General features: G+C 50.1%; 1 protein-coding gene and 1 long non-coding RNA gene across 4 annotated transcripts in view; one reads left to right on the top strand and one right to left on the bottom strand.

Annotated features, from left to right (window-relative positions):
• LOC116950653 (uncharacterized) overlaps positions 1 to 572 on the bottom strand; it is an 8125-nt gene extending 7553 nt beyond the window's left edge. The window contains exon 1 of one of the 3 annotated variants that reach the window (XR_012946445.1): positions 411 to 572. This is a non-coding gene — a long non-coding RNA (uncharacterized LOC116950653). The remainder of the gene's footprint in view (positions 1 to 410) is intronic. The other 2 variants (XR_012946444.1, XR_012946446.1) reach the window with 2 other exon arrangements.
• A 19638-nt stretch (positions 573 to 20210) lies between these two features.
• LOC116950655 (follistatin-A-like) lies at positions 20211 to 67439 on the top strand. The gene is made up of 6 exons (XM_032968594.2): positions 20211 to 20714; positions 28709 to 28900; positions 43234 to 43449; positions 45282 to 45518; positions 61076 to 61321; positions 63557 to 67439. The coding sequence occupies exons 1-6, from the start codon at positions 20624 to 20626 to the stop codon at positions 63634 to 63636; spliced, it is 1062 nt and encodes a 353-aa protein (XP_032824485.1). The 5' UTR covers positions 20211 to 20623; the 3' UTR covers positions 63637 to 67439.
• The last annotated feature ends 4650 nt before the right edge of the window (positions 67440 to 72089 follow it).

The raw sequence follows: 72089 nt of genomic DNA, 5'->3' as shown, positions 1-72089 counted from the left end.
GTTTGAGTGTTAACATTTGACATTAAATAAAAATGCTCAACACCATTATTTGAGACAGTTATTAAAACTGATAACATTACTAAAATGTGAAAAAGTGCTTTGCTTTATACAGTAACATCACACACAACAATCCGTTAACACAGAAATGGAGAAACTCTTATTAACTAGCAATTTAATAAGTAATTTGTGTCTTTGTGTGGGGAAATTCACATCAAAGTTCAACAAGTATATATATTACATAAGATCGAAACACACGAATGTAACGTTATAGGCCTAACTAACAAAATGCGAAAACCACACGAGAAATGCGGCAACTTCATTAAAATACCATACAAAACATGATATCCGCGTTAAACCATCTATTGACAGCCTCTAGCCTATATAAATGCATAAAAAGTAAAATACCTCACCTCTGTGTCCACAAAGACAAAACGTTGATTGTGAAATGTTGCATTTGACTGCACAAAATGGCGATGAGGGAATTTGAGTGAGCTGAAGGATCAAAGTTGATCGTTGGATGTGCTTTCCATCTGCACATGTGCAGATATAGCTCCACCTGCTGACCAAAGTGCGGTATTGCAGAAGCAACACATGCATTTCATTCATTTAACACAAGTGAGCTGTGTAAATGGGAAATATCACTTTTTCTAATTTTGTCAACACAACTGTTTTAATTTTATGCACAAACGTAAGAGCATTATTTAATTTAAACAATTACATTTTTTGGGCCATTAACTACCAATTATCATTTTTTTTAGTGTGGGTGCGACAGGGATGTCCTCTGGCTCCCACATTATTTAACATATATTTTGACCACGTAGTTCGTGAAGACTTAAATGGCTGTACCGGAGGAATTACCATATGGTACATATACAATGGGAGGCTGATCGATGCCCGGGTACGGTCAAGGGATGGCTCCCTATTGATCAACCATGTAATGTATGCCAATGCTCTGGTGAATCCTGCTCACTCAGAGGAGGACTTGGAGGCACTGTTGCTGAACCTGGAGCTTGGCACTAAGAGGTGGGGCCTTACCATCAGCCCCATCAAATCTAAGCACCTGGCTGGGTATTTTGTACCATCGGACAATCCACCCCCACAACTCACAATTTCTGATGCGGCAGTTGTGGAGAGATTGGAGAGATTCCCATACCTGGCCAAAGTGCTCATAACCAGCTCCGGTTTAACACCAGAGGTCTCACTCCAAATCAGTTGAGCGCCATTATCTTTTCATCGGCTGCGTTACGCTGAGTGGAAGCTACCTGGTCTCTTGCTCCGCATGAAGCTCCAGGTCTTCTCGGCCACGGTAATTCCCTACCTTCTGTATGCTTGCGAAACGTGCACCCACCTAATGGAATATATTCGCCGGTTGGAAACATTTAGGCTGGCCTGCTAACGATCCACCCTGGGTTTAACCATATGTATGTGAGTGTGCGTCTAAGTCGATGTGTTTCTATGTGTGTGGGTCGATGTCTGTGTGTAAGTCCATGTGTGTGTCTGCCTTTTTCGCCCGGACAATGCCGGGTACTTCCCGCTAGTATTGCTATAAAATAGATTTCTGTTTATATGATTGTGGTTATGGTTGTACTTTATTAATCCCTAATCTCTGCCATTACATACAATGAAACAAGAAAAGGTAAAAAAGTAAAAACAGAGCAATGTAATACAATACACTATTAGACATTATTGAAAAAAAAATCATTCTATTAGTGAATTTTTTCATATTTTAGGCAGAAAATTGGTTTTCAAATTTAGATTTTTTTTCTGGGGGGGTTCCCTAGACACCCTGGAAGATTTGGTCCCCCCCAATGTTGACTCCATGGCTATGGCCTTGGTGCATAGTGTACAGCTCGTCGAGATGACTCGATTGCCGCATCGCCGACCATCAACAGACTAAAAATGACTGCATCATGGATATTATGCGAGAGCCGGGGCACTATGGTACCCCGGGGTCCGCCACAAGGTTCATATGTGCAGATCAATTAGGTGCTATGAAGAAGGGCTATTCCCCCATATAGCCTTGACACACTGTTGGGGCAAGTGCCTTCTTAGATAACAAAGGCAAAGATCCCCCATATATCCTTCACACACTGTTGAGGCAAGTGCCTTCTGAGACAACAAACACAAAGATTCCTCGTATAGCCTTGACACACTGTTGTAGCAAGTTCTTTCTGAGACAACAAAGACAAATATCCCTGTATAGCCTTGACAGACTGTTGGGGCAAGTGCCTTCTGAGACAACAAAATTCCCCCGTATTACTGTATAGCCTTGTCAGACTGTTGGAGCAAGTGCTTTCTGATACAACAAAGACAAAGATCCCTCGTATAGCCTTGACATACTGTTGGGGCAAGCGCCTTCTCGCAAGACGTTTCTCGCGCTCGGCCTACAAGTATTTTTGTTTCGCTTGTGTGTTAAACGTGTGCACCCTTGATAATTTAAAGGTGGCAGTTCTCCTGCTGTGTATCCTCTTACTGTCCCTCCCGGCCATATCTAGTGCCACACTTAACTCTACCACCAGGAACCCTCGTTACTTCTCGTCCATACTTGTTGCTCAATTTGCCACTAGACCTGCTAATGAAACAGCTTATAGATACATCTGCACTCAATCATTGTATCCTTTTAAACCCTACAGTGTCTCTCTCCCATTACTTCACCAGCACTCCTTCCAAACTTCATTCTGCTCTTAAAAATATCGCCATCTGCAAGCTGCTGCTATTCGTCCAAGGTTCGCCGCTCTTCATCCTTTCACAGAAAATACCTGTGCAAACTATTAATTCTACTTTTCTTATTTCTGGGAGGTATTGAGCTTCATCCTGGCCCAAATGTAAAGAACTCGTAAAATATATTGTTTCTCTTCTACGTGACTTTACCGAAAGAACCAAGAATATGAATCCCTGCAGTCACGAAAGCTTTAAATAAAAAAAATCAGAGGCCTTGTGATTAAATTAAGTCAACTAAAACTAGAAGTGGCTAATCTGGATCTGGACATTTTTTGCCTTACAGAAACATTTCTCACTCCTGCTATAAATGACTTGCAGATTACGATTGACAACTACAACCTTTTTTGGCTTGACCGAGGGTCTAAAGGAGATGGAATTGCCATCTATGTTTGTAATACTATTGCATGTTCACCAGCTCACTCCTTGTTTAAAAAAATGTTGCTTTGAAGGTTTGGCTCTCAGAATAACTCTCCCAAATAATCAACAGATATTGGTAGTGTGCTGCTATAGACCGCCTAGTGGTAAGGACGTTGAAGCTGCGGCTGCACGGAGAGAGCTTCTTGGGGGCCTCCTTAAAGGTTAAATAGTTTTAGTGGGTGATATGAATTGGAATTGGCTAAACCTGCCGGCCGTGGCCACAAATTTTGCAGATTAATTTAACCTATTTCAATTAATAAATGTCCCCACAAGACCCAACCTAAAAATTCCGGGGCAGTCATCTCTGCTTGACGTCCTATTGACAAATGCCCCTCACAATTTCACACTGACTGGTGTTCTGGGTAATAACCTTAGCGATCACTCCTTCATATTTGCTGTGAGATCATCAGCCAGACCCAAAGACCCCCCTAAATTGGTTGAGAAGCACTCCATGAGACACTTCAGCATACAGGCATTTACTAATTATGTGCTTCACTCGGATATTGACAAGGTCTGTGATATCCCCAACCTGACTACGGCTTGGGAGACCTTCAGGTACACGTTTCTCCAAATTCTTAACAAATATGCTCCGTTAGATTTAATATTAAAGGCAACCGCCCACCATGGTTTGATCCTTTTATTACTAAGCTCATGAAAACTAGGGACAAGGCTTGGGCATGTGCTCAGAAAAGTAATTTGATCAATGACTGGCTAGAATACAGGATTTTAAGGAATAGATGCGTCAAAAAATTACGGCATGCAAAAAATGCTTACTTTTCCTCCACTCTCCTGGAATCACATGCCAATGCCAGGATATTCTGGAAAACAATCAAATGTATCGAAAAGGCATCCAACACAGATAATCTGCCTATTGCACTTAACCGAAATGGGGACTATTTTTCAGAGCCACAAAAAATAGTCGACAATTTTAACCTTAATTTTTCTGAAGCTGGTGACCTTTTTGATAATGTATTGGGAGTCACCCCTGCTCATGCAATTTCCTACACCCCTGTTCAAACCTTAAACGAATTTAGTTTCCAGCCAAACCACAAAAGTAATGTTCTGAAACAACTGTCCTATCTCAAAGGGTCCACCTCTACCAGAGCGGATAGTATTCCCGTCTCTGCTCTGCGAACTGTTGGTCACCTAATATACAAACCTATAGCCCATATTTTCAACCTGTCCATCAAAGAAGTATCAGTACCTCTGGAATGGAAACATTCCTATGTTCGTCCACTTCACAAAGGGGGCCATAAAGATGATACAAATAACTACCGACCTATCTCAATTTTGTCCCCGTTGATGAAAATTTTTGAAAAATTATTGAACTACCCAATTAGTAGTTTCCTGTCCGACAACAATCTATTACATCGAAACCAATCTGGGTTCAGAAAATAATACAGCACCACATCTGCTGCATTAGACTCTCTGAATCACATTTACAGTAGCCTTGATAATAAGCAGTACTGTGCCAGTCTTTTTCTTGACTTGTCCAAAGCCTTTGATCCAGTCGACCACAATACCCTGCTTAGTAAACTAAGTTGCCTCCATTTCTCCAAACACGCAGCAGAATAGTTAAAAATGTACCTCTCTTCTCACACCCAAACTGTATTCATAGATGTGTTGCATGGTAAATGACGATGCTGAGGCAGGTCTTCAAGTAAGGGCTTGCGCTGGTTTATTAACAAGGGTTGGGTAACAACTTCCACCAGAGGTAGGTGTCCTACACTCGGTCCTTCACGTGGACCCTCGGCTCTGTCTGTCCCTAGCCTCAACTATCTCTTGGGCTCTCTCATTCGAGTCGGATCGGGGGTTCAGCCAACACCGACCGACCGAGGAGAGCAGCACCTTCCTTAACTACAGCCGGCTTCTCCAGACCGCTTGAGCTCTACCCCTGGCTGTCTCTTCAACCGCTTTCCATCCTGGGCTCCCACAATGACCCCGCTTTTGTCACGGGGCTCCCCCTAAGTGCCTCTAGGTTATATAACGTCATCGCACTTGCTCGCGTGTATGATGTTACGTCCCCATACTACTCCTCTACAGATAGTTGGAGGTTAAATAGTGTTAAGTTAACAAAAGGGGTTCCATAGGGTTCCATCCTCAGCCCCCTCTTGTTCTCTCTTATGTCAATGACTATGGCACTGACCTGGATCATTCCAGGGTAAATCTGTTTGCAGATGACACAATCTGTTTGCAGCCGGTAGGTTTGCATCGTGTGAGCCCACAGCGTTAAAACAATGATCAGCAACGGCAGAGGTATTGGTCCTACCGTGTTTCAGATCCGCTGCCACAACCACAACTCAGTTTGTAGACACCAGGGTATTGCATGTCAGGAATCACATCCTTTACAGATTGGATTCAATCACGGATTTTGTGTACTGTGTTGAAAAGAACCTGGACCCTGTGTTTAAGATTTTGGAAATCTTTTTGGTAGCCCCTGCTACATATGGCAAAGTGATGGTTTTGGTTTGATCCTCAGAAGGTTGTCTCCCCATGGCTGGGGAGGCAGCTTTGCAGATTGTATGATCCGAGTATCCGTTCATCCTGAGGGCTTGATGTACGTGCTCCAACTCACTAGCTAGGTGGTGCTGGTCAGAGATGTAACGGGCCCTATGGTGTAGTGTTTTGATGAGGGACTCACACGAAATAGATTTTTACAAGACGGAGGTACTCTGCAAACATACCGGCTACCTTCAAAGATTTGTTCATGAAGCCATCCAGATATATAAACACAGACACAACTTCAACCGAGAAGAAATGGTACAAAATGAACAATAATTGGAAGGATGTTATTAACCCGGTAAAGTCATAACTGACTGTGATGTTTCCATCCTACCTGCCTATGTCAGCTGTTATTTCCGACTCTGTCTCTCTCTCTCTATGCCGATCTCTTAGATCTCTCATGGTCACATGTCCTTTGCATTGCACTCTCATGCCTTTGGATTGCACTCTGATGCTCTCATATCCTTTGGATTGCACTCTCATACTCACATGCCCTTTGGATTGCACCCGTTGGGTTGCACTCCCTCGTCGAGGAGACCGCTCTCCTCCTTTTCTACAGTTACATGCTATTTTTCGCATATTAACATCATCATTAGCCCCGGCCGCTTCTTTATGACCCTTGGTCTACACCAATTTCAAACCTTTTTAAAACAGTCTGCCTCAGCATCAGACCATGCTTTCCCACCTGATGACGGACGCTTGTGTTGCACCCAAAACGTCGTGATTTATTTTATTTTATATCTAAGTGACTTTACCGAAAGAACCAAAGAGTATAGTCCTGCATACCTCCAAATCCAAGGTGCTATGCTCCTCACCAAGACTAAAGCAAGAAGTAATTTTCCCCAATTGTATTCCTTAAAGAATAATCAAATAGAGCAAGTCGAGATATATCAGTATCTTGGGGTCATCTTTGATTCAAACTGAATTTTCAAGATCACTGATTATATTGGTAAAAAGACAAAGAATTGGTTTTCTGTATCGATGCAATCACTGCTTTCCCCCTATGTTCCGCTTGGAATTGATAAAAGCTATCGTACTGCCTCTACTTGATTACTGTGACATCTCCATATATATAAAAGGCAAGGTTGTGATTATGTGTGTCTGTTCAAAATGTTTAGCGTACTTCCCGACATGCAACAAACTTGAAATTTACATTGGATCAAACTTAACTTCTCTTCATGATTGACGGCTTGTGCATCAGATCTTATTTATTCACGATGTACTTACAAAACAATCAGCGGACTACCTGGTGGATCTCCTCACTGTTTCGAAAAACAAATGTGACCTAAGCTCATTTACGAACTTCACATTCCTTATTGCCATACAAATACTGGAGGAAGGGCTTTTTCTATTGATACCCCCAGGGTCTGGAATGGTATCGCCAACAAACTGCAACTTGGATCACTACCTGTGAGATCTTCATTCAAAACTGCTCTTGAGGAGTTGTACACCCTCGAGCTGCCACTGCTATTTATAATGGCCTGAAATAAAATGTATTGTTCCGGATGACCGCTGCAAAGTATGATCTTGAGTTTTGATAATAGTGTGCTGATCTTTAAAGGTGTATTGGAAATGTTTGATTCTGCTACTGATACTCCTGCTGTTATGGAGTGACTCATGCAGCCAGCTATGGCTGCAAAGTTTGGTCGTACATGTTATTTATATCGTTTATTGTTAAATTTGAATCACAGTTCCTATAATCGCTGTTACATTGTTTTTATCGCTTTATTTTGGTGATTTTGAAAACGTTTTGGTTTAGCCATGTTGTTTGTTCTAGTACAGAGTTAGCCTGATAACTTTCATCTACATTGTCTTATGGTTGTTATTGTTTGACTTGCATCCCACTGAGATTTTTGCACACAGCTTTGAAATACGGTGTTTTTTTCTGGAAGACTTTGCTGTTTTTTCCTGGATTTTTCTGTTGCGCCTAGTCACTGTAAGATATTTCTTGTTCTTGTTTTAGTTTTGTTGCGGTTGCACCCGAGTCAAGAGCCGTATGGCTCACAGGGTTATCTTACCTATAAAATGCATTCTTTCTAGATTTGAAGTTTTCGTGACTGCAATGATCCATACTCTTTGGTTCTTTCGGTAAAGTCACGACGTTTCGGAGGCAACACAAGCTTCCATCATCAGGTGTAACTAGCACAGCAAAATTACTGTAAAGAGAGCTATTTTGTAATAAGATATTATTATATAGGGTAAGAGGAGGGGGGGAGGATGAGCCAGGGAGGACGGATGCAGGGTGGGGTAGGGGTTGTTGGGAGATGGGATGGTAAAGCTCCGGATGCTGTTCCTGCACCACGGATGGGGGTGGGGGGGGGTGTCGCGGCGTGGGGGAGAATGGGATGGAGACAATTTTGCACGATTGAAACATTGCAAATCAAATATCCTAATGATGGTAGTGTGTAAGGCTGGGAGTAAAAGACCGGAGATTTGGATATGAAGTAAAGTAAGCTAAAGTTTAACATGGTTAATAACATATTTCCAATAATTGCTCAATTTGAATCCATCCTCTTGGTTTAAGTTATGTCTATGTTTGTATATCTGTATGGCTTCATGGACAAATCTTTGGTGGTATCCAGACGGCTTGCAGAGTACCTTGGTATCGGAGAAAACAATATCATGAGAACCCACCGCGTTATAGCAATGTTCAGCCATGGCAAAATAATAGGGAACAGGCGGGGGGGGCTCCTACGGGGCCGCCCCCCAGGCGTGTTTCCTGTGCGACCGCCGAGGGCACCTCGTGAGAGACTGTCCTCAGATCGCCCGCGCTAGACAGGCGCCAGGGTTAAACGCCAACGCCCCCTAGAGAGCGGACCACCTAGGGGTGCAATCGACGAGGTACAGACCTCCTGGAAAAGCTGGGGCTCAACGTGCAGCCCCGCCAGCGATGCGCCACCGTGGAGGGCAGCGGGGAGCGGATCTCGTTCCTGAGACCCAAGCCGAATCGCCCTCGCTTCACACCCGTGGCCGCTACGCTGGTGTCTGCCGTCATCATCAGGCCTCTCGCCGAGATGCTGGTGGCATTGGCAACCCCCTCCACCGACCCCACACACCGACCATCAGGCGAGGTAATGCTAACTCCTCACCCGGAGTTGGCGGTGCGGTACGGAATTGTGGGGTCAGCCACGCTGGTAAACGCAGATGGGGGCCGACTGTTTATGCGGGTATTTAGCCCACACAGTACCCCAGCAATGCTACGACGACGCACCACGGTAGCTACCATACACCCCCTGCACGCGCGCCACTCTAACGACTCGGTGTTTGCACTCTGGGCGGAGGACCCTGGTCTCCCTGAGGACAGCCAGGACCTGGCCTGGTGAGTCGGCCCGACTCCCCGAGCCGAGGTCGTCCCCTTGCGTGATGCGTTAGATGTGCCTTGGGCGGATTTACCTAAGGGGGAAGCCGATCAGCTGCGCGGGTTATTGCAGGAATACGCCGACGTGTTCAGTGAGCACGATTCAGATGTGGGCCGGACAGACCTTGCTCTTGCGGCAATCTCCGTCTCCATTTCAGAGGCTCCTCCCGTCCTCCGGCGTCCGCTGGCTGGGGAACAAACTCAGGGGCAGAGGGGTTTCAGGGCCGCCGCGCCTTTCCCCTCCTGGCTGGGCCGGGGTCCTCTGGGAACCTGGGCCCAGCGGGGCCCATGTAGGGCGCGAAGCCATCGGGTATGGAGGGCATGGGGGGTACGGGGATTTCGGGGTTTCGGGGTACTCGAAGGGCGGGCGCCTCCCCCACCCGGGACTTGGATTCTTGTCTTGGATTAATAGACGGCCTACACGGAGGGTGGGTGGGGGGGGGGTGCGTGACGTCAGCAGGCACACTGCGTAACGCTGCCGCATGCGGGTGACATCACAGAAGTGACGTCACCGCTCACTTGCCATGCAAAATATATCCATTATTGCGCCCCCCCCTCCCCCCAAAATACAAAAGTCTATTTTTAGATTTTTTGCATTGTGTACAGTCTGGAAGCAGCCCAGATGCCAAATTTCAAGTTTGTTGCATGTTGGGAAGTATGCTAAACATTTTGAACAGACACACATATTCACAAATTTCCCTTTTATATATGTAGTGGTCGACTTGACGCGGACAACTTTCTTGTTTTCTCCAACACCACTTTTATTACAACTCTTCACATGATGTCTGTGACTCCGTCATTCCGCTTAACCGCAGCTTGCTCGCCGCGCTCCGCCTGTCTCGCTCACTCCGCTTCCTCCCCTATCCCTCACTGTCCCTCTGCGTCGTCCCTGTCTCTCTCTGACGCTTGCTGTCTCTGTCTCTCTCCGTCGCTCGCTGTCTCTGTCTCCCGCTGTATTTCCGTCTCTCTCCCGCTGTCTCTGTCTCTCTCCGTCGCTCGCTGTCTCTGTCCCCCGCTGTATCTCTGTCTCTCTCAGGCTGTCTCTGTCTCTCTCCGTCTCTGTCTCATGCTGTATCTCTGTCTCTCTCCCGCTGTCTCTGTCCCTTTCTGTCTCTGTCTCACACTGTATCTCTGTCTCTCCCTGTCTCTGTCTCACACTGTATCTCTGTCTCTCTGTCTCACACTGTATCTCTGTCTCTCTCTGTCTCTGTCTCACGCTGTACCTCGGTCTCTCTCCCGCTGTCTCTGTCCCTCTCTGTCTCTCTCTGCTTCTCTCTGTCTCTCTCTGTCTCTCTCTGTTTGTCTCTGCTTGTCTCTGCTTCTCTCTGTCTCTCTCTGCCTGTCTCGGCTGTCTCTAGTTGTCTCTGCTTGTCTCTGCTTCTCTCTGTCTCTCTCTGCTTGCCTCGGTGTCTCTGGTTGTCTCTGCTTCTCTCTGCTTGTCTCTGCTCTACTGCTACCCTGTTCTGTCTCCTATGTCTTCACTCTGGTTCTCTCCGACCTGCTTCATTCCAGTCCCAGCTACAACTCAACTCGTTCTTCCCGTCTCCCGAATATATTCTCATTCTCATTACAAACCAATTAATTAGGCCGCGTGCCACCGACGCCCCGTGTCCCCCTGCACCTGTTACTTGCCCCCTTTATTCCCAGACATCGACCCCAGCCAATCACAGCCGTACATCGCTCTCCAGCTTAATTAGCCCGTCATTTCTGCACAGTTTCCCGCCGCCACACCTGGCCGGCTCGACGTAACCCCACTGTCCATAACTCGTGCGTCTTTACCATTCCCCCCTGTATGCACGTGTTCATCCACTACATCACCCCCCCCCCCCTGTGATTAAAGAATTAGCCGTCCCGGCTACACACAACAATCTGACACCTGAACAGTGGTGAGTAACAACATAACACAACAGACAACAGCAATGGCGTCGCTTGACCGACGTGTGTATGGCAGCCGTTTGAGGTGTATTGTCAATGGAAAGTCCTTCCTCGGGAGCGGGTTCCAGCAGCCGGTCCATTACCCCTGAATGGGTCAACATGGGACAAGGGCGGGGAACGCTCCCTCGTTAACCCGGGGCTGCGTCCTGTCCTCGACGCGCGCCCCTCCTCATCACACTAGCGTGATCGCATCCCGCTCCTGTGCATCCCGGGTCGTCTCCCGAGGTTGCGGCTGACCAAACGGCTTCTGGCCAAAAAATCTGCCAGAAAACCTCCTCCGAGTTAATAGTGGCGATCCTACAGGCACACGGGAGGCAGACTGCTGAGGCGCGTTCACATGCGACTGTACCACAGGTTCGTCGGACACATCCAACACAGGCCGCTTTGAGATGGGAGATGACGCGTCGTAGGGAGGTACAAATTTCTTAAGGCGTGACGGGTGAACATGCCATGTGCGGCGACCAAAGCGAATCCGTACACTCTGGTCCCGACGAGTTTCCACAGTCTCGACGGGGCCCTGCCAGGGTCGATGGAACTTTGGAGACGTGCCCACTGGCACCATGGGGCAGTGCAGCCAAGCCCTGTCCCCCACACGCCAGGGCTCCCGAGGAGGCTGTATGCCATTCAATCGCTCGTTGGCGGCTTGCCGTCTCGCGGTGTTACCCAACGAGGCCTCCCTAGCCTCCTTCAGACGGTCCAATGCCACCTGCATGGGAGCAGGTACCGCCGACGACTTCCCTTGCATCTGCACGCCCAATCTGACCAGGGCCGGGGGCCTCCGGCTCCTGACCGTACATTAAATAGAAGGGCAAGTACCCCGTCGAGGCATGTGGGGCCAGCCTGTAGGTGGCTAGGGTTGCTGGAACGTATAGGTCCCAATCATTCTGCGCGGAGTTGACCTGTTGGCATAGCATAGACGTTAGCGTCCTATGCAGGCATTTGACCATCCCGTCGGTTTGCGGGTGGTACGGGGACGTCCAAATCGTTTTAGTCCCTAGTGAATTACACACTTCTTTAAGTAACCGGGATGATAATTTTTTGCCTTGATCGGTGAGCAGGTGCTCTGGGGCACCTTTATCAATGACGTATCCTTGCAGGAAAGCTTCCGCGATTGACCCCGCAGATTGGTCCACCAGTGGCCATGCCATAGGCTAGCGAGTGAGGTACTCGACGCCCATGAGCAAGTATTTGTGCCCCCTTGGGGTGACGGGAAACGGACCTAATATATCTAGGGCAACAATTTCGTTGACACGGGAAACCCGTATCAATTGCAATGGTACACGATAGGGTTTCGCCGGTGCTTTCCGCCATGCGCATTCGTGGCAGGACTTAATAAATCATTGTACATCGTTATGCATGCCTGGCCAGTAAAACTCCTTCCCCAAAGTCAGCGCGTTTTCTTTTTTCACTCAAATGCATCAGTTTCTCGTGCTTATCATGAATGAACTTTCCTCGCAACTCCAACAGAACAACAATACAACATTTTTGCAGTTCGACATCCCAGCACGCAAGGAGACCGTCGACAAGCCGAAGGAAGGGGCGATCCTCCAATCCCCTTTAACGGGAGTCCTGAAGCCTCATTCTGGCCAGGGAGGAATCCTCCGCCTGTAGGCGCTTCCAATGGGCCAGCGTCAACCCCAATATGCCGGAACCCTCAGCGGGAACCCCCTCCGCTGTGACCGAATCGGCCGCAGCGAGCATAGCCGGAACGTCCTGCAGCGGTGGACAGCAACGCAGCGAGCACTCTGCACACCGACACGAGCCTGTCGGCTGCGGCAACCACGACAAAGCGTCGGCGTTGACATGACGCGTCTCCTTTCTATGTTGGATCGTAAAGGAATACCCTTGCAGGATTTCGAGCCAACGGGCCATCTGGCCCGAAGGTTGGTCAACCCCCAAGGAGTATTGCAGTGCCGCGTGGTCAGTGTGGACCAAAAATTTTCTGCCATACAAGTACGGTCGGTACAGCCGAACAAAGTGCACGATGGCCAGCAGCTCTCTGCGCATCACGCAATATTTTTGCTCAGCTGGAGACAACATGCAGCTGCCGTACGCCACAACTCTCTCAACACCGTCGACATTTTGCGACAAGACGGCGCCTATGCCAGTGTCACTGGCATCCGTGTCAAGGATACACATTTTCGTGAAATCCGGATATCCAAGCGGCGGTGCGTCCGCCAAAGCGCCCCGAAGTGTCTCAAATGAACACTGTTCCTCGTCACCCCAGAGGAACTTCTTACCCTTACTGGTCAACGTGTGCAGCGGCCTTGCAATTGTGGCAAAATCTTTAACGAATCGGCGGTAATATGACGCGAAGCCCACGAAGCTACACACTTCCGATACCATTTTTGGCACTGGCCACGTGCGTACGCAGCTCGTTTTGTCCGGATCGGTGGCGACTCCTGATGCGCTAACAACGTGACTCAAGTACTTAACAGACGTCCTCAGCAAATGGCACTTTTGGGGCTTAAATTTTAAGTTAGCGTGCCGCACTCGGCCAAACATGGCACGCAACCGCTGCAAATGCTCGTCAGAATCTTTACTGAAAACAATGACGTCGTCAAGATATATCAAGCACGACTCCCACTGTAATCCGGACAACACGAGTTCCATTAGGCGTTGGAAGGTGGCCGGCGCGGAGTGGAGCCCCATCGGGAGCATGTTAAAATGGAACAGTCCCTGTGGTGTTCGGAAGGCGTTTTTTGGCTTAGACTCCTCGTACAAGGGCAGTTGCCAAAAGCCTGACAAGAGGTCGAGGGTTGAGAAAAATTTTGCGCCGGACAGGGCGTCTAACGAATCATCAATGCATGGGAGCGGGTACGCATCCACAATGGAATTCTTATTGAGTTTGCCATAGTCGATGCAAAATCGCAGGGAGCCGTTACGTTTCTTAACCAGTACGATGGGAGCCCCCCATGGGCTGGAGGAAGGAGAAACGATCTCTTGTTCCAACATTTCATCCACGGTTTGCCGAATACAATCCTTTTCCAGCGGACTCATGCGATGGGTATTTAGGCAAATCGGGGTGCATGCCGCAACAGGGGTGCATGCCGCAACAGGGACGTACGACCAACATCATATTTGCCCGAACTGAAAACATCCCTGAACTCCAAAAGCAGCCCATGGAGACGCGACCGCTGCACAGGCATCAGCTCGGGGTTCTGCATGTACAGATCCCGCAACCAGTCTGGTTCATCGTCGCTCGATGGCAATGCATCCCGCACACCCATTGCCAAGCACGCCTCCCCCTCCGAACCTGGTGCTGCCGTCGCATTCGCTAGCGTGGTACCCTCTTGAATGACAATGGGCTCATGCCCCACATTGACAATCTGTATAAAGGGGTCGCAATTCGCCGGTACCATCATTAAAGCCCTGACCAAGGTGGGCATCCGTGACACAGTGTTGGAAGGTGTCAGGAATACACCCCCCGCCGGATCGTCTAAGGGCAAGCCTTTTTTGAAGTGCAGTGGCACGAGCATCTGCGTGGCAGGCGGAACACGCACGGTGCGGCTAACTACGGCCTGCACCACGGCGTTCGCCACCGTGAATTTAGACGGGGTACCCAAAAATTTAAGACATTTCCCAGACGGCAATTCCAAACAACCCCTCTCTTTGGAGATCTTGAGCGGCATCCTCTGCAAAAAATCCGTACCCAGCAAACATGGTACCACCAAGGCCATGGAAACCAAAATATATCCCGTCACACACACCTCCCCGATCTGGATTGTTGTGAGCATGCGGCCCAAAATCCCGAGGCTACCCCCATTTGCCGCTATACACGGCCCGTCAACCGGTTCCAGGGCCTGGGGTGAGGTTGGCAACGAACAAAAAGTCTGTAAGGAGATGAGGGTCGCCGAAGCCCCGGTATCGACAATGACCCTGACCATCACCCCTTGAACAAGCACCATCACATCCAACGAGCCCGGCGCGGCAGCCAAAACGTGATGTACCAATGCGCCCCACACAACCTGGCTGTGCGAAGCGTATGAATAAGCGGTTACAAGGTCGCGGAAGGATAATGTGGGGAAAGCGGCCATGTATTGAATGCATCGCGACTTGCCTGGGAACCTCGGAGCAGGGGAAATCCTTGGTTGTAGTCGGTCGCGCCCTTGAAAAAGCACCTCTGCACCGCCAACAGTCGTGGGCGAGGTGTCCTCACCGTCTGCACTCGTAGCACGCCCGCTGCGCGCCCCTCCGTACATCGTGGGGCGACGTGGCATGCCCGCAGGCGGCAATCCGGCCGCCGCTGCAGCCGGCGGCGGCTCCTCCAGCTCCACCGCGCACCCGGACACGTTGGAGCTCACCATCAGAGGCTTGCGAGGGGAGATTCCGTGCCCTCCCGCTTCCTTTCCTGAAATTTACATTTGGTGACCGAACGCGGCTCGTGCATGACCTGCATTGCTGTGAACGCCCCCACCAGCGACGACCGGATGCCGGCCAGAATCCAGTTGAACGTCGCCAGCGAGTCATCATCGAGCGTAGTCGGCAGGGTTTGCAGCGTGTCACTCTCCGTCCATTCGAGTGATTGATACGCAGCTCAGAACTGTCGCATAAATGCCGTCCAATCGCCAACCTTGGCCTCGAAGCGTTGGACGTGAAGCCGCCGTCTTGAAACCCGAGGGTGGTGACCCTGGCGCCCCATCGGCGCCTGATTCCGCTGGCAGCGCCGTGGGGGCTGCAGTTTCATTGTTGGTGCTTCCCGGTGGTGCGGGAACGGCCGCGGGGTGGCTTGGCACCATTGGCAACGCCCGTTCCGTTGCCATAAAGCAGTCGAACGCCTCCGTCAGCGTCGCCAGCCTGGTCAACCAATGAGTCATGAGGGCCCTCCATTCACGAGCCGGCCCCGGGGTCTCGGCCCCGCTCGGTACGTCCTCCAGCCCCGCAGACACCTGGTCGACCAGGTCCGCTTGGGGAGCAACACCTTCTTGGCCGGACGCGGGAATCACGTCCACATCATTGCTGTCGTCGGACGAGTCCGTCGGCACGTTCTTTCACTTAGCCGACTTCTTTGACATGTCGGCGTGGTCCCGTAGTCACTCCTGACACCAAATGTAGTAGTCGACCTGACGCAGATCACTTTCTTGTTTTCTCCAACACCACTTTTATTACAACTCTTCACATTACGTCTGTGACTTCGTCATTATGCTTAGCCGCAGCTTGCTCGCCGCTCTCCGCCCGTCTCGCTCACTCCGCTTCCTCCCCTATCCCTCACTGTCCCTCTGCGTCATCAGTCTCTCTCCGCCGCTCACTGTCTCTGTCTCTCTCCGTCGCTCGCTGTCTCTGTCTCCTGCTGTATTTCCGTCTCTCTCCCGTTGTCTCTGTCCCTCTCTGTCTCTCTCTGCTTCTCTCTGTCTCTCTCTGTTTGTCTCTGCTTGTCTCTGCTTCTCTGTCTCTTTCTGCCTGTCTCGGCTGTCTCTGGTTGTCTCTGTTTCTCTCTGCTTGTCTCTGCTTCTCTCTGTCTCTCTCTGCTTGTCACGGCTGTCTCTGGTTGTCTCTGCTTCTCTCTGCTTCTCTGCTCTACTGCTAGCCTGTTCTGTCTCCTATGTCTTCACTCCGGTTCTCCCCGACCTGCTTCGCTCCAGTCCCAGCGACAACTCAACTCGTTCTTCCCGTCTCCCGAATATATCCCCGTTCTCATTACGAACCAATTAATTAGGCCGCATGACACCGACGCCCCATGTCCCCCTGCACCTGTTACTTGCCCCCTCTGTTCCCAGACATTCCGGCGCCACCTCGCCCTTGACAACAACCCCAGCCAATCACAGCGGTACATCGCTCTCCAGCTTAATTGGCCCGTCATTACTGCACAGTTTCCCGCCGCCACATCTGGCCGGCCCGACGCAACCCCACTGTCCATAACTCATGCATCTTTACCATTCCCCCCTGTATGCGCGTGTTAATCCGCTACATATATAGATAAGCAACGTTTGTGGGCCGCATGGGCTACGAAGAAGGCCATTGCCCGAAACCTCGCTTATATATTTTTATTGAAAGGCCACAGTAGTTTTTATGAATGTGTTGAATTTCAGAATCAGAATCTTTATTTCGCCTGGAGTAATTCGATGAGCTACGAATCTCCTTTTCACAGATGTCTACTAGGGGCGTGTCAGTAGGTTTAAACAACAAACAATACAAAAAGAAAACGACGAACGATAAGAGTAATTTGTTTTCTTGGGTCTTTCGGTAAAGTCACGTAGATAGGTTCAAAGAAAATAACAAAATAACAAAAAACTACATTTCGATCGCAACACAAGCAATTGTCATCAAGATTTAAGAGTAATTTGTCTTTAATATACATATACTATTTGTGTTTTCCATATGCACATTACAGTCTCTGTGTTAATCCACTGCTGGGTGAGTGCCTACCAACACTGTGAAGATTGTGAGTTATTTAACAATACTTCACCATGCTGATTGGTGCCACTTTGGTGAAGTAGGGTAGCATAGACACAGGAAAAGGCCTTGGCAAGGTAAGGTAATTTACCCTTTTTACTGGGTAAAAAGGTAAAGGGTAAAGGTGTCGACATGCCGAGAGGTAAAGTAAAGGGTAGGGTAAAGGTAGCATGGAAGAATTACCCGGTAGGGTAAAGGTAGCATGATTATTACCCGGTAAATACATTGTTTACCGCTAGCTAAAAGCTCCGTGGTGCAGTCCGTGGCCTCCATTTACAATTGGAATCATCGAGAGAATTATATATGACTAAAGCGCTCTACCTAGCATTTTACCTGTTATAAACCTTTTTCATGTGTAGTACCCCAGTAATTACCCTGTAATCAGGTAATTTGTATGGGGTAAGGATAAAAGGTAGGGTAAAGGAAGGCTCGTTGCTTTTGACCTTTTACCTTGCCGAGGCCTACACGGGAGCATTGGAGTACAGTGCACTGGCGCCCACCACGTAGCTCCATAGCAGTCTATAGCAACCTGTTTGTGCGTGATGGTAGTCACGATGCAGGCTGAACTTTTCCTAGCTTCCGAGATCTGACAAGATTCTCGGGCATTTAAGGCGATTTGTTCATCGGCTGTGTGCCATATGCTGTATGCAAAATATATACTGTTCTGTAAAAAAACCCCACTGATAATTGCTCACTCACCGGTGTTTATATCTGACCGGGCAAGCTCTAACTCACATTTGGCACGGATCCCAGTAGGTCGGTAATCACGGTCAGGGTCGATTCAGTTCAATCAACACCATGAGCATCACCAACATAATCGTCATCACAACCATCATCTTCATCACAACCATCATCACAATCATCATGGCTATCATCTTATCATATTCAGAGCAGCGCCACTTCCTCGGGCCACATGTTCCCGGCATAGGCAGGTGGAATTTTTGTACGAGCTCAGGACAGTGGGAAATCAGCACCGCCGCACGCTCTTTTTTGGACAAAACTAACAGTCTCTTATATCAAACAATAAAGTAATAATCTAGAGCCATTTGTCAATCAACTTCTGTATGAAGGCCTCCCCGTGCCGTGTCGGTCATAGGGTTATTTGTCCTTATCTAACCACGCTGTTCAGTGCGGTCCCCAATGTAGTTGCCTAATATTATAATTGTTCCATTCATTGTTCGCTCCCCTCATCTACCAGATGGGGTTGGGGAGCACTGCCTTTGCTTTTTCCTTCTGACCATCATCAGCCACGATCTACACACTGCTGAATGAAGGTCTCCCCATGCTGTCGCCATCCCTCACGGTCTCACGGCATCGCGAAGCAACAATCCATCGACCTCCGCAGTGGCCCTCCTCTCCAGCGCATTCTCTGCTTTGGTTGCAACTTCATCGTTAGTCTCGGCCATCGGCCATCCCAGTGAATGTGCAAAGCTAACAGTGTGAACCTGTTCCTGTTTCTTTGCGCACTTCTCAGCTGATGTTCTGTCTTTGTGTTAGTCTCCACGTTTCTGATCCGTGTGCGTAGTGGGCGAGTACACTGATTGAACACTTTCTCCTTAATGCGCAATGGGATGTTTTATTTTCATCATTAAACAACAACAACACTCCTTCCTATTATCGTTAGTCTATTTAAAAATGTTGATCCCGATCCACCTTCAATAAACGCCTCGGGTACAAATATCCGCCTGTATTTTCTAGTACTGGGCCCTCCAGCAGACGTAGCGTACGTGACATCTACATCAGCTTTTATTTAACAAATGAATATTAAATTCCATTCATTATCCCCTAGCCATTGTAGACGATGGAAAGCCGTTTGATTAAATGGAATTTTAATGCCAAGAATGCACCTCTCCGAGTCCCTTGGCGTATTTTGTCCATCTTCACGTGGGCGCTCAACGCCTCACGCAAATTCATCACGGGCTCAGCCCAGACACCGTCAAATCTCGATTCACTGTGCACCCACAAGTCTAGAGAATTCCCTGTGTTAAAACATTCGTCATTACCACTGCCTTACGGAAAGTAAAAGCGGTTAATAAGCCAAATATTCGGAATGCGTCAGATATCGTAAAACAATCGGAAGCTAAGCAGAATGGAGCCTGGACTATACTTGTATAACAACGACAATAACAACCGATGTTCACCACGAAGTGGTAGTGATGTCACTACGGCGCTCGTGTCAGGCTAGGTGCAGTATAAGCAGGCAGAATTACCAACAATAACACCACCCTCACTGACAGCAGCATTACCACCAACGCCAACAGCTGTGCCATAAGCACTATCAGCACCAGCAGTAAAAACAGCAACAGCACCATCACTACCAGAGCAGCACAAATACTAACACCACAGCTACCACCACCAAAAGCAGCAGAGCAATAACCATCAGCAGCATCAACATCATCATCAGCACCATCAACATCATCAGCATCATCCTCAGCAGCAGAAGCAGCAGCATCATAATCAGCAGCATCAATATCATCAGCAGCATCAACATAATCATCATCATCATCAGAACCATCAACACCATCAACATTATCAGCAGCAACATCATCATCAGCAGCATCAACATCAACACCATCAACATCAGCAGCAGCATCATCAGCATAATCCTCAGCAGCAGCATCATCATCAGCACCATCTGCAAAATCATCAGCAGTATCAACATCATTATCAGTACCATCATCAACATCAGCAGCATCATAATCATCAGCAGCATCATCCATCAGCAGCAGCAGCATCATCATCATCAACATCAGCAGCAGTATCAACATCATTATCATCAGCAGCAGCAGAATCATCAGCAGCAGCATCGTCATCAGCAGCATCGTCAGCCCCATCATCAGTAGCAGCATGCCCGCTTGCCCCCCCCTTCCCTCGGCCCCCCGTGCCGCTGCTCCGATTCGGGTTCTACTCCCCGCCCCTCAGCGCTCCCCTCCTCCTTCCTTGCCTCTCTCCCTTGCCTCTCTCATGCCTCTCCCTCCCCTGCCTCTCTGACTTGCGTCTCCCCCCCACCCGCGCCTTTGCCTCGCTCTCTCTCTTGCCTCTACCCCCTTGAATCTCCCCCCTTTCCTCTCCCCGTGCCTCTCCCCCGCTATATAAATGGATGGACTCCTCTCCTTTTAGCGCTCCTGCTTGGGCTCAGCGTGTCTCAGAGCTTCTCTCGGTGTCCACCTCGCTGCCTGTTTGTTTTGCCCTCTTGGAGTTGTAAAAAAATTTTCAACAATTTCCACTGCCTGGTCGGGCCCCACAATCACCACCAACACAAGAACCACCACAAACAACCACCGACACCAACCACCAATGACTCCGGGAGCTGTAGAATCGTTGAGAGGGTGGCTGGTATTAGGGACGATCATCTTGCTCCATGTGTTGTCCCACAACTCCTCACAAGGTAAGATGGGTGCCGCGGTGGCGAGATATTAGCTGCTCTCCTGGTACACAGGAGGCCGTGGGTTCGATCCCGACCTGACACCTCTGTATTTAGAGTTAGCGCGTCTCTCTCCCCGTGGTCATGTGGATTTTCCTCTGGGTTTTCCCTCCACATTTAGAATAAACATGCGTTTCGAGTATTTGGCTGCTATAGATTTCCACATGATAAGACACTTGTGGCCAGGTCGCTTCTGAAAAAGAGCTATAGTGCTCAGTGAGCCTTACCTGGTAAAATCAAATTTTAAAAAAGTTTATGAAAGTTAATAGCGACAAAGCGGAGGAAATTCATACGAGTCGTATATATACATTCCACCCCCTATGTGCACCACATTGCAATTAATAAGTACACGTGTGCGTGTGTGCTAAGTAGTGGTGGTAGTAGTTGTTGCTAATCCGATTACGACGGATTAAAAGCCATGAGAGTATATGTGAGTGCGACAGCACTTGTGCACACACGGTTATTGCGATGGATTCGCATTGCATGTACAGCAAGCAGTTTGCTTGCAGGCGTTAAAAAAAGCCTTCGAGGAGTAAATCTGGCTGTAAAACTCAAAATAAAAAAAAGTATCTGGGTAAAATAATGTAATTCTCTTTCTCTCATGCTCCGTAGACACCGTAGTGGACCGCTGTGATGAGTGTATTGCTGTGTATGACTTGCTGTGGAAATTCAGCACAGATTTCCTCTTGATTTCCTAAAATCACATTGAGCCAAACATTTAATTGGGTAATGCTTTTTATAATTTACCCAAGACAGCGGTGGAAAAGTACATGCTTGTAAAGTTAACTATATCTTACTAATACTTTAAAACATTTGCGTTGCTACATTTTCAGTTATGTTCTCCACATTATTTGTTTACATCCGAGGTTGGATGGGTTCTCACCTGATTGTAAACTTTCTCTATGTATCTGTGTCATTAATAGCTGGTGGCTTTAATTATTATAATTATTTTTATTCAATCACTTTTGTTGTCTTACTCCGTTGCTCGTTCAATCAATGGTGTAGTGGATAGAACATGCCTCATCTTGAGCACACCAATTTCTATTCACGATGTTGTTTTATAATATAAACTCTTGTTGCCTTTTGATTATTCGCTCAATCAACCCCATCATCTATTTTGGGTAAGATAAAATGATGACAACCTTGTAGGCAGTCAGCAGTGGTTTATCACATTCATAGACCTGTCATCATAATGTGAAATTTCCACCCCTGGTTCAAGAAACAAGCAATGTCCTAAATTAATTGAACCACCGACACGATAACTTTTATGAACTGTATAAGTCTAGGGATAAACAGTTGTAGTCCGACGGACAGACATTTATCCACAACGGGAATGTGGAAATTATCTGTGGGTGAGAGCTGTTTTCCATGCTGTGTTTTATAGAGACTCTAAGTTAGCTGTGTAGGTGAGGGCTGTTTACACGCTGTGTGTGATAGAGGGTGTAAGCGGGATATGTATGAGGACTACATGAACGCTTTTAACACGCTGTGTTTGATAGAGGCTGTAAGCGGGCTATGTGAGAACTATGTGAGTGCTGTGTGTGTGATGGGGGCTATGAGAGCTCACGCAGCCCACCTCCTTCCCCTACCCCCCCTCTCTCCCCCCTTGCTCCTCCCCCCTTTCTTACCTATATAACCTCTTGCCACGGCAGCTCTCTCGCCCACTTCAGCATTTTTGCTTGCTGTGGTGTTCCCACCTGATGAGGATTGCTTGTGTTGCGATCGAAACGTCGTGATTTGATGTTTTATTTTATATTATTTTATTTCTACCTACGTGACTTTACCGAAAGAACCAAAGGGTATAATAATTTTTTTCACAAAGCCGCGTGGTCCACCAGCTGAGTGTTGAATTCATCATTGCGCCCCCTCACCCACACCCTGGGGAAAACTGCATGAGTAGACGACCCTGCAGTGGGGAGGAGCATCAACACAATAGCACTTAACACGTACACTCAACACATTCCTCAATAACACTGCCAACAATTGTTTTGTCCTTCCCCCGCACCTCCGATTAACAGGGTTGGCAACGTACAATTCACCATACATACGTATGATTGGCGACGTTTCGAGCAATGGCCCTTACCTTCATAGCACATTCAGGCATGTGTTATCGGCGAATGTGTTATTGTTATTGGTGCATGTGTACCACTGCAACATGTCAACAGCATCGCCAACATAATTTGTACAATCTCATGTTCAGTACAGGGTGGTCCAGATGTCTTGCGACTCCTAATTCATTGATCCCTAACATTATTATTTTATACTAGCAGGAATTACCCGGCGTTGCCCGGGTCTTAAACATATTTCAAAACTACTCTTAAAAATCTAACAGCAGTGCGTACTGACTGTGGTGGTACCTGCTATGATTACAGCAGTGCATACCGACTGTGGTGGTACCTGCTATCACTACAGTAGTACATGCTGACTCTATAGCACAAAGTACTCACCTGAGAGAGTGGCGTGGTGAGGCCTAGTCCCATGCAGAGCCTCTGGCCTCGCCTAGATTGTCCAGCCGGCCGAGGTGGCACCATGGCAGGCTGGGCTGCTACCCCTGACCCCCCCCCCCCTGACCCCCCCCCCCCCCCCCCTATCAGGCACGATGTCCCCGGCCGCTCTGCAGTAATATCTACGGCCTATAGTGGTAGCATCTACCAATTGTATAGTAGTATTAACTGCATGCATCGGGGTGGGGGACATGAGAGCATTTAGTGTATTTTTATAGGATTTTTAACGTGAAAGAAAATGTCCCCCTCACTCCCACCGAAGGCGTGCAACTTGGCATGGGCCGGTCTCCTCACCAAAGGCGCGTGAGTTGGTATGGTCGTCACGTCATAAATAAATAAGAAAGTGCACAGAAATCGAACTAAATCGCTAATTCAAATAATTAAAAGTTGATGGATGTGAAAAGAAATAGCGCTTGCTCACGGCGGGGCTTACCGCGTGGCACCTGGCTATTTAATCCCCCTCACTCCCGCCGAAGGCATGTGACTTGGCATGGGCCGTCCCTCCCACCAAAGGCGCGTGAGTTGGTATGGTCGTGCACGCGTCATAAATAAATAAAAGGGAAGCGTACAAAAATAGCACTAAATCGCTAATTAAACTAATTTAAAGTTGACGTATGTGAAAAAGGAATAGCATTTGCTAACCGCGGGGCTTACGGTGTGGTACTTGGCAATTTTTTTTACGTAAACCCCACCGTTGAAGAGCCAAGCGCGCGACCACACACAAACCCCACCACAAACAAACCCCGCCACAAACCCACACACAACTTTTTACTTTTATATATATAGATTACTTACATTACTTACCCATTGGTGTACAAAATATTACAATTTTGAGAATTGAATGTGGGTCACAAGACATGTGGACCACCCTGGACTTAGCGCCCCCCAGTGTCGTAGCGAGGGTTGGGGCCCGGTGGGGGGCGAGATAGGGTGGAGCGGCCGCCTCAGGCGCTACGTCATAATTGGTGTCCCAAGTATTGTGACTGGAGGTGGGAAGGGGAAGATGGCAGCCGAGGTACCAATGTGTCTGGTTCCTCTCCAAGATGTAATGAAATTGTGACCCATGCGGAAAAGTTACATTTAATTTTGTTTTGCATTAATGACATTAAGTGCAACAAAATACATTCTGGATTTAGGATTCATATAGCGTCAAAAATCAATCGCACTGCACAGGAATGGTAGGGCAGGCATCATTATAGTCGTGGAGGGCAGCAGATTTTAGGATTTGTTTTTGTTTTTTTAATGTAATCATCATCTACATCGAATGGTATTCAATTAATGCACAAATGGGTTTCCTGATGCAACGTGAATCCCGGTTGGATTTTATTTACACAGCAAGGAATAACAATAGCAATGGGCTGGTTTTGACTTTGTTGACCCACATCAACGGTGATTGGCCTCTTCCACCAACGCCATTACTGCCTATTTATTTATAGCATTGTGTTCGAGCCGAGAGAGGCAGTCTATTCAGCGATGGACTACTCAGTGTTCCCAAGGGGGTTCTTATTTCAAATACGCACGCGCATGGCACCATTCGGAATAGAACTTGCGTTGTTTTTTTTTTCCTGGAAGTTGGGAATTCTATCTCGAGGCATAATGAACACGCGCACACACACGCGCGCGCACGCAGTACCCGCCGTGATCTCGCCGGCGCTATTTTAAACGGCGGCGACCCACACACAGACGCTCGTGTTTGATGAGCGACTGGCACATCCCAGGCTCCGATCCAAATGAATGGTGCCCAAAATAATTAGTTGGGGCGAGCGACCTTGTTTGGCACCAATGGGCAACAGCCGCCCGTACCAACAAGCCTATGCCCATGCCCCTCGTCCTGCCCTGGTCAAATCACCTAGCAAGCCCTTGTGGCAAGCAGACCTGGACATTGGCATTTATCACCCCATCTACGCAAGGATAGAATAGAACGTGGCACGCTCCCCATCTCATCAGGTTCTCGGAAGCTTAAGCAGAGTTGAACCTGGATGATGCTTTGATTGGTGACCACTGCACAACAGGTTAATGTGGAGCGGCAGGACTTTGTGGTCGCAGAAGAAGGCAGTGCAGCAATATACACGTAATTATTTCTATACATCTACGTTACATGCTCATTGCCCTCACGGACCCCCTCTACCTAGCCTGGTTAATTAAAAATGTTCAAATCATCCCCATTATCCATATAGGCCTCCAGAAGCCAGCATCCTGAAATGTGTTGACAAACAGAACTGTCTCTCTGCTAATCTCTAGGGGGACGGTGACGGGTTGGGTTAGAAGTGGTGGAAATTTCATATTGCTATGGCACAATGTGGTACCTACTTTAACGCCCTCAAAGAGATGATGGGCTGAGCTAAACCCCGCTCGGGATTTAAACTTGCAAGCTAGGAATTGAGGTAAGTCTTATTATATTAATAACTCGTGAGAAGTACCCGGCGTTGCCTGGGTCTTAAAAATATTTCAAAACTACTCTTAAAAATCTAACAGCAGTGCGTACTGACTGTGGTAGTAACTGTTATGATTCAAGCAGTGCATACTGTGGTGGTACCTGCTATGATTACAGGAGTGCATACTGTGGTGGTACCTGCTATTACAGCAGTGCATACTGTGGTGGTACCTGCTTTCACTGCAGCAGTGCATACTGTAGTGGTATCTGCTATGATTACAGCAGTGCATACCGACTGTGGTAGTACCTGCTATGATTGCAGCAGTGCATACTGACTGTGGTGGTACCTGCTATGATTACAGCAGTGCATACCGACTGGTGCTACCTACTATCAATACAGTAGTACATTCTGACTCTTTAGCAGTATTTATCGACTGTATAGCACAAAGTACTCACCTGAGAGAGTGGCATGGTGAGGCCTAGTCCCGTGCAGAGCCTCTGGCCTCGCATAGATTGTCCAGCAGGCCGAGGTGGCACCTTGGCAGGTTGGGGCTGGGCGTCCCCCCCCCAAAGGTGCGTGAGTTGGTATGGTCACGCACGCGTCAGAAATACATACATAAAAGGGAAGCGCACAAAACTCGCACTAAATCACTAATTAAACTAATTTAAAGTTGATGGATGTGAAAAAGGCATAGCGCTTGCTCATGGCGGAGCTTACGGCGTGGTGCCTGGCTATTTTTATTTCACATAAACCTCACCGTTGGAGAGCCAAGCGCGACCACACACAAACCCCGCCACAAACCCACACACAAATGTTAACTTTTATATATATAGATAAGGCTACCACCTCGCTGAGTACAACTGCTGAATTTCTTATATTCACTCGCTGACAGTCCCTTGTCAATCAACTGCTTGATTAAGGCCTCCCAACGTCTAAGTTCTGGGGGTTGGTGGTGAGCAACCTAGTATGAGCTCAGATATCCTTTGCCACTAATGTTGGGAATCAAACTCAGGTCGCCCGGTTCATAGTGCAGTGCGCTCACAGCTGCGCCACCACCGCACCCCAAATTCTAGAATTAGTGCTCGGAAATGAAAGCGAAATAATTTATCTTTTGTATAAGTGAGCCAGTGGAATACATTCCACATTACTATGGTCGAGGGCTAATACATCCAGAGAATAAGCGGCACTGAGTTTAAAGTGATAAACATCAGCGTCTGGTTTCGATAGGCAAGTATTTATGGAATTACCACAGTCTCGGGATTATAAGATGCAATCTTTCCCTTTAAAGGAACATTTGGGGTTTATTTTATAGTCTAGTCGGTGTGCGTGTGAGACCAGATGCGTATCATAACTTTTATTGACACGGCGCAAAAAGTTTTAGGGTTTGTCTTACTTTCTGGGGCGTCTTATAATCCAGAGAACGACAGTAATCCTGTAAATGGGTGTACAAAGTTTTATGGGCTGAATGCCTTGAGATGTAGAGCACTAATGAGTGAGTCTGTGATTCTAGCCGGGGTTATATAAAAATCCAGTCTGCATTTGAGAATCATATCCATTCACATGCAAATTCAATCATTACACGTTCCATGTCTCATTATTAGCAAAAGTGAAAAGCCTGTATGGGGGGGGGGGGGTGCTTTAAAGACTGCACAAAAATCCTTGGCACTGTATGAACCTGAATTTCTATGGCAAAATAGGCAAATCTGGGAACAAATAATAATTTACTCAGAGAGGCCTTATTGAATCTCAACTCTTCTTTAAGATTTAACAAATTGTGTGATGCTGCTGCGTTGGCGGTTGGTGCACAAGCATAATTAGCAACAACAACAAACTCAACACATTTATCAATAACACTGCGGCCTAAAAAGGAAAAAATGTGTAATAGGGCGACATTTCGGAAAATGGCCCTTCTTCATGGCACATACATCGAGAGGTCAGAAGGCACAGACTGGATGAGAGTTGAAGAGTGCACTCGTTTACACCATTCAATCTCATGAGATTTTCAGATACTGTATATTATTATGTTTTCTAATGACCAGTTTTTTAATTGGCACGTGAATATTTACCGAATAATAGCTCTTGGGTAACAAACCCTTCGCATCTTCTTTTGTGTGATGGGAAAAGCTTGTAATGGGATGTCTAGTTTTGGCGATCAACCCAGTAGCTTCCCGAGATGCTATGTGGAGAATTGATGTTCCTTCCCCAACAGATGTCATTGGACAGATCACACAAAAGGGAATAAGACTCAAAGATCCCCACATATTGATTCACAAAACCGTTTGGTGTGCCCTTTTAACTCCCGGCCACTGTGCAGTGACGACTGATTTGGGATATTCACAAATCTCTGAGAACCAACAACCGTTGCCTCCAAAGCGTCAGATTTTCAGAAGTTTGGCCATTACTTTTTACACCAAAACATCCTAAGTACATCGCAAACAGAGGGGGTATTTTTGTGTCAAAATGAAAATTTCATAAATCTGACAAATACGCAAATCAGCATGGAGACGTGATTTCTAGATATTCTTCTGAGACAGGAAGATGAACAATGGCTTAGATACAGTGATAATTAAACTAAGTCGATGGACACGTCATGGCTAAAAGTGAGAATGCAGTGGACCACCGGTGGACATGAGTTGAATATCTCGGTGCATTTTGTGTGAACGTGGGGACCCACTTAGTGTGTGCGCTTGTTTGATGCCGTGTGTCGTTGTCTATGATGTTGTGGAGTGTGCTACGAATTCGGCAACCCGGGATCGATTCCTGCTCATGGTCAACACCAGTGACGATTATCTGAACCGGTCCTGAGCCTCCTCTAGGTTGACTCGGCCTCAAATGAGTACCTGGTGCGGTGTTAACATCGCCACTGACATACAAAGGCGGCCGGGCGTGGTGCCGTGCCGGCCTTTATAGGTGCTACTTGCTAACAGCACTTGCCCCAACAGTCTGTTTAGGCTAAATGGGGAATCTTTGTCTTTTGTGTGTGTGACGCTGCGTGTGTGTGACGCGTGAGTGACGCCCCGTGTGTGTGTGTGACGCCCCGTGTGTGTGACGCTGCATGTGTGTGTGTAACGCCGTGCAGCAGGCAACTGCTGGCTGCAGCAGACACGCGCCGGGCGGTGCAAGGAGCTGTTGCGTGCGGGCGTGTCGCGGGACGAGTGTTGCCGCGCTAGCGGGCCCGGCGGCGGCTTCACGGCGGGCGACCCCTCCTCGGCCACGCTCTTCCGCTGGCTCGCGCTCACCGGCGGGGCGCCCAACTGCACGCCCTGCAGAGGTGGGGCGAGGGTGGGAGAGCTGCAGCGACGTTAAGTGTCTGAATCACGCGTGTGTTTCTCATGTGTAATTTCACCGTGTAGACGGTAATTGGTTGTCTTCAATTACGTAGCAAAAATTAATTTAAAATGTTGTACTGTGTCTTCATCACACGAGCACTGAGAAATTTGTGATTTGCATGCATTTTGGTAGTGGAAGGTGGCAGCCTTGGGAGGGATGCGTCCAGGGATGTACCCCTCCCTATGGCCGTGGCTTCTGAACACTCCGGCCTTCGAGCGACCTCGAAAATGTTCAGTGGCGAATTAATGTGGAAACACCACTCCCTGTCCGCGCGGCCTCTGCCTCGTTAATGGGAGTCGCGACCAAAATAAACAACTGCTGATAGATGCTCACCCCGAGCGCTCATTACTTTGATAGTGCATTGTCTTTGAGCTGTACGCCTTTTGGCGTCATCTGGTCGAGCACCAACTAGGTCGAGGCTCAAAAGAAAGCCGTCCCTTGGTGTGGACCAATCAGTTTCAAGGACAATGCATATATTATCATAGTATGTTTTTTGTTTGCATTTTGACTGCAGATATTGCGGTTAATGCAGACATGAATCCTTGTAAAAAGGTTTCAGTTTTGTTGCCAGAAAAAATGGGAAAAACCCTATTATTACATTTTGGTACTGGCAAAGGAGGTCTAATGAAGTACACGCATGTTTTGCTCAACTGGGAAACAAGGAGCAATTGTCACTCCAGCTGTGAAGACATAGCAGGGCCCTCCTGAAAATAGTGTTGAGACTCAGCAAGCAAACGAAATATTAAATAAAGAATACAGGGAGAGTGGAGTGCTCTGAGTGTAAGTTTATTGCCTTTAGGGACATTATTGGTATTGTTAAGCAACTAACAAACAACTGGGACAAAAAAACATCGCGGAAAAACGTACAGATTTCCCAGGACAGCCTCAAAGAAAGGACAATCCTGGGAAAACCCAGGACAGGTGAAAACCCTTCTGTCAACAGACCGTGTAGCCTCTCCCTCTATTCGCCTGCCTACCGTCCTGTCTCTGTACGTGTCCAACTCAATATCCCTTCCACTCCAATGCCACTGGGTTGTCCAGGGACAATGCGGTAGCTCCAGGTGGACACCACGTGCCACCTTGTGTGTTCTCGCCAAGAAATCCACGCAGGGGAACGAGGATGGTGACAGCCTAGCAATACCCTTTGGCGCATCAAGCACCACCTCTGCCTTTCTCTTGTTCTACTTTAATTAGTTATTAAACAAAACTATTTTTATTTTACCAGGTAAGGCCCCATTGAGATATATAGCTTTGTTTCAGAAGCGACTTGCCCACATATGATAGCTCAATAAAGTAGCTTATGTGGAAATGTATAGCAGCATAATACTCTAAACGTGTTTCTAAATGTGGAGGGAAAAACCGGAGGACCTGGAGGAATATCCACGCGACCATACGGAGAGCATGTAAACTCTAAATATACAGGCGTCAGGGTCAGGATTGAACGCACGACCTCCTGCATACCAGAACAGGTAGTCAGCATCTCGCCATCGTTAAGCACCTGCTCTGATTTGCACCTTCCATCTAGCTCTGATTGCCCTTCCATCTAGCAATATGTTCGTCCATCCGTCCATCATTTGCCCGCCTGCGAAATCCGATTTTGGCCATCTGTTATATTGTCCCCTGTGTCTCCGTTATATGAAATCACCATTGTCGTGAGCTCGCGCCAAATACTGACAGCTTATTCGAGAGAGCGCAACAGCGTGTTCAATGTCGTGTGCGCACTTGGCCAGACCATCGTCAAAATCTTGACACTCCGCAATGAAGCAATGTTCAACTCCCAACCCTCGTACCACACTACGATCTCTGGAGGCACCAAGATGGGTGGTTGGGTGGGTGGGACGACGCGCCGCGCACAAACGACCCGTTTATTTTTTTGTGTGTGCCAATAATGGAATTAGGACCACGCTGGGCCCCCTGCGATGCAGCCTCCAGCCGTCGGCTCTGCTGGTGGGGGCCGGCGGGGTGTAGACAAGGTCCTTGCCCTCAAATAACCCCCCGAGTCTGTTGCTGCTGCCACCAACTGCGCAGCCCTGGTGGACTTGCGCCCCCCCACCACTGCATCCCCACCCCCCCACACTGCCCTCTTCCCCACCTCACGTCTCCTGCTCAGTTGTGTCCCATGGGACGGCGCTGCAAGACTCTCGGCGTTCACGCGTGGGTCCTGGGGTGGGGCAACCTGAGTTTCCTCCCCTCCACTACTAATGGCTAAAGCCCAGCGCCACGCCGGAGATCGGGGTGGCCATACAGAGATTTTGGGGTGGCATTGGTTGCCAGCTCAGAACCATCGTTTTGTTTTTGAATAGACGGTTCGTTGTTTTTTTGCTACGAAAGGAAGTTTTTTTAATATCAAGGCTGAGTTATTTGAGCAAGGGGCTGGCTATTTTAGCGAGACAGACGCTGGCTCTGTTAGTGAGGAGGTAGAACGGTGTTTTGTCAGCCTGCTGGCAGTTGGGCTGTTCGTCAATGTGGTGGTTGTTTTGAACGATTTTTTTCAGTATTTAAAGCCACCGATGGATTGTTTTATCAAGGTCGCGCTGGCTGCTTAAGCGACGAGATGGATCGCTGTTTTATCACAGTGGGGGGTGGGGTTGGGGCTATTTATGAAGGTGACAGCGGCCGGCTATTGTTGCGAGTGTGCGTGGTTCTGTTTTCGCGAGCTGGCAGCCGGGCTCTTTCATCAGTGTGGTATTCGAGAGCCTCAGACGCACATGGACTTGAGCCGCTGTGCCTCGGCCCTGTTTACCTCGGCGAGCGAGAGCGCCCCTGTTTACCTCGGCGCTAAGACCGTTTGTGCCCCGCTGTTGTGGCCACGGCGCGGGGCAACACGTGATGGGCAACACCGCGCCGTCTGAAAAGGGACCGTGTGGCTGTGGCGCTCGGGAGTCAGGGCTTGCTTCTTTGGGGTGTTCACAGTGGAATCTCACGCTCTAGTAAATTACTAAGCGGGCGACAGAGTTTTAATATTTTCACGTCTGCCTGGGAGTATTTTTGGTAGAAATGCAACACGACAGGTTGATAATATCGCACGCTGCGTTATGTAATACTAGTTTGTGGGAAGTCCACTGTTCTTGTCTCGTTAAGAGAGACTGATCCCTTACCATGAATAATGTGGAATTTCCACCACCGGTCATTTTGAGGACCACCAACAGAGATGGGTACTGTTGTCCATCCCCCGCACCTCCAATTAGCACGGTTGGCCAGGTACGGTTAGAAAGAAGTTCAACATACATATGTAGTGGCCTTATTGAGTTGTACGCCTTTTGCCGTCTTCTGGTCCAACACCAATGGAGACTAGGCTGTCTCGGGTGCAGACCAATCAAATTCAAGGACAGTGCATATTATTATCAGAGTTGTCTTTTTTGTTTGCATTTTGACTGCTTGTGTTGTGGTTATTGCAAACATGATGCCTTGAATAAAGGTGTCAGTTTTTGTGCCAGTTAAAAGGGTAAAACCTATTCCTATGGCCTTATTGAAGTCGGAGATTGTTCACTCGAGGCAACACGTATTTATTACAGATACTTCAATTACAGTAGCGACCCTGACACTCGAAGAGGTAACGGCCTCTTCACCCGTGCTCTATAGAGGGAAGTGCTCCCCGAGCTTAAGCCCACGCTAGCTCCCTAGTTCCCTCTATCCTAGTCCTCTCTCGGGAGGCTATCTGACCTGGCCCAGCTTCGGCGCAGGTCTCGATCACCAGCCACATGAGTCCGGCCCTCAGAAGGACATCGGCCCTCGCGGCTCTGGTGTCGTACCCTGGCATGCTTTGCCCGGCTCTCAAAAGGGCAGCGAGTCAAAGGAGTTCCAGGGTTTGGCTAGTCGATCTTCGTTCTTCACTGGCTCTTCATCTTGACTGGGTTGAACTCCCCCTCAGCTCTCCGGGTCCCACCTTTTATGCTGTGTCTCACTGAGGGGCGGGGCTGGGAGGGATCACAGCATTCCCCACAGCCCCCCAGGGTGGTGGCCGTAGCGGCCATGTTTGTGGCCACCGTTATACAACCGTGTGTCACCCTCCCGTAACACCACTACACATACAACTCGGGTTTGCATAGGGCGGGTTTGTGAACCCACTTCCTTGCAGGGCCATCTCCTGGGTTCCCCGCTGCCTGGCGGGTTTGGGCCTTTCGTAAACTCTTCGCGATCCACCAACCCTCACCCTCAAGAGCGCCGCACTACAGCCGTGCATCACGTTGCCCGGTTATTTACTTACTCGTGTAATTATGGGATAACACACAGACGATGATGTACGCAGAAGTGACCAGGAAGTGACAATTGCAGCGCATGTCTTTGTGACGCGAGAGAGCTATTACTTCTCATTAGCAGCAACAGCAGCAGGAGGTAACACTCAAAACTTTTTTTTTAAACAAGATGAGCCAGATGGAAACGTGAGTGCGTGCGTCTTTGTTTGTGTGCACGTGTGTGTGTGCGCGTGCGCTACAAACCCGGCGACCCGAGTTCGATTCCCGCTCACGACCACCAACACCAAAAACGAATATAGGTCAGCCTCAAATTAGTACCGGGTGTGTTATGTAATCGTCGCCACTGGGGAGACAAAGGCGGCCGGGCGTGGTGCTGGCCACCCCCCACCCTTCGTGTACCGTGCCGGCCTTTATCGGTGCTCGCTTACAGCAAGCACTTGTCCCAAAAGTCTGTTAAGGCTAGACGGGGGATCTTTGTGCGCGCGTGCGTGTGCGCGTGTGGGCGTGTGGCGCGTTCACTGCTGGAGTTGGTCTAATTAAGGGAAATGCACCCGCATGACCGGCCCCGGTGGGTGGAGAAGCACTTGGTGATTGTGTCGGGCCACATCGCCGCCGAGCAGGAAAGTTCAAGTGAGTCCCAGAAAGAATCTAAGAAAATAAGCAAAAATCTAGGGCAGCGGATTGGATACGGTCACGAACAAAATGGGAGGTGGGTGGGAAAAAAAGGCACGGGAGACCAGCCATGGAGAAGTGAGGCTGGATTGCCGAGTGGGGGTCCGAGACACAGCAGGGCATTAAGCCGTCCAGTTTCATTTATTTAGCCAGGAGATTAAATTAACCCATTGACACACGTGACATTTCATTGCCTCTTTTTGGAAGGGCGACCTGGGGTACATAATCTTAAAGTGCACGGTATATCCTTAAAATACATTTATTTTTAGCTGTCAAGTGGAAAGGGAGTGCGTTAATACAATAATATGCTTACTGAGATAACTGCTTTTAATGCTTTTTGTGTTTAGTTAGTTGCCCTTCCCTGGCACCTCCGATTAGCATGGTTGGGTTGGCGACATAAGGTGAAATAAGTTCTACATACATACTAAAATAACTTCCAGTGGGAGACGTGGTGGCACAGTGATTAGTACGCTCGTATTCTTTGGGTCTTTTGTTAAAGTCACGTAGATAGCTTCAAATAAAATTACAAAAACTACGACGTTTTGATCACAACACAAGCGGTCGTCATCAGAAAAGGGGCCTAGCTTCTAAAGGCAAACTGTTTATGAAGGTTTTAAATGGTGCGTAGCCCAAATGTCAGCAGCATGGGCAGGGCATCTAATGTTAATGTAAGTGATGTGCAGCGACCACGAAGGTGGTGGGTTTCCACCAATTAAAGAGCTGCCAGGTAAAAATGAGCATGTTAATGTAAGACCGGTGAGGGGCCTCCACGGTGAGCGCGCTGAGGTGGCTATGTTAATGTGAGAGATTAGCATGTTAATGTAAGATTGCAGAGCTGCTGCACGTCGAGGTCGGTGTGCAGAGGTGGTTGTGTTGGTGTGAGAAATTTAACCTGTTAATGTAAATTGGAGAGTCGAAAATAACAACTAACATCGGAAGATGGCAGGATGGGAACATCACAGCCAGTTATGACTTCAACTGTTTGATAACGTCCTTCCAATGATTGCTCAGTTTGTACCCATCTCGGTTGAAATTGTGTCTGTGTCTATATAAATGGATGGCTTCATGAACGAATCTTTGTTGATAGCCAGTGGGTTTGCAAAGTGCCATCGTCTTAGAGAAATAAATTTCGTGTGAGCCCACCGCATTGAAACAATGATCAGCTACGGCCGAGGTATTAGTCCTACCGTGTTTCAGATCTGCCTTATGTTCACAAAAACGGTCTGAGACATGTCGCTTAGGTTCCCCAATGTAACTTCTGCCGCAGACACAGATAAGTTTGTAGATGCCGGGGTATTGAATGTCAGGGATCACATTCTTCACAGATAGGATCGGATCACAAATTTTATGTACTATGTTAAATCGAACCTGGATCTTTGTTTGCTCATGATCCATAAAGAAGTTTCAAGTTTCATTTATTAGGTATAGCCCTGTGAGCCATGCGGCTCTTAAGTCGGGTGCAACCGCAACAAACAAAATATGAATACAGAACATCTTAAAGCGACGACGCGCAACAGAAGGTACACCCCTTTGTCCTATCATCTCCATTATTGACTCACCCACCTACAAACTGGCCCGATTTCTGTCTGAGGCCTTACAACCATTCATTTGTAAGACTGCCTCAGCTGGACTTAACTCGGCTCACTTGGTATCGTTAATTAAGGACATCTCACTATCTCCAGGTAATTTGCTCATTAGTTTCGATGCAGTCTCTTTGTTTACCAAAGTTCCTATGCCTGACACCATTACAATCATTGAAGATTTTGTCCAACAAGGACTGAATGCTGATGTACCAGCCCTGGTGAGACACTGCCTCATCAACACTTACTTCACTTGGAATGGAACATTCTACAAACAAGTTGAAGGTACCCCAATGGGTCCTCCCTTATCTCCAGTTGTAGCCAATGTTTTCATGGAAAATTTTGAGACAGATGCCATCCAGGCATCCACTCTACGTCCGTCCTTGTGGAAGAGGTACGTAGATGACACATTGGTCATCTGGCCACATGGCCGACCAGCTCTGAATCAATTCCATACACGCAGCCATCAAATGGGGGTGGAAAAGGATGGCAAGCTACCATTCTTGGATGCTTTAATCGAAAAGAGACCAGATGGCTCAATGAGACAATGTCTACAGGAAAGCCACCCATACGGATGCCTACCTAAAACCTGACTCCCACCACCATCCATCCCAGAAAAATTCCCTCATCAAAACTCTACACCATAGAGCCCGATGTATTTCTGACCATCATCACCTAGCCAGTGAACTGGAACACGTACACCAAGCTGAATGGATATTCAGACTGCACAATCCGTTAAGCTATCACCCCAACCGTGGGAAAGAACCATCTGAGGGCCCAATCAAAACCATCACCTTGCCATACATAGCAGGGGTCACCAAAATTATTCCAAAATCATGAACACAGGACATCAAATTCGTGATCTGATCCCATCTGTGAAGGATGTGGTCCCTGACATGCAATACCCTGGCGTCTACAAACTAAGCTGTATCTGTGGCATTAGTTACATTGGGGAAACTAAGCGACATGTCTCGGACCGTGTTCGGCAACATAAGGCAGATCTGAAACACGGTAGGACCAATACCTCGGCCGTGGCTGATCATTGTTTTAATGCGGTGGGCTCACACGAAATTGATTTCTCGAAGACGAAGGAACTTTGCAAACCCACTGGTTATCAAAAAAGATTCGTTCATGAAACCATCCATATATACAGACACAGACACAATTTGAACCGAGAAGGTGGGTACAAACTTAGCATACATTGGAAGGACGTTATCAACCAGTTTAAGTCATAACTGGTTGTGATGTTCCCATCGTGCCACCATCCGATGTTAGTTGTCATTTTCGGCTCTCCGATTTTACATTAACAGGTTACATTTTTCACACCAACATAGCCACCTTCGCACACCGACCTCGACGTGCGGCGGCTCTGCGATCTTACATTAACATGCTAATCTCTCACATTAACATAGCCACCTCAGCGCGCACACCGTGGAGGCTGCTCACCGATCTTACATTAACATGCTAATTTTTACCTGGCAGCCCTGTAATTGGTGGAAACCCACCACCTTCGTGGTCGCTGCCCATCACTTACATTAACATTAGCTGCCCCGCCCATGCTGCTGACATTTGGGCTATGCCCATTTTAAACTTTTATCAACAGTTTGCCTTTAGAAGCTATCCCCCTTTTCCTGATGACGACCGCTTGTGTTGAGATCGAAACGTCGTAGGTTTTTATTTTCTTTGAACCTATCTACGTGACTTTATCCGAAAGACCCAAAGAATATGATTTTAGTACGCTAGTCTACGAATCTGGTCACACGAGTTCGATTCGTGGCCATGGTGAGTGATATCTCAACTGGTTCTGACCATCCCCCCCTCCCCAACTCTATTCCTGCCTCGCTTCACCAGCCCACACTAAGCAGCGTGATGAAATATGGTCAAACAAACAATTTCTATGATGAAAAGCATGGTGATGAGGCCTGCTACCAGTAATGGGTTCACAAAGGGCTATAAAATTGTTGTTATCTTATTTAATGTAATTTACTATATAAACTAAAAACTATTTTTTTTATTTTACCAGGTAAGACCCACTGAGCTTCATAGCTCTTTTTCAGAAGCGACCTGGAAGCGACCTGGCTATCATTAATGATAGCCCAACGAAGTAGCTTATCATCACGTGGAAATGTAAAGATGCCAATTATGCTAAACGCATGTTTCTAAATGTGGAGGAAAAAACCGGAGGACATGGAGAATAATCCGCACGACTACGAGGAGTACATGCAAACGCCAAATATTACAGGCATCACGGTCGGGAACGAACCCACAACCTCCTGTATACCAGGCGATGTAGTTAACATCTCACCACTGCAGCACGCCTGTAATATATGTGTGCCTGATATGTTAAATCATTTTACAAAACTTGTGTTGCCACGTTTATTGAAACAGCACATAGACAACTTGAATGAGACAGGGCAGATGCAACATATTGTACAGTACTTACCTCTACTTGGGGAATGTATAATTTCCAGCACTGGCTCAAGGATTGCAAGCACGACAATTACTTGACAGTCCCAAAGGTCCATAGCGTCTAGCGGCCAGCAACAGTTAGCAATGTCAAAATTGAAAGTTGGGGCGCCACGGTTGCTAGAAAATATTAACTACCTCCCCTCATATACAGGTTGTAGGTTCGATCCTGACCCTGACGCCTGCTGTATATTTGGAGTTTGCATGTTCTCCCCGTGGTCACGTGGATTTTTCTCTGGGTTCTCCGGTTTTTCCCTCCAAATTTAGAAACATGAGAGTATTTGGCTGCTTTAAATGTCTACATGATAAGCCACTTCGTTGTGCTATCATTTGTGTTCAGGTCGTTTCTGAGCTATAAAGCTCAGTGGGCCTTACATGGTAAAACATAAAAATATAGTTTTATAGTTTGAAATAGATTAACAGTCGACACGTTTAGTGAATTGAGCGAAGTTATACTGGTAGGAACCTTCTGGTTACACCAGCCCACAGGGGATTATTGTGTCCATCCGTCGTGCATCCAAAAATGGGAGGGGTGGGGCTGGGTGGAGAGGGGAGGGTGGGGAGGGGCTGGGTGGGGAGGGAGGAAGGGGCTGGGTGGGGAGGGGAGGGTTGGGAGGGGCTGGGTGGGGAGGGTGGGGCTGGGTGGGGATGGGAGGGTGGGGAGGGGCTGGGTAGGGAGGGTGGGGAGGGGCTGGGTGGGGAGGGGCTGGGTAGGGAGGGTGGGGAGGGGCTGGGTGGGGAGGGTGGGGAGGGGCTGGGTGGGGAGGGTGGGGAGGGGCTGGGCGGGGAGGGGCTGGGTAGGGAGGGTGGGGAGGGGCTGGGTGGGGAGGGTGGGGAGGGGCTGGGTGGGGAGGGTGGGGAGGGGCTGGGCGGGGAGGGTCGGGCTGGGTGGGGGGTGGGAGGGGTGGAGCTGGGTGGGGAGGGGCTGGTCACCCCTACTCACGCCTGCTTGTGCCCGCCCTCACAGTCGGGCATATTTGAATCATTTGGCGGGACCCCGGGGTCCCGCAAAAATCAGGTCAATAATTATAATTTTTCAATCCGCCCACTCATGATCCCGCAAGGACACCGGATGGACCCCGCCAGGGCTGCTGTTCATTCTTGCGCGTGGCCCCTGTTCAGCAATGGCGTCCGAGAAACGCCACCTCATTGAACACGAGGAAGAGCTGACCGCCGAGATGCACAAGCTCGTCAGGTGGACACCGACGGGTGCAGGTGCATCACCGCCTGTCGCAGCTCCGTCTGCGGGGTCAAGCGAGCCTCTGTCGTGGTCAACCGCGCTGTCCGTATCGACGGTGATGTCAGCTGCAAACGTCATTCGCAAGACGGGTGGAGCTGGAGGCTCCCAACAAACCGTCGTGCAGCGCAATGTCCGCCCATCGTGCGATCGGGGGGTGAAAGCCGCTGCCCGCGCCGAGGCGAAGCTCGGCGCTGCTGCGATCATCAAGATCCGTCAAGACTGGGATGTGATGGAGACGGGGCGTGCTGGATCGGAGTGGCAGCAGTCGGAGGGGATCATTCTCAACCTAATCCAGATGAAGCTGTCAGAGCGCGAGATCCGCGCGATTCTCCCTGTCGGCGGCTCTCGCCTAGCCCGCTTGCGTAAAGTCGCCGCGGATGGGTTTGATAGCCTGCACACGTGACGTGCTCCCACCACTCCCACTCATGCACTTACCGACGCCGATCTGACGGCCCTCAGGAATGACGTCGCTTCGTGGGAGGTTGAAGATGAGTTTGCCTGCGGCCACCTTCGCCCCAAGCAATACCTTCTGGATCCGATGATCACGTGGACGAAGCTGCATAGCCGCTACAAAGCCAAGATGGAGGAGCAAGACGCTCACGTGACTTCTTTCTCGAGGTGGACTCAGGACGTCCACCAGCTGTACCCTGGCTTGCGCCTCGCTCGCTTTGCCGAAGACGTCTGCGACTGCTGCGTCCGCATCGAGATTGCACTCGCTTCTGATGATATTGACGACGACGAGCGCGAACGCCTCAGAGCGGAGCTAAAGATGCACCTGCATGATGCCATAGCTCAGCGCTGAGCTGTGTCGAGCTTCGTCAAGGATTACGTTGTGCAGCAATCCCCCGGTCAACGTGTTCCGTGCAGCATCATCCCGGACACTGTCGACATCGCCATCGACGACGACGATCGAGCGTCTGACAGGGCCTCTGACGGCGACAGCAGCTCGAGCATGCCACTGATTCAAATTCAAATTGAGGATTTTGGCGGCAGCTTTTCTATGCCGTACTACGGCCACGAGCGTTCGTCCGCCGACTACTTCAAGTCGAACCTGATGATGCAGAACTTTATCACCACCGACGTGACGAAAGGCATCAACCACGTCGTTCTTTACGACGACCGCGCCCAAGGCAAGGAAGCTGAAGCAATGTGCAGCCTGCGCTTCCAGTACCACTACAACCTGTTGATCAAGCACGGCGCTGCGATGCCGCAGACGCTCCTCGTCGTTCTCGACAACTGCGTCGGGCAGAACAAGTCGCACATCTTAATGCAGTTCTTTGCGATGCTGTCAATTCTGTTCTATCGTAAGGTCGTCCTCGTCTACCTCCTTTCTGGCCACTCATACAATCAAACTGATCGCGTCGTCGCCTGGTGCCGGAACAAGATGAAGGGCAAAAACTTCTTCACACCCCAGCAGCTTACCAGTGACCTAAACGACATCAACAGCGTCTGTGTCGACTTTGTCGATCACAACGACACGCGGCGTTCTTTCTACGTCGGATGGGACGCCGTTCTCTCAAAGAATTTCAAGCACCTGCCGGCCCGTTACACGTTCAATTACTTTTTCAAGATCGACGAGGGCATCACTGCGATGTGCCGGCTTTGCTCAACCACCGATGAGGACGCCATCGCTGCCCGCACGGTCGATGACGCGAACATCAACATGATCCGCAAGGCGCTCCTCGGCGATCTCTTCGGCCCCAGCGTCACGTCGATCCACCAAGCCGCGCACAAAAAGCTTCCCGTCGTGCTGCAGATGGCGCCTGTTGGCACCATCACCACGAAGAAGCTCAAGTCGCTCACCAAGAAGTACTTTTCAATCCCCGCCGATTGCCTAGGACTACTATCCAGCCATCCCGCTCCTATCTCGTCGCCGAGTTGGACGACGACAGAAACGCGCCGCCCGCCCAGACTCGCGCCAACAAGCGCCAGCAGGTGGCGATCAACACAATGGGCGCCACCCCACCGGCCACACGCTAGCCCGGGCGTCCGCCGCAGTCGCGCGCGGCGACAACGCCCTCCGATCAGCCGTCGATCCTCAGCTTCTTTGCCAAGGCAAGCCCGCCCCCGCAGTGAATTTAACGTGTTTATGTAACTTTTCAACTTTTTACGAAATTTAGTGCCCCGAGTAGCTCTCGATTTGGCCAATCGATTGACACTAGTTTTGTTGTCGATAAGGCAAGACTCGTGTCGCTACGTGGTCTTTCCCACCCCGGGGCACTGATGGGACCCCGCGGTCCCGCCATTTGCTTCATTTGCGGAATACACAATGCCGCCGTTGACCCTGCCCATTGACCGAGCAACCCAACGTTCCTACCAGCTCCCTCCGCAGGAATGTGTTTGGAGGAGCTTGGGAACAGAGACGATGATGGAAGGAGAGAATTCCATGGTGGAGCAGTGCGATGGAAGAAGCAGGGAGAAGGAGGGAGATAAGTCTTGTGACCGGTGGTGTGACGATGCAAAGGTTCTGTTTAGGTAGCCGGGTAGCTGAGGTCAGAGTGCTGAGCCGGGACAGCTGAGAGCCTGGTCTCAAATCCCGGGGTCCAACTTCCCCTCCAGCGTCACACGTGGGAAAAGGAGCGATACTTTTTATTGCACAGTATTCATGATATCCGAGTAGCCACGTAATAGAATCGATAATTAATCAGTGTAGTAATCGATTACTTGAGTCATCCGATTGCCCAGCTCCAATCGTTTGACATGACAAGTGAGTGTGTTTAACACAGGTGTGTCTGTGTGCGACACAGGTGTGTGCCTGTGCTACAGGTGTGTGTGTATGCATACGCGTAGTGTAGTGATAATGTAGCTGTTTGCGCACTGCACTACGAGCATGGCGAACCGAGTTAGATTTCCACTCACAGTCAAGGTCTTTGACTGAGATGTGAAACGGTTACAAGCCACCCCTACGTTGACTCGGCCTTAAATGAGTACCTGGTCCATTGTGTAGGGGTACTATGGCGAAGAAACACACGGTGTGGGAAGGTGTGGCACACCTACACCTTGGTGGCTACAACCACGTCCGATATGGCTCCACCCTCAGTGGGTACAAAGGGCGGGGAGCCAGAGAGCTCGGGGCAGTGTGTTGGGGCCAAGACTGAAGCACCAGTGAAGAAGGAAGGCCGGCTAGGATAGACCCTGGGACTCCTGTGACCGCTGCCCTTTTCAGGGCTGGCACAGCAAGCCAGTGGTGTGGCCCCAGAGCCCCAGAGCCGGAGTCCTTTTAAGGGCCGGTCTGGTGGGTGGGATGCCGAGATCTGTGTCTGACCAGGGCCAGATCAGATAGCCTCATCTAGCGCCTATAGCCGGAGGAATCGGGAGCCTAGAGCTTAGGCTAGATAGCCTGGGGTTATTCCTGAGTATATACGGGGGAAGGGGCCGCTACCCCTTCCAGTGTGACCCCCTTGTTCAATAAATAGTGCTGCCTCTACTCTGCCGTCTCCATGTCCTGGAACCCACTACAATTGTATAAGCATCCGAATTGGAGAGATAAAGGCGACTGGAGGTAGTGCTGGCCACCCACATCTTCGTGTGCCGTTCCAGCCTTCACAGGTGCTCGCTAACAGCACATATCCCAATGGTCTCTTCAGACTCTATGGGGGATCTTTGTCTCGTCTTTGTCAAATCAGCCACAAATGAGTTAGTACCTGGTTCGGTGCATAAACATCGTCACTTGGAAGACAAAGGCGGCCGTGTATGGTTCCTGACCATCCACACCTCGTCAGGGTTGCCTTGTCACCGCCTTCAAAGGTGCTCACCTCGCACCACTACGCAAGGCTATACGGGGGACCTTTTATCTGTGCATGCGACCCTAAATCAAAACTAAACTATCTTTATTTTACCACGTAAGGCCCACTGCGCTATATAGCTCTTTTTCAGAATCGACCTGGACACATATGATAGCTCAACCAAGTGGCTTATCACGTGGAAAAACCGGAGGACCCCAAGAAAAATACATGCGACCACGAGGAGAGAGACACACAGACTCCAAATATACGACAGGTGTCAGGGTCGGGATCGTACCCACGACCCCCTGTATACCAGGTGAGGTAGTTAACATGTCGCCACCGTGGCGACGCCCCCCTCCCCCTCTTCCCCCTGTGCCACGTGTGCGAGCATGCAGAGTCGTGCGAGGGTGTAGAGTGCGCGCCAGGCAAGAGGTGCCGCATGAATCGGCGCAACCGTCCGCACTGTGTGTGCGCGCCCGACTGCCGAGAGGCGCGCCGGGGCCCCGTGTGTGGCTCGGACGGCCGCTCCTACCGGGACGAGTGTGCTGTGCTGCGTGCGCGGTGCCGCGCGCAGTCCTCGCTCTCGGTGCAGTACAACGGCAGCTGCCGCAGTAAGTAAGGTGGTGGTGGCGGTGGTGGTTAGTTAGTGCTGCACTTGCGCTCCGAGTTCGATTCACGCTCATGGACAACGCCAGTAACGATTATCTAAATCGGTTCTGGGCCTCCCATAAGTCAACTCAGCCTTAAATGAGTACCTGGTGTGATGTGTAAACATTTCCACTAAGAAAACAAAGGCAACCGGCCTTCATAGGTGCTAGCTAGTATTTGCCCTAAACGTCTGTTAAGACTATATGGGGGAACTTTGTCTTTTGTGTCCTGTGCTAGTAGTCAGTCCTGCACGTGTCTAAGGTTTTAGATCCGAGACTCGATCCGCAACCCTGTGTCAGCAACACTAATCTTTGCATCGCCACGTGCACACAGACGCACACATTTAAGAAAAATATTTCCCATATAACCTCTAACAGAATGTTGGCGAGCACCTACTAAGGTTGACACATCACATGCCTGCGTTTGTCTCCCCAGTGCTGATATTTGCACACTGCACCAAGTACTCATTTAAGTCTGAGTCTACCTAGGGGAGGACAAGGACCAGTTTTTTTATAATCGTCACTGATGTTGGCCGTGAGTGGGAATCCAACTCGCGTCACTGGATCCATAACGCACAAACACAAAATCACATCAGAGGGGCTTGGCACAGCTTCACACGGCACCTGCCGAGTGTTGACACTGTGATTTACTGCGGGGCAAGCTTCTGTTACACATCACCCAGCTCTTCACCACGGCGGGGACTGCGTGTTCCACCGAGCACACACAGAGAGGGGGGCATGGCTATCGGTGTGCCGCATGCAGCTCATTCTGGTACCATGGTGGAGATATGTTAACTACCTTGCCTGGTATACAGGAATTCGTGGGCTCGATCCCGATCCTGACGCCGATATATTTGGAGTGTGCATGTCTCTCTCCACGTGGTCGTGTGGATTTTTTTCCAGGTCCGTCGGTTCTATACCTTCACATATAGAATCAACAGAAATTAGAGTATTGGCTGCTATACGTGTTCACATAATGAGCCACTTCGTTGAGTTATTATTTGTGATAGCCAGGTCGCTTCTGAAAAAGAGCTATATAGCTCAGTGGATCTTACTTGGTAAAATAAAAAAAATGATTTGTTCATTTGGGATGTGGCCGTGGTTATGGTGGTCAGCAGCAGCACTGGATGCAAACAGGGGGTCGCTGGTTCAATCTCCAGGCGCGGAAGTTGAAACAATGGGGCGAATTTCATAAACTGTGGTATGGTCGTATCGCTACAGTTATCTGCGTTCAGTACAGTGCAATGTCTTTAAAAACAATGGCGCGATGCCTCTCTAAATTAAATTAATGATAGCCGCTTGCGCGTTCCAAGATTCAGTGGTGAACGGGACACCCTGCAACTTGCAGATGTCTTGCAACGGCAAAAGGGTTAAACAGCGAATTTATGAAGACTGTTATTATAATATTATAAAAATAATAATGATAACTCCCGTGTGTCTGATGCCGAGCGCAGCTGCGCTCGCTTGTGCCCATCCGTGCATGTGTGTTCACACAGGGAGGAGCGTTAGCACAGTGGCGACCCCTGTTCCGATTCCAGCGACGATGGCGAATATCTGAAATGGTCTTTGGCCTCCCCGTGGTTCACTCGGCCTTAATAAATACCCGTGTAATACACCATCAGCACTGGGCAGACAAATTTTGGCAAGGTGTGGTGCTGGCCACAGAACCCCCTTGTGCGCCATTTCGGCCTTAATATGTGCTTCTTGCTAACAGAACGTACCCCAACAGTATCTTCTTTGTCTTGACTTTGTCAATTCAATATTATACGGGGATCTTCGTCTTTGTCTTCGCACAGAGACGTGCGAGGGTGTGCCATGCCCCGCCGGCATGGAGTGCGTCCTGGATCAGCTGAGTGGCGCCCACTGCGTGCGGTGTGGGCAGAGCTCATGCGGCGCAACCGCCATCTCCTCATCTACGGGGGGCCCCCTGTGTGGCCGCAACGGTGTTACCTACGCCAGCGCCTGTCACCTGCGCCGTGCCACCTGTGCACAGGGCCGCTCCATCGGCGTGGCACACTACGGACACTGCGCCGGTGAGATCCTTCTTGCTCGGTCGTCCACCCAATGCTCGCCCCGTCCACCACTGTGTCCTCACTCCATCCTACTCCACTCTGAACTTGCTCCATCCTCCTCCACTCTGTCCTCGATCCACAACTTAACGTCGTTTCATTGTCCTCCACTCAGTCCACGCTCCATCCTCCTCCTCTCTGTTTTCGTTTCATTCTCCACTCTGTCCTCGCTCCATCCTCCTTCACTCTTTCCTCGCTCTATCCTCCTCCACTCTTTCCTTGATCAACCCTCCTCCACTTTGTCCTTGTTCCATCCATTCTGTCTTCGCTACATCTTCCTCCGCTTTGACTATACTTCACGTTCCTCCACTCTGTCCTCGGTCAATACTCCTCCCCTCTGTCCTCGCTACATCCTCCACTATGTCTTCGCTCGATCCTCCTCCACTCTGTCCTTGCTCTATCCTCCTCCACTCGCTCCACCCTCCTCCACTCTGTCCTCGCTACATCTTCCACTCTATCCTTGCTCCATCCTCCTCCACACTGTCCTTGCTCTACCTTTTTCCACTCTGTCCTCACCCAATACTCCTCCACTTTGTCCTCGCTCCACCCGCATCCACTCTGCTTTCGTTCCATTCCCCTCCACTCTGTTCTTGCTCAATCCTCCACTCTGTCCTCGTTAAATCCTCCTCCACTCTGTACTCGCTCCATCCGCCTCCACTCTTGTCATCACTCCATACTCCTCTACTCTATTATTGCTTCATCCTCCACTCTGTCCTCACTCCATCCTCCTACAATCTGTCCTCGATCCATCCTCCTCCACTCTCTCCAAGCTCCATCCTCCTCCACTCTGTCATCACTCCATATTCCTCCACTCTGTCCTCTCTCCATACTCCTCCACTCTGTCCTCACTCCATGCCTGCTCCACTCTGTTCTCGCTCCATGCCTGCTCCACTCTGTCCTCGCTCCATGCTTGCTCCATCCTCATGCACTCTCTCATTGCTCCATCCTCCTCCACTCTGTCTACGTTCTATCCTCCTCCACACTGTCCTCGCTACATCTTCCACTCTATCCTTGCTCCATCCTCCTCCACTCTGTCCTTGCTCTACCTTTTTCCACTCTGTCCTCACCCAATACTCCTCCACTTTGTCCTCGCTCCACCCGCATCCACTCTGCTTTCGTTCCATTCCCCTCCACTCTGTTCTTGCTCAATCCTCCAATCTGTCCTCATTCAATCCTCCTACACTCTGTACTCGCTCCATCCGCCTCCAATCTGGCCTCGTTTCATCCTCCTCCACTTTGACTTCGCTCAATCTTCCTCCACTCTGTCATCACAACATACTCCTCCACTCTGTTCTCGCTGCATCCTCATCCACTCTTGTCATCACTCCATACTCCTCCACTCTATTATTGCTTCATCCTCCACTCTGTCCTCACTCCATCCTCCTACAATCTGTCCTCGATCCATCCTCCTCCACTCTCTCCAAGCTCCATCCTCCTCCACTCTGTCATCACTCCATATTCCTCCACTCTGTCCTCACTCCATACTCCTCCACTCTGTCCTCACTCCATGCCTGCTCCACTCTGTTCTCGCTCCATGCCTGCTCCACTCTGTCCTCGCTCCATGCTTGCTCCATCCTCATGCACTCTCTCATTGCTCCATCCTCCTCCACTCTGTCTACGCTTTATCCTCCTCCACACTGTCCTCGCTACATCTTCCACTCTATCCTTGCTCCATCCTCCTCCACTCTGTCCTTGCTCTACCTTTTTGCACTCTGTCCTCACCCAATACTCCTCCACTTTGTCCTCGCTCCACCCTCATCCACTCTGCTTTCATTCCATTCCCCTCCACTCTGTTCTTGCTCAATCCTCCACTCTGTCCTCGTTCAATCCTCCTCCACTCTGTACTCGCTCCATCCGCCTCCAATCTGGCCTCGTTTCATCCTCCTCCACTTTGACTTCGCTCAATCTTCCTCCACTCTGTCATCACACCATACTCCTCCACTCTGTTCTTGCTCCATCCTCCTCCACTCTTGCCATCACTCCATGCTCCTCCACTCTATTATTGCTTCATCCTCCACTCTGTCCTCACTCCATCCTCCTACAATCTGTCCTCGATCCATCCTCCTCCACTCTCTCCAAGCTCCATCCTCTTCCACTCTGTCATCACTCCATATTCCTCCACTCTGTCCTCACTCCATACTCCTCCACTCTGTCCTCACTCCATGCCTGCTCCACTCTGTTCTCGCTCCATGCCTGCTCCACTCTGTCCTCGCTCCATGCTTGCGCCATCCTCATGCACTCTCTCATTGCTCCATCCTCCTCCACTCTGTCTACGCTCTATCCTCCTCCACACTGTCCTCGCTACATCTTCCACTCTATCCTTGCTCCATCCTCCTCCACTCTGTCCTTGCTCTACCTTTTTCCACTCTGTCCTCACCCAATACTCCTCCACTCTGTCCTCGCTGCATGCTTGCTCCACTCTGTCCTCGCTGCATGCTTGCTCCATCCTCATGCACTCTCTCATTGTTCCATCCTCCTCCACTCTGTCTACGCTCTATCCTCCTCCACTCTGTGCTCGCTCCATCCTCCTCCAATCTGGCCTCGTTTCATCCTCCTCCACTTTGACTTCGCTCAATCTTCCTCCATTCTGTCATCACAACATACTTATCCACTCTGTCCTCACTTCATCCTCCACTCTGTTCTCGCTCCATCCTCCTCCACTTTGTCCTCGATCCATCCTCCTCCACTCTCTCCAAGCTCCATCCTCCGCCACTCTGTCCTCGCTCCATCCTCTGCCACTCTGTCCTCGCTCCATCCTCCTCCACTCTGTCCTCGCTCAATTCTCCACTCTGTCATCATTCCATATTCCTCCACTCTGTACTCACTCCATACTCCTCCACTCTGTCCTCGCTCCATGCTTGCTCCATCCTCATGCACTCTCTCATTGCTCCATCCTCCTCCACTCTGTCTACGCTCTATCCTCCTCCACTCTGTCCTCGTTCCATTGTCATTTACTCTGTCCAAGCTCCATCGTTGCTCCATCCTCCTCCACTTTCTCCAAGCTCCATCCTCCTCCACTCTGTCCTTGCTCTACCTTTTTCCACTCTGTCCTCACCCAATACTCCTCCACTTTGTCCTCGCTCCACCCGCATCCACTCTGCTTTCGTTCCATTCCCCTCCACTCTGTTCTTGCTCAATCCTCCAATCTGTCCTCATTCAATCCTCCTCCACTCTGTACTCGCTCCATCCGCCTCCAATCTGGCCTCGTTTCATCCTCCTCCACTTTGACTTCGCTCAATCTTCCTCCACTCTGTCATCACAACATACTCCTCCACTCTGTTCTCGCTCCAGCCTCCTCCACTCTTGTCATCACTCCATACTCCTCCACTCTATTATTGCTTCATCCTCCACTCTGTCCTCACTCCATCCTCCTACAATCTGTCCTCGATCCATCCTCCTCCACTCTCTCCAAGCTCCATCCTCCTCCACTCTGTCATCACTCCATATTCCTCCACTCTGTCCTCACTCCATACTCCTCCACTCTGTCCTCACTCCATGCCTGCTCCACTCTGTTCTCGCTCCATGCCTGCTCCACTCTGTCCTCGCTCCATGCTTGCTCCATCCTCATGCACTCTCTCATTGCTCCATCCTCCTCCACTCTGTCTACGCTTTATCCTCCTCCACACTGTCCTCGCTACATCTTCCACTCTATCCTTGCTCCATCCTCCTCCACTCTGTCCTTGCTCTACCTTTTTGCACTCTGTCCTCACCCAATACTCCTCCACTTTGTCCTCGCTCCACCCTCATCCACTCTGCTTTCATTCCATTCCCCTCCACTCTGTTCTTGCTCCATCCTCCTCCACTCTTGCCATCACTCCATGCTCCTCCACTCTATTATTGCTTCATCCTCCACTCTGTCCTCACTCCATCCTCCTACAATCTGTCCTCGATCCATCCTCCTCCACTCTCTCCAAGCTCCATCCTCTTCCACTCTGTCATCACTCCATATTCCTCCACTCTGTCCTCACTCCATACTCCTCCACTCTGTCCTCACTCCATGCCTGCTCCACTCTGTTCTCGCTCCATGCCTGCTCCACTCTGTCCTCGCTCCATGCTTGCTCCATCCTCATGCACTCTCTCATTGCTCCATCCTCCTCCACTCTGTCTACGCTCTATCCTCCTCCACACTGTCCTCGCTACATCTTCCACTCTATCCTTGCTCCATCCTCCTCCACTCTGTCCTTGCTCTACCTTTTTCCACTCTGTCCTCACCCAATACTCCTCCACTCTGTCCTCGCTGCATGCTTGCTCCACTCTGTCCTCGCTGCATGCTTGCTCCATCCTCATGCACTCTCTCATTGTTCCATCCTCCTCCACTCTGTCTACGCTCTATCCTCCTTCACTCTGTGCTCGCTCCATCCTCCTCCAATCTGGCCTCGTTTCATCCTCCTCCACTTTGACTTCGCTCAATCTTCCTCCATTCTGTCATCACAACATACTTATCCACTCTGTCCTCGCTTCATACTCCACTTTGTTCTCGCTCCATCCTCCTCCACTTTGTCCTCGATCCATCCTCCTCCACTCTCTCCAAGCTCCATCCTCCGCCACTCTGTCCTCGCTCCATCCTCCTCCACTCTGTCCTCGCTCAATTCTCCACTCTATCATCATTCCATATTCCTCCACTCTGTACTCACTCCATACTCCTCCACTCTGTCCTCGCTCCATGCTTGCTCCATCCTCATGCACTCTCTCATTGCTCCATCCTCCTCCACTCTGTCTACGCTCTATCCTCCTCCACTCTGTCCTCGTTCCATTGTCATTTACTCTGTCCAAGCTCCATCGTTGCTCCATCCTCCTCCACTTTCTCCAAGCTCCATCCTCCTCCACTCTGTCCTCGCTTCATCTTCCTCCACTCTGTCCTCGCTCCGCCCTCCTCCACTCTGTCGTTGCTCCATATTCCTCCACTCAGTCCTCACTCCATTCTCCTCCACTTTGTCCTCGCTCCACCCTCATCCAATCTGTTCTCGTTCCATCCTCCTCCACTCTGTCCTCGCTCAATCCTCCACTCTGTCATCACTCAATATTCCTCCACTCTGTCCTCACTCCATGCCTGCTCCACTCTGTCCTCGCTCCATGCCTGCTCCACTCTGTCCTCGCTCCATGCTTGCTACATCCTCATGCACTCTCTCATTGATCCATCCTCCTCCACTGTGTCTACGCTCTATCCTCCTCCACTCTGTCCTCGCTACATCGTCCACTCTATCCTTGCTCCATCCTCCTCCACTCTGTCCTTGCTCTACCTTCCTCTACTCTGTCATCACTCCATATTCCTCCACTCTGTCCTCACTCAATACTCCTCCACTTTGTCCTCGCTCCACCCTCATCCACTCTGTGCTCGCTCCATCCTCCTTTAATCTGGCCTCGTTTCATACTCCTCCACTTTGACTTCGCTCCATCTTCCTCCATTCTGTCATCACAACATATTTCTCCACTCTGTCCTCACATCATCCTCCACTCTGTTCTCGCTCCATCCTCCTCCAGTCTTTCCTTGATCAACCCTCCTCCACTCTGTCCTTGTTCCATCCTCCATTCTGTCTTCACTACATCTTCCTCCACTTTGACTTCACTTCACGCTCCTTTACTCTGTCCTCCGTCAAAACGCCTCCCCTCTGTCCTCGTGCCATCCTCCACTATGTCTTCACTCTATCTTCATCCACTCTGTCCTTGTTCCATCCTCCTCCACTCGCTCCACCCTCCTCCACTCTGTCCTTGCTACATTTTCCACTCTGTCCACGCTCCATCCTCCTCCACTCTGTCCTCACTCAATACTTCTCCACTTTGTCCTCGCTCCACCCTCATCCACTCTGCTTTCGTTCCATTCCCCTCTACTCTGTTCTTGCTCAATCCTCCACTCTGTCCTCGTTCAATCCTCCTCCACTCTGTGCTCGCTCCATCTGCCTCCAATCTGGCCTCGTTTCATCCTCCTCCACTTTGACTTCGCTCAATCTTCCTCCTTCACACCATACTCCTCCACTCTGTTCTCACTCCATCCTCCTCCACTCTTGTCATCACTCCATACTCCTCCACTCTGTTGTCGCTTCATCCTCCACTCTGTCCTCACTCCATCCTCCTCCAATCTGTCCTCGATCCATCCTCCTCCACTCTCTCGAAGCTCCATCCTCCTCCACTCTGTCCTCGCTTCATCTTGCTCCACTCTGTTCTCACTCCATCCTCCTCCACTCTGTCCTCGCTCAATCCTCCACTCTGTCATCACTCCATATTCCTCCACTCTGTCCTCACTCCATACTCCTCCACTCTGTCCTCACTCCATGCCTGCTCCACTCTGTTCTCGCTCCATGCCTGCTCCACTCTGTCCTCGCTCCATGCTTGCTCCATCCTCATGCACTCTCTCATTGCTCCATCCTCCTCCACTCTGTCTACGCTTTATCCTCCTCCACACTGTCCTCGCTACATCTTCCACTCTATCCTTGCTCCATCCTCCTCCACTCTGTCCTTGCTCTACCTTTTTGCACTCTGTCCTCACCCAATACTCCTCCACTTTGTCCTCGCTCCACCCTCATCCACTCTGCTTTCATTCCATTCCCCTCCACTCTGTTCTTGCTCCATCCTCCTCCACTCTTGCCATCACTCCATGCTCCTCCACTCTATTATTGCTTCATCCTCCACTCTGTCCTCACTCCATCCTCCTACAATCTGTCCTCGATCCATCCTCCTCCACTCTCTCCAAGCTCCATCCTCTTCCACTCTGTCATCACTCCATATTCCTCCACTCTGTCCTCACTCCATACTCCTCCACTCTGTCCTCACTCCATGCCTGCTCCACTCTGTTCTCGCTCCATGCCTGCTCCACTCTGTCCTCGCTCCATGCTTGCTCCATCCTCATGCACTCTCTCATTGCTCCATCCTCCTCCACTCTGTCTACGCTCTATCCTCCTCCACACTGTCCTCGCTACATCTTCCACTCTATCCTTGCTCCATCCTCCTCCACTCTGTCCTTGCTCTACCTTTTTCCACTCTGTCCTCACCCAATACTCCTCCACTCTGTCCTCGCTGCATGCTTGCTCCACTCTGTCCTCGCTGCATGCTTGCTCCATCCTCATGCACTCTCTCATTGTTCCATCCTCCTCCACTCTGTCTACGCTCTATCCTCCTCCACTCTGTGCTCGCTCCATCCTCCTCCAATCTGGCCTCGTTTCATCCTCCTCCACTTTGACTTCGCTCAATCTTCCTCCATTCTGTCATCACAACATACTTATCCACTCTGTCCTCGCTTCATCCTCCACTTTGTTCTCGCTCCATCCTCCTCCACTTTGTCCTCGATCCATCCTCCTCCACTCTCTCCAAGCTCCATCCTCCGCCACTCTGTCCTCGCTCCATCCTCCTCCACTCTGTCCTCGCTCAATTCTCCACTCTGTCATCATTCCATATTCCTCCACTCTGTACTCACTCCATACTCCTCCACTCTGTCCTCGCTCCATGCTTGCTCCATCCTCATGCACTCTCTCATTGCTCCATCCTCCTCCACTCTGTCTACGCTCTATCCTCCTCCACTCTGTCCTCGTTCCATTGTCATTTACTCTGTCCAAGCTCCATCGTTGCTCCATCCTCCTCCACTTTCTCCAAGCTCCATCCTCCTCCACTCTGTCCTCGCTTCATCTTCCTCCACTCTGTCCTCGCTCCGCCCTCCTCCACTCTGTCGTTGCTCCATATTCCTCCACTCAGTCCTCACTCCATTCTCCTCCACTTTGTCCTCGCTCCACCCTCATCCAATCTGTTCTCGTTCCATCCTCCTCCAATCTGTCCTCGCTCAATCCTCCACTCTGTCATCACTCAATATTCCTCCACTCTGTCCTCACTCCATGCCTGCTCCACTCTGTCCTCGCTCCATGCCTGCTCCACTCTGTCCTCGCTCCATGCTTGCTACATCCTCATGCACTCTCTCATTGATCCATCCTCCTCCACTGTGTCTACGCTCTATCCTCCTCCACTCTGTCCTCGCTACATCGTCCACTCTATCCTTGCTCCATCCTCCTCCACTCTGTCCTTGCTCTACCTTCCTCTACTCTGTCATCACTCCATATTCCTCCACTCTGTCCTCACTCAATACTCCTCCACTTTGTCCTCGCTCCACCCTCATCCACTCTGTGCTCGCTCCATCCTCCTCCAATCTGGCCTCGTTTCATACTCCTCCACTTTGACTTCGCTCCATCTTCCTCCATTCTGTCATCACAACATATTTCTCCACTCTGTCCTCACTTCATCCTCCACTCTGTTCTCGCTCCATCCTCCTCCAGTCTTTCCTTGATCAACCCTCCTCCACTCTGTCCTTGTTCCATCCTCCATTCTGTCTTCACTACATCTTCCTCCACTTTGACTTCACTTCACGCTCCTTTACTCTGTCCTCCGTCAAAACGCCTCCCCTCTGTCCTCGTGCCATCCTCCACTATGTCTTCACTCTATCTTCATCCACTCTGTCCTTGTTCCATCCTCCTCCACTCGCTCCACCCTCCTCCACTCTGTCCTTGCTACATTTTCCACTCTGTCCACGCTCCATCCTCCTCCACTCTGTCCTCACTCAATACTTCTCCACTTTGTCCTCGCTCCACCCTCATCCACTCTGCTTTCGTTCCATTCCCCTCTACTCTGTTCTTGCTCAATCCTCCACTCTGTCCTCGTTCAATCCTCCTCCACTCTGTGCTCGCTCCATCTGCCTCCAATCTGGCCTCGTTTCATCCTCCTCCACTTTGACTTCGCTCAATCTTCCTCCTTCACACCATACTCCTCCACTCTGTTCTCACTCCATCCTCCTCCACTCTTGTCATCACTCCATACTCCTCCACTCTGTTGTCGCTTCATCCTCCACTCTGTCCTCACTCCATCCTCCTCCAATCTGTCCTCGATCCATCCTCCTCCACTCTCTCGAAGCTCCATCCTCCTCCACTCTGTCCTCGCTTCATCTTGCTCCACTCTGTTCTCACTCCATCCTCCTCCACTCTGTCCTCGCTCAATCCTCCACTCTGTCATCACTCCATATTCCTCCACTCTGTCCTCACTCCATACTCCTCCACTCTGTCCTCACTCCATACCTGCTCCACTCTGTCCTCGCTCCATGCCTGCTCCACTCTGTCCTCGCTCCATGCTTGCTCCATCCTCATGCACTCTCTCATTGCTCCATCCTCCTCCACTCTGTCTACGCTCTATCCTCCTCCACTCTGTCCTTGCTACATCTTCCCCTCTATCCTTGCTCCATCCTCCTCCACTCTGTCCTTGCTCTACCTTCCTCCACTCTGTCCTCACTCAATACTCCTCCACTTTGTCCTCGCTCCACCCTCATCCACTCTGTTTTCGTTCCATTCTCCTCCACTCTGTTCTTGCTCAATCCTCCACTCTGTCCTCGTTCAATCCTCCTCCACTCTGTGCTCACTCCATCTGCCTCTAATCTGGCCTCGATTCATACTCCTCCACTTTGACTTCTCTCCATCTTCCTCCATTCTGTCATCACAACAAACTTCTCCACTCTGTCCTCGCTTCATCCTCCACTCTGTTCTCGCTCAATCCTCCTCCACTCTGTCCTCGATCCATCCTCCTCCACTCTCTGCAATCTCCATCCTCCTCCACTCTGTCCTCGCTTCATCTTCCTCCACTCTGTTCTCACTCCATCCTCCTCCACTCTGTCCTCGCCCAATTCTCCACTCTGTCCTCACTCCATATTCCTCCACTCTGTCCTCGCTGCATGCTTGCTCCACTCTGTCCTCACTGCAAGCTTGCTCCATCCTCATGCACTCTCTCATTGTTCCATCCTCCTCAACTCTTTCTACGCTCTATCCTCCTCCACTCTGTGCTCGCTCCATCCTCCTCCAATCTGGCCTCAATTCATACTCCTCCACTTTGACTTCGCTCCATCTTCCTCCATTCTGTCATCACAACATACTTCTCCACTCTGTCCTCGCTTCATCCTCCACTCTGTTCTGGCTCCATCCTCTTCCACTCTCTCCTCGATCCATCCTCCTCTACTCTCTCATTGCTCTATCCTCCTCCACTCTGTCCTCGTTCCATTGTCCTTTACTCTGTCCAACCTCCATCGTTGCTCCATCCTCCTCCACTTTCCATCGTCCACTCTGTCCTTGATCCATCCTCCAATATAATCCACGCTCCATCTTCCTGAACTCAGACCTTCATCTTCCTCCACTCTGTCCTCGATCCATCCTCAACTCTATCGTTGCTCCACCCTCATCCACTCTCTCCTCACTCTATTCTTCTCCAGTCTGTCCTCGCTCCATTGTGCTCTACTCTGTGCAATCTCCATCCTTGCTCCATCCTCCTCCACTCACTCCTTGCTACATCCTCCTCCACTCTCTCCTTGCTCCATCCTCCTCCACTCTCTCCAAGCTGCATCCTCCTCCACTCTGTCCTCGCTTCATCTTCCTCCACTCTGTCCTCACGCCATACTCCTCCACTCTGTGCTCGCTCCATGCTTGCTCCATCCTCATGCACTCTCTCATTGCTCCATCCTCCTCCACTCTGTCTACGCTCTATCCTCCTCCCCTCTGTCCTCGTTCCACTGTCCTCTACTCTGTCCAAGCTCCACCGTGGCGCCATCCTCCTCCACTCTGTGCTCGAACGATCTTCCTCCACTCTGTCCTCGCTTCATCCTCCACTCTGTCCCCGCTCCACCCTCATCCACTCTCTCCTCGCTCCATTCTTCTCCACTCTGTCCTCACTCCATACTCCTCCACTCTGTATATGCTCTAACCTCCTCCACTCTGTCCTCGCTCCATATTCTTCCACTCTGTCCTCACTCCATACTCCTCCACTTTGTCATTGGTCCACCCTCATCCACTCTGTTCTAGTTCCATTCTCCTCAACACTGTTCTCGTTCCATTCTCCTCTACTCTGTGCCCGCTCCATCCTCCTCCCCTCTGTGCTCGCTTCATCCTTCTGCACTCTGTCCTCACTCCACCCTCATCCACTCTCTCCTCGCTCCATTCTTCTCCACTCTGTCCTCGCTCCATCCTCCTACACGCTGTCCTTGCTTCATCCTACAATTTGTCCACGCTCCATGCTCCTCCACTCTGTGCTCACTCCATCCTCCACGACGTCCGCGCTCCATGCACCTCAACTCAGACCTTCCTCCATCCTCCACTCTGTCATCACTCCATATTCCTCCACTCTGTCCTCACTCCATACTCCTCCACTTTGTCCTCGCTCCACCCTCATCCACTCTGTTCTCGTTCCATTCTCCTCCACTCTGTGCTCGATCCATCCTCCTCCAATCTGGCCTCGTTTCATCCTCCACCACTTTGACTTTGCTCCATCTTCCTCCACTCTGTCATAACTCCATACTCCTCCACTTTGCCCTCGATCCAGCCTGCTCCATTCTGTCCTGGCTCAACCCTCCTCGACTCTGTCATCACTCCATACTCCTCTACTTTTTCCTGGCTCCATCCTCCATCATTCAGTCCTTGCTCCCCGCTGCTCCATTCTCTCTTCACTCCATTCTTCTCTACTCTGTCTTTGCTCCATTGTCCTCTACTCTGTCCAAGCTCCATCCTTGCTCCATCCTCCTACACTCTCTCCTTGCTCCATCCTCCTCCACTCTCTCCAAGCTTCATCTTCCTCCACTCTGTCCTCGCTCTACCCGCCTCCACTCTGTCCTCGCTCAATCCTTCACTCTGTCATCACTCCATTTTCCTCCACTCTGTGCTCACTCCATACTTCTCCACTTTGTCCTCGCTCCACCCTCATCCACTCTGTTCTCGTTCCATTCTCCTCCACTCTGTGCTCGCTCCATCCTCCTCCAATCTGGCCTCGTTTCATCCTCCTCCACTTTGACTTCGCTCCATCTTTCTCCACTCTGTCATTACTCCATACTCCTCCACTCTGTCCTCGCTTCATCCTCCACTCTGTTCTCGCTCCATCCTCCTCCAATCTGTCCTCATTCCATCCTCCTCCACTCAGTCCTTGCTACACCCTGCTCCACTCTCTCTCCTTGCTCCATCCTCCTCCACTCTGTCATCACTGCTTATTCCTCCAATCTGTCCTCACTCCATACTCCACTTTGTCCTCGCCTCATCCTCCACTCTGTCCTCGCTACATAATCCTCCACTCTGTGCTCACTCGATCATTCACGACGTCCGCGCTTCATCCTCCTCAACTTAGACCTTCCTCCATCGTCCCTCGCTCCATCCTTGTCCACTCTGTGCTCGCTCCATCCTTGTCCACTCTGTGCTTGCTCCATCCTCCTCCACTCTGTCCTCGCTCCACCCTCATCCACTCTCTCTTTGCTTCATTCTTCTCCACTCTGTCCTCGATCCATCATCATCCACTTTGTCATCGCCCCATCCTCCATTCTGTCCTTGTTTCATCCTCCTCCACTCTGTCCTCGCTTCATCCTCCACTTTGTCCTCGCTCCATCCTCCAGTCTGTCCTTGCTCTATCCTCCAATATGCCCACGCTCCATTTTCCTCAACTCAGACCTTCATCCTCCTCCACTTTGTCCTCGTTTCATCCTCCTCCTCTCTGTCCTAGTTCCATCCAATTGCACTCTAACCATGCTCCATCCTCCTCCACTCTGTTCTCGCTCCATCCTCAACTCTGTCCTCGCTCCATCCCCCATTCTGTCCTTGCTCCATCCTACTCGAATATCCTTGCTCTACTCTCCTTCACTCTCTCCTTGTTCCATCCTCCATTTTGTCTTCGCTCTATCTTCCTCCACTTTGACTTCACTTCACGCTCCTCTACTCTGTCCTCGGTCAATACTCCTCCCCTCTGTCCTCGTGCCATCCTCCACTATGTCTTCGCTCTATCCTCCTCCACTCTGTCCTTGTTCCATCCTTCTCCACTCACTCCACCTTCCTCCACTCTGTCCTTGCTACATCTTCCACTCTGTCCTCGCTCCATCCTCCTCCACTCGCTCCATCCTCCTCCACTCGCTCCATCTTCCTCCACTCTGTCCTTGCTCTACCCTCCTCTACTTTGTCCTAGCTCAATCCTCCACTCTGTCATCAATCCATACTCATCCACTCTGTCCTCGTTCCATTGTCCTCTCCTCTGTCCAAGCTCCATCGTTTCTCCATCGTTGCTCCATCCTCCTGCACTCTCTCCAAGCTCCATTCTCCTCCACTCTGTCCTCGCTCTACCCTCTTCCACTCTGTCCTCGTTCCATTGTCCTCTACTCTGTCCAAGCGCCATCGTTGCTCCATCATCCTCCACTCTCTCCAAGCTCCATGTTCCTCCACTCTGAACTCTCTCTACCCTCCTCCACTCTGCCCTCGCTCAATCCTCCACTCTGTCATCACTCCATTATCATCCACTCTGTCCTCGCTCCATCCTCCTCCAATCTGTCCTTGCTCCATCCTCCAATATGTCCACGCTCCATCCTCCTCAATTCAGACCTTTATTCCTCCTCCACTCTGTCCTGGCTCTATCCTCAACTCAGTCCTCGCTCCACCCTCATCCACTCTGTTCTCGTTCCACTCTCCTCCACTCTGTTCTCGCTCAATCCTCCTCCACTCTGTCCTCGCTCTATCCTTCTCCACTCTGTCCTCGTTTCATCCTCCTCTCTGTCCTCACTCCACCCTAATCCACTCTGACCACGCTCCATCCTCCTCCACTCTATCCTCATTCCATCATCCACTCCATCCTCACTCCGGCTGCAGTTAATGTGGAATACAACTGGCACCAACTGATAATTATCATACCATGTAATTGCTTTATTCAGGAAACATTCACCAAGTCTCAAAACTGCATTGCAGTGTTTGGGCACTTTTCATTCCATTATTTTTTCTTGGCTTATCTGGAGAAAACTCAGCCATTGTGCTGTATAAGGGGATAACATGCAACATCGTTATCATTATCACCAACAGCCATGACCTATCTGCTGCTGGATGAAGGCCCATTCGTTCTGATAGCATGTCCCGTCGTCTCACGATGCACCGATCCATCTCGCTCCTGCGCAGACAAGCGATGATTTCCTCACTGCATTTCCACAATAGACATCAACTGTTGCACTTTTTTCTTCCAGGACTGTCCCGGCAGGACCTATCCACTGATTCTTTGCACAGATTGAATTACTTTTTGGTGATCGGGAATGCAAATGTTTTTGCGAGTTAATAGCACAGATGCTATGGCAACGATCACAAGTGCAAGAGTTGTTATAAGGATAATAATGGCTTACTTACCCAGGAAAGTACATCAGTCCAATTACTCTTTTTAAGGAAGGTCTTACATAAAGTTTGTTTACATTTTAAGATGTTTTTGAGTCGATGTATAATGTAGCACTCAGAGACGCTGTCTTGCTTAATTAATATATATTTATTATATATTACAGTCCACCTGACTCGATGACATGTTATCAGGTGGATGCAGGTTGACTATATACAACTGGGTGACTCTATGTATCTGCTACACGACGTTCACGATATTGCTGACTGACTATATAGGAGCCGTCACTGTAGTAGCCATGGCGAAGATACATAACTTCTTTCCTAGCCTTACAAGTTGATGAGGACAATCCACCGTCATAACAGCGACGACGGTCCAGACTCCAAATCCCCACAGCAGCCCCGAGCCCCACTCTGCGCTGCCTTTTATTTCCCCTCGGCTCTGCCACGCCCCTTTTCCCGAACTCTTTTCTTTGCCTCACGAAAACACCCCGGGGGTTCCATCTCTACCCCCGTGTTGACTCCTCACCCAGTTACCTCACTTGACCCTGCCTGTCCTCATCGCTGCAATCATTATTTATAGCCACTAGGTCCCGTACTGTCCTTACAGATGTATTAGTTGTATATACACGTGAGAGGAAACTGAGGCGGCTGGAGAAAACCCACAAACGTGATGGTGCAAAACTCTATCTTCGTACAGATGGAAACAAATGGAGATTAGTCCACTTCCTGCCCTAGCGCCTTCTCCTGGCAAGCCGGTGTATGGCTTCTCCTTAACGTCCACAGGAAGGGAGTTTACACAACATGTGTGCTGTGATCCACCAACCCTCGCTGCTTCCACAGTGCTCGATTACAGGCAGCCATGTGCATAGCCACTACCGCCCAGCTTACTATTGTAGGTAACCAATTGGCTTGGAGTGGCTGCTATTATAGACCACTGAGCCTTTGTAGATTGTGTGAAATGTTGAGTTGAGAGGACTTTTGAAAATCATGGTTGTCCCTGCACACATTTGCTTCATTGAGGTGTTTGCAGCATTGAGGTCGCACTGCTCTGCCAGATATCCGAACGGATATTTCATCGTGTTGCTGGTAGAACAGGCAAGATAACACTCTGCGGGACAGCGGTCGAAAAATTTACAAAAATACTTTTTAGCGTGTACGTTTTTAACAGCCATTTAAAATCCAATTGCGGTTTTCCGGGTTGGGCTGTGCATTAGACAACTCTTCTCCCAAGAGGGCATCTTCAGATGTTGAAGATGCCCGCAGTAGTACGTGGCAAAAGCTCGAGAGAAAAAATGCCCGAAAATCGGGCCAACCCGGGAAACCACGCGTTCAATGAGCAAAACCCAGGGACGACTTCTAACGGTCCGTTGGGCTGATCCGCGCCGTTCTGCACAGGGCCGCCCACCTGTCGTGACGGTTCGGCGTGCGAGGCCGGTAAGCGGTGCGTGAGGGACCCGCACACCGGCGCTGCCGCACGCTGCCTGCAGTGCAACGCGATCTGCCGCGCGTCCGAGCGCCGTACCCCTGTGTGTGGCTCCGACAACACCACGTACCAGGACCGGTGCGCGCTGCGTGCTGCCGCCTGCTCCGACGGCCTCTTCATCGAGGTGAAGCACTTGGGACGCTGCCGCTACGCCCCAGGTACTGCCCCCCCCCTGCCATCACAGCAGTGGATTTCTGTATCTATGTGTGCGAAGCTCTAAGTGTTTGGGCGCCGCGGTGGCGAGATTTTAACTCCCTCGCTTGGTGCACAGGAGGTCCTGGGTTCGATCCCGACCCTGACGCCTGCTATATATTTGGAGTTTGCATGTCTCTCTCACCGTGGTCGTGTGGATTGTTTCTGGATCTTCCGGTTTTTCCCTCCACATTTAGAATCAACATGCATCTAGAGTATTTGGCTTCTATAAATTTCCACGTGATAAGCCACTTTGTTGAGCTATCATTTGTGGCCCGGCAAAATACTAAATAGTTTAATCGTTACCTGCTCATGCACCACTTGCCAAATGCTCGTTAATGCAATTGGCTAAACATGATTTCTGCAGTGGTGGCCAGGAGATGGCAGCAGAGCGATTGATTACCAAATCTATCTATGCGGAGTTATATGTGTTTCCTGGTCAAATAAATGGGGGTGGTGGCGGAGGGTTGTGTTCTCTGGTTTTTTCCAGCACATGAAACCAAACACTTGCAAACGGAATTCGCCAGACATCCCAATATAGTAGGACCCCATTGAGAGAAAGTGAGTGTTGAGGCTTTGGTTGAGGCTTTTCCACTTAAAGAGCATTATTATGATAAACGCTTAATACGAATGGCTCTGGGTTTAACCGAGTTTGTTTATATGAATTCCCGCCAGGAGCCGAAAGCTCAATGGGAGGCATGAAAGTGATTTGCATGCGGCCACAATTCAGCGAATTCTCACACTACGTCGTTAAAATTAGATTCCGGATCGGACCGTGCTCTCGTAGGCTACCTATGTTTACGCGTAAACCAAAGCTGTGCTTGACTCTGCTGAGATGCGAGTAGGTGGTGGTAATGATAACAAAGGTAATTGATCCCAGCGTAACATTTTTAATGTTGATTGAAAATGTTTAATCTGGATTTCTTAAGAACTACTTTTTGTGTTTAGTTTGTTGTCCTTTCCCCGCACCCCCGATTAGCATGGTTGGCTACGTATGGTGCGAAAGAAATTCAACACACACGCATACGCACATACCTCGAGACGGTGTTTCCAAAGATTGCTTTGCATTTTCCATCTGTTCCAAGCTCTCTATGCCTGTGGCCACGCACGCTACGCCCGTGACACACACCCCGCACCTGGTACACACATTAAACGACACGCTTGTGACGTAGCACCTGTGTTCGTGGGGAGCGGCTGTGCAACGAGCGATGAGCGCGCTGCTGCGCTATGAACCCCGCTCACCGACACCGATGACGATAATCTGAACCAGTCCTGGGCATCCCCTAGGTCGACTCAGCCTCAAATGAGTTCCAGGTGCGGTGTGTAAACATCGCCACTGGGGAGACAAAGGCAGTCGTGTGTGGTGTTCGCCACCCACCTCCTCGTGTGCCTTTCCAGCCTTCATAGGTGCTACTTGCTAACAGCACTTTCCCCAACTCTGTTAAAGGCAATATGGGGGAACTTTGTCTTTGTGTTCTGAGAGATGTACACGCATTACCTGTGCATGATAACGATGCGATATATGAATCTCAAGACGTCAGGAGAGTCCTCTTACTTGTATATTGTGACCAATCACTTTATTTTTCATGCCAAATGGTTTGAGTACTGCAACAGATTATTGAATCCATCTGTGGCAGAGCTCACTGTGTTATCCCCCGCGTGCGTATGTGGAATTTCGCCAAACACCCCAATGTAGCTTGACCCTGCTGGAAAAAAAAATGTTGAGACTCAATGAGGGCCTTCCTGGGCTAACAATAATGATACTACTACTACACAACTATTAATCAATCCCATTCAAGGTGAAGCCCACTCCACACTGTGCGTGTCATAGTAGTAATGTGAACGTACTTCGTCATAGTGGTCATTGTGGATGAGTGAAGGGGATTCATGGATAATCTGTGAAAAAGAGCTGAATAGCTCACCGGATTTCTCTTCCAAGATGTCTAGCCAGTGTGGAATAGTTGGGCAATAAAAAAACCCCCACCCTCTAGAGGAGTTGTCTTGAGCTCCCTCTCGTCCAGTGGAGGCCCCTTCTGTCAGTATTGACGTGAACAAGACATTGCAGGGCTGCACCTTTGCTTTTAATTCACCTCTTTATTATTATCATAATTGTTGTAATAAGAACGATGAGAGCAGTCGCGCCATGGAGTGCAGAGCGCTGCTCACCTCGTCTCCACCCGTCATCCTCTCTTCCCCGGCAGCGGAGGAGGGAGAAGCTGTCGACGCAGAGGGCATGGATGGCAATGCTTTTCCCGGCTCGGCCATGATGAACTACCGGTAGCTTCCCGGCGGCCCCCCCCCCCACCCACAACCCTCCGGTCACTGCTATTGCATGTTTCACGTCGTGTGTATGTGTGCGCGCTCGTGTGGAGTTTTTATTTTTATTTATACGAGTATTTATGGGGGCCGTTGTGGGCGAGGGTAGTGAGGGTCGGGGAGACGACAGAAGGGACGCGGCGCTCCTACGACCACGCCGCTTCACATGGGCAAGGCCGTGGCACATCTGTCTGGGCGAAGCGAGACGAAGGACAACCGCCCACCCGCCCCGCCGGTCCCCCACCATCGCAGAAATCGCGAAAGAGCTACAAGGCGACAGGCATCGCCTCTCATTGGAACCCGTGCAGTGTTTTATTTATTTAGCCAGGCGAGAACCCCGTTATCTCTTTGACGAGGGAGACCCGGGGCATGCGTAACTATACGTAGCGAGAGAGATAAAAAAAAACATACAAAGGAGCCACAACATTTGCATACAGTATGTCCTTTTTTGAAGTGGCCCGAGACGCTGTTTTATTTTTACCGGACTCGTAATGCACCATTGCCCTTGCTTGCAAATAATTTCACGGATACTTTCGTTTACCAATGCTCTGATGCTTCAACGGAATTGACACAGGGGACTGCTTTAGACAATTCGCAGAAGAATCCAGACTCGCCCCAGCGGGCACTCAAAACACACGGCGTGTCAACAGCATCAGAATATGCATTTATCCTGAAGGAATCCGATGAGCCATGAATCTCTTTTTCACACAAGATGTCCAATAAGGGGTGGGTCAGCAAGTTACAACAACAAATACAAAAATAACGATAGGAGTGCGAAGTAGAGAAAAGGTTTAACACATAGAAGGGGGCGTTCACGATGATAGTATCCATAATAGAGGTTTTTGGGTTAGATCGCGTAAATATAAATGTTCTGGTGTGTTGTATGAGTAACGAATTGGCATGTTTTGTTTACGTGACAAATCTTACTATTTGGATGTGTCGGGTGGTGGCGGGTTTAATGACGCATTTATATTTACGAGATCTAACCCAACACCTATATTATAGAGAAAATGTAAGCAAGTAACTCTAAATAAATAAATTAACGAAAACTATGGGGCTGTCGCAGTGTAAGGGTCAGCTCAATAGACTTGCATTCCAGAGGCATGAGTTCAATTCCATCTGCCGCCGTGGCAGCTGCAACGATTGGGCATGTTTCTAGAATCCCTACCCTACCCCCGCCCACCCCTTCTCCACCGCCTCTGTCCACTCAGCAGTAAAAATGGGTGACACTAGCCAGTTGATCGGCAGGTCGCACGTGATGCGGCGCAGTGTGGGTAATCGCCCACCTTTTCCAACACGTTTGGTCAATGTGGAAGAGTGGAACAGATGTATATGTATGTCTGTTGAACTTCTTTCGCACCGTACGTAGCCAACCGTTCAAATCGGAGGTGTCGGGGCAGGACAACAAACGAAACACAAAGCAGTTCGAAAGAAATTAGTTTTCAATCTCGATTTAAAAGTGGCATGGCTCCAATGGCTTCCTAATATCGGAAAAAAGAGCATTCCGGACGACCCCAGAGGCACATGGAAGTGCAGTGCGATGCAGTGACCATTTTTATTCGATGGTTAGCCAAAACAAATACCCCCTAAAGCTTGTTTCTAGCAGAGGCCTTTCTGCCAGCAGTGGTATCGGCAGAAAATTTCTGGGCCGCACCTTTACCTTTGACAACACATAGCGGCTGTTTGTGCTCTGTAACATATATTTTTTGCATTTTAGTATTTCAATATTTCTCCACATTAAGCATGCGTTAAGTAACACATGTATGTACATTGAACAACTTTCGCACCGTACGTAACCAACCATGTGATATTAATTTTAAGGGGAGGTTGTATACTTCATGGTGGGTGGGCTTTTTGAATTTCAATGTCATTTTGTCCTTGAGTCCTCGTCTATCATTCCAGCAGTTGACGGCGCGTGGCGCGTATGGGCACGGTCCGCCTCGCGCGAGCCTTTGACGCCACATTTGTGACCGCTCTGTTAAGCCTGACTCAGGGTGGTGGGGATTCGTCATCAGTGGCCGTGGACTGCAGACCCGGGAGGTTTCACTTTGGCTAATGACTCATTGTCATTGGCGTCGTCAGGAGAAGGTCGTGGGGCGTTGAGAATTGTGGATAAACTACCATCCCCTCTCCCAAATGTTCGGTGAAGATAATGATTATGGATATGATGATGATTTTGACGATGATAACTATGATGACAACAATGATGACGATGATGATGCTTTTGACAATGATGACGATGATGGTGATGATAACAATGATGATTATAATGACACAAAATATGACATTCGCACTGCGAGTACAGTGTATAATTACTGTTATATGTAATTACAATTCACTTTTTGTTTCACTTTAGAATACATATATATTGTTCAAATGTTTCACCCGTTGTCACGTGTTTAGGCATTCCACATCTGAAATGACACGAGATGTCGGTGATCGTGGTAATAACAGTGAACTTATGTTGGTTGTCACTGTGGTGGTGGGGGTAATAGTGATCGTAAGGAGCAGTGGCACAGCAGTTACCGTGCTGTGCTATGAATCTGGTGAACCGAGAAAGATTCACACTCATGGCCAGCACCAGTGATGATTATCTGAACCGGTCCTGGGCCTCCCCTAGATCGACTTAGCCTCAAATGAGTATGTGGTGCGGTGTGTAAACATCGCGACTCGGGAGACAAATGTGGCCGGGCATGGTGCTGGCCACCCATCCTCCCGTGTGCTGTTCCGGCCTTCATATGTGCTCGCTAACAGCACTTGCCACTAAAGTTTGTTAAGGCAATATGGGGATCTTTGTCTTCTATGGTTTGGATGATGGTGATGAATTAAGTTCCATGGTTCATGACCTTTCACGTCCAACACTTTTCCTCCCATTACTATACAGAATTACATATCGAGCAAGTTGTGATCTGTGAAAAAGAGTTGTGAGTTCAAATCCTCTTTAGGGGGGTGTCGACTCAGCCCATCATCCGTCTGGGGTCAATAAAGTGAGTACCACTGGTGGGGAAGTCAACAGTGGTTGTTCTGTAGGTGGAATTTTCCCCGCCGTATGAACGTAGAATTGCCACCACTGGCTCTACAGGGCTGTAAACAGGAGATGAGCACCCAATGCCTCAGTGCTAATATGAGCAGTGGCAGCTCACTCTGACCTGTCTGAATGCACATCAGAGGTGAACGGTTTGGGCCGCCGTGAGTGAGGGACAGCGGTGGTTGGGCAACTGTGGTAAAATAAGCGCCACTGTCATTGCCAGCCATGGCACTCGCCAGGGCAGAAGCCTTTGGAGGTTCTGGGGATGGCCCTGCACAACCAGATGTCCCTTTGGCACCACCTCTCCTCCTTAGCTGTACGATCTCATACCCCCTCCTCCTCACCACTTCCCATCCAAGAGAACCTTGGACCTGGTACCCAAAACGATGCCCACTGTAAACACCAGGATGATGGTGGCAGGGAATGGGGCTGGTAAAGACGATGGTGAGGGTGGTAACGTACATTTATTATTTTAAAAAATCATTATTGTCCAATAAAATTATCGTATGAATATTCAAAGACGATCAAGAAAGTATCTTGTAATTGCTCGCTACGGTGCGGCTCTGAATAATGTAATTGTGAGGTATATAGAAAAGATCGCATTGTGAGTGCGATATTAAAATCAATAAATCTCACCTGTATCTGACCTCTAGCTTGCATTAATCTCCAGTATACAGTATATATGTGCATGTATTGTATATTTTGTAACTTTGTAAGTAAAATAAAGTATTTGTGCTTTTTTTCCTGGATGGAGACATTATTTTATTTTACTTGCGTGTTCATGCTGGTGGGATCGAATCAAACGTGGCCACTAAAAAGTTATACCGCGTACGGCTAAATCGCTTTGCTGCACTGCATCATTATTATTACTACAGCCAAAACAAGCACACGCATGTCAGAGCTAAATCAGCCGAGGCCTCACATCAGCACAAAACGATTTCCAAGACAAACAAAGCAGTGGAGCGTCAGAGCTGGTGACTGATAATTAAGTGGTTCTGCCATCCTCTGTGAACCTTGGGTAATTGGCAGACGGGGCCAGTGGTGGGAGGGGGGAGAGGGGGCTGCGGGGTGTGCGCAGGAGGAGCGGAGCAAACGGGTTCACGCGGACGGGAAGCACACGGTGCCACGTGCTCCTTCGCATAAGCGCGGCTGTATCCAGGGATTAGCGAGCACGGGGAGAGGAGAAGGAGGGCGGTGAGAGGTGGCGATGAAGAGCGGGTGACAGGGGACCTTTGCTTAATCTGGAACAGCGCATTTCACGTTTAATTCTGGAGTGAGCTTTCAGAAATTCACCTGGTCTTGTCATTGACCCTGTGGGGCACCAACTGGAGTTTCACAACAACACGATGCGGGGTATAGAATGGGTCTTAATGTGACCGGGGTAGATCAAAATATTTAATTCTCAGAGATGGATATTTTTTTGCCAAATGAAGTTAAAAACCGCATTTAACGTGATTTGTTTTGAGTGTGTGTGTAGTCACCAGTGATCAGTCTGTCAAGTCACTTCATTTCAGAACTCAGTTTAATCGTGAGCGGATGAGACCCTGAATTAAAACCCTGAATTCCCAGCGGGGCCAGCTCAGGCATCTCTGACCCCTGAACCACCCAGCCACCTCCAGACAAACTCTTAAAATAAAACCCTAGCGTCGCCGTTGAACTCGCACCAAAACGTCCACTCGCACTTAACAGCGGATGATTAAAAATTAAAATGATGTAGCTTTTGGCACAACAACCTGCCCGTGTGGAATGCTCTCGCTTGACTACAATAACACATAAATCGGGCGTGGACCCACCACGCAGTGACAACTTAAATACCGTGAGCAATGGTAGCGCTATTTATATTGGGGGTTCCACTCAGGCCCGCTACACACTTTCCCATTTTAGTCAAATGGAAAATTCCGTGTCAGCTGCGGGACCGTAACAAAAAAACTATGGTCGTTTCCAAGTTCCACAGATCTGGAAATGTCCTACCTGGTACGAGTTGGGGAGTTTTGCGGGACGCACGATCACAGGACGCACAATCGCATCCAGCGAATTCTGGGTAATCCCGCTTTACTTGCCGAAGTGCAACGCAAACACGAAGCCCAATTACCCATGCATGTTGCACAACGCTTTTGTCAATCCACTGCTGGACGAGGGCCTCCCGACGCCATGTGGATTGTCGCCCATCTGGCGCCTTTAGCGAGGCTACTGAGTCCCCGATCATCATCATCACCATCACGTCCCTTCTGTAGCTGATGTATCCCTCTCCAATCTCTGATCCGTTGCCTCTTCCACTCCACCAGTCTATATTGTTCTCAGCTGTGTTCTGCCTCTATGTGAGTGGAAGGTGAAGGTTGAGGTTGAATTTGTTTAAAAATTAAGGTGGTGTGGATAATCACAACTCCAATTAGCAAAATAAGTTTAACATACATATGTAGTGACTTGTAGCGTCACTACTGTGTACACACACGCACACGTGTGACGTCACTATGCGGGGGAGCGTCACTACCACGCGGGTCTACACACACACACATGACGTCATCCTGTCTGGAGGCGGGAATGTCGTCAGAGCCGGTTCAGGGGATCTAGAGGCCGTGTGTGAGGGCCACGTGGGTTGTGTGAGGCCGTGGCACTCTTGAGTGAACCCGGCTGGACACGTGACCGGATCAAGGTGGGGGCCGGGGGCCACGGGGCCACCTTGGGGGCCACGTGGACAGCAAAGGAGCTTCTCGAGAGTTCTCGAAGGTGCGCGTGGCCGGGGTGTGGCCCAGACACGCCGAGGCGCATATAAGCGGCCTCCTCACCGGTTTAGAGGCTGCTTGTGTCAAGAAAGAAGATGCCTCGTGAAGATGCCTCGTGAAGCCTCCAGTCAGCGTGACCAGCTAGTAGCCCTCCTGGCTGGGTCATGCTAGTTGTATCCGAGAGTCAGTGTTAGTGAGTGATGGTGCGTTAGCGAGAATAGGTTGGTGGTCACCACCCTATGTTAAAGTGTTACGTTGAGTTAACAATAAATAGTGTTGCCTCCCAGGAAGTTATGTGTGCGCCTTATTCGAGCCCATTACATTTGGTGGCGGAATTGGCAAACGTTAGGGTAGTCTTACCTTGAGTGAGACGCAATGAGCACATGCTGTAGGAAACCTGCGAGGCACTCCTCGGGAGAGGAGGACGACGATGGAGCTTTCGTCCCGCCGACAGCCCCGGGGATGGCAGCCCCGGAGAACCCCGCCGACGTGGCACCGACGGTGGAGCAGCATGGTGTGGTCCAGCTGGCGAATCCGTCTCCGCCCGACGATCATCGGGCGACGAGCGCCCGCCTCGCGGAGTTGCTGGGCGCCAAGGCGGAGCTAGTCGCCAAGCTCGACGTTGGCCAGCCGTCGACGGAGGAGCCGGGGCCGGGACCACGTGGCGACACCGCTGCCGCGGCTGTGATCCAGCCGCGTGAATCTCCCGCCACGCCGGCGGGCCACGTTGCAGCCATTTTAGTGGAAATGCGCGGCATTTCTCCTCACTCGCCAGCCATACAGCGGGACATCCTTGCGCTGCATCGCCAACGCCCCTTCGTGCGGGCATTTACAGCGGCTGGCAGGGATTGGGAGGCGTTTAAACGCTGTTTCTCCGTGAGCTGCACCTTCGCGGGGTGGATGAATGAGGAAGCGTTGAAGGCGCTCCCCACGTCTCTTGATGATGACGCATTAAGGGCGTTTTGCACCATTCTGCCTGCATGGTGCTCCACACTGGCGTTGGCCTTCAAGGAGATGGCCACCATTTACGACCCGCCGTCTACTATCTGGAACAGATTCGTGGAACAACGGCGGGGGGAAGCCGAATCGCCCCTCACCTTCAGAAGCGCCCTCTTGTCGCAGGCTCAGGCGGCGTTCCCGAAACTAGGACTGACGGGCGTCAACTCCCTGGTGATGGACCGGTTGTTGGGGCAGGAGCTGAATGTCGCCCTGCCCGCGTCCGAGGATGACGATCCGAAATCCCTCGTTATCACGTGGTGTATCCAGTCCCACCTCAGGTTGAAGAAAGGCTCAGGCCTCATGACCTGTGCTACACCAGCGGGTGAGATGCCCGAAGAGGACGAGTCCGCTCCTGTTTGCGCCGCCGTGACCGGCGCCGGAGGCCAGAGACGAGCTACCGAGCGCCAAGGGAGGCGCGATTGGCCTCCACGTTACCCTTTCCGGCCGGGCTCCACTTGCGGCGTCTGCTACAACTGTGGGCGGCCAGGACACGTCGCTGTGGAGTGCCGGATGCCGCATTGAGGACGTCCTGGGCCGCCGTCCTCGTCTCCTCACCCGCCTTCGACTTCCAAGGGTCCCCAGGTGAGTCGCGGTGCACCACACATTCGGCCCCCGTTCTCACCTCACCCATCTTTCGATCATGTTGATCTGCATACGGTCGTTATTTCTTCACGTCGGGTTGCACCGCGCGGGGGTTCCGCCGCATCGGGTGAGAATTGGGCCTTCGGGCACGCCCAGTGTTCGCAGTTGGCCCATCGATTCGTGGCCGTGGCCATCGGGTCATCTAGAGTCGTGGGTACCATTCAGGGCATTCATGTGCGGATCCTCATTGACACTGGCGCCTCTGCCACCATTATTTCAGAATTATTTTTTTATATTTTGCCGGCCTATTGCCACCTGTTATGTCCCGTCCCCGTTCCCTATTTTGCGGCTAATGGGGGTTCTCTTGGAATTTTGGGTCAAATAGTCGTGGAGGTTTCCATCGGTGGCATTTCATTGCGGGGGCCCATCCTAGTTTTTGATTACCTGGTGGTGCCGTGTTTGTTGGGGACAAACTTCCTTGGGAAGATGCCCCTAAAAATCCTCACAGACCACAGGTGTTTGGAGTTGCCTTCGGGGCAAAGGGTTGCGTTCTTATTGTCACCCGATGACAAGGGCTGTGCGTCGGTACAGGCGCTTGTTATTGATATGGTTATGGTTCCCCCAGGGGGGCAGATGCTCGTCCCCCTCCAGTTGCGCAAGCCGTTTGCTCGCGATGCCACCGAGGGGGGTATCGTGCTAACGCCCGCAAATAAAGCAGCCCGAGCGATGGCGCTTGTGCGGGCGTAGACGTTGGTGTCTTGGGATCGCCAGTCCTTTAATCAGGTGTTGAATGTTGGCTCAGACGCATCTGTCATTCAGGCGGGTACGGTACTCGCTCACGCGTCGGCCGCGGTAGTACGGGCGGACTGTATTGCAGCTGTTAATGGGTCATGCGGTGGCATGCACGCACGGGCTTGTGATACTAAGTGGGCCGGCGCCCTTTGTGATGAGAGTCGGGACCTCTCCCACAGTCAGAGGGCCGTGCTGCGGGCTTTGCTGGTGGAATTCGAGGATGTTTTCAGTCAGGGGAAATTTGATCTGGGTCGTACCACCCTTATGAGCTACCACATTGATACCAGTGACTCC

Source organism: Petromyzon marinus, chromosome 40 (genome assembly GCF_048934315.1).
Source record: "Petromyzon marinus isolate PM22_M1 ecotype Great Lakes invasive population chromosome 40, UKy_Petmar_22M1.pri1.0, whole genome shotgun sequence".
Taxonomy (NCBI): domain Eukaryota; kingdom Metazoa; phylum Chordata; class Hyperoartia; order Petromyzontiformes; family Petromyzontidae; genus Petromyzon; species Petromyzon marinus.
The sequence above is the reverse complement of the archived record's forward strand: the minus strand, read 5'-3'. Positions and strand labels throughout refer to the sequence as shown.

What these genes read in the sequence shown, in the direction of transcription:
- LOC116950655 (XM_032968594.2), top strand. Translation starts at nt 20,624, where the DNA reads ATGACTCCGGGAGCTGTAGAATCGTTGAGAGGGTGGCTGGTATTAGGG. An exon ending in GTCCCACAACTCCTCACAAG is followed by an intron (nt 20,715 to 28,708) that starts GTAAGATGGGTG and finishes AACGCCGTGCAG; the next exon opens with CAGGCAACTGCTGGCTGCAG. An exon ending in GTACAACGGCAGCTGCCGCA is followed by an intron (nt 43,450 to 45,281) that starts GTAAGTAAGGTG and finishes GTCTTCGCACAG; the next exon opens with AGACGTGCGAGGGTGTGCCA.